Source organism: Vanellus vanellus, assembly GCF_965231255.1.
Source record: "Vanellus vanellus genome assembly, chromosome: 27".
In the NCBI taxonomy this organism is placed as follows: domain Eukaryota; kingdom Metazoa; phylum Chordata; class Aves; order Charadriiformes; family Charadriidae; genus Vanellus; species Vanellus vanellus.
The window spans coordinates 550,688-622,123 of record NC_138932.1 but is presented as its reverse complement, the minus strand read 5'-3'; the positions used below and the strand labels follow the sequence as shown (position 1 = coordinate 622,123).

Here is a 71,436-nt window from a genome sequence, read left to right as displayed (position 1 = left end):
AAACGGGACATTCCACCACCACACGAGCCCTCCCCACCATATGAGCCACCTCCGATGCCACCACAAGAACCACCTGAACTGTGGGACCCCATCCCATAGGAGCTGCCTCCGCCACAAGAGCCACCAGAGCCCATTCCTCCGCCCATTCCTCCACCTCCTCCGCCCATTCCTCCGCCTCCTCCACCCATTCCTCCGCCCATTCCTCCGCCTCCTCCACCCATTCCTCCGCCCATTCCTCCGCCTCCTCCACCCATTCCTCCGCCCATTCCTCCGCCTCCTCCGCCCATTCCTCCGCCTCCGGAGCCCATGTGACCCTCAATTTGAGGAATGGCCGTTCCCACAATACTTTCCTGAGGGCACGAGCTGATAATGGGTCCCGGGAAAGTCACAAGAACGGGTGGCGCATACACAATTGCTCTTGAATCTCCACATGAGCTGACACATGGTTCATTCCAAGAGTTGACATATGGTTGCGGGCAGGTCACTTCACATGGCTCAGCACAGCGGGTGCTAAGCATTTGTCCATAGGAAGACATCTTTCCAGAAGGCAAGTCAACCTGAAAGGAAGGGAGCGCACTAACCTGGTAGAGTCACAGCCAGGGGACCGAAAGAACAAACTGTGTTATAGTAACGTGGGTTGTGTAGATGTGTTGAATGGTATTCATCTGAACCGATGCAGACACATATCATAGAATCATAGCATGGTTTAGGTTGGAAGGGACCTTGAAGATCATCCCGTTCCAACCCCCTGCCATAGGCAGGGACACCTCCCACCAGCCCAGGTTGCTCCAAGCCCCGTCCAACCTGGCCTTGAACACCTTGGGGGATGGGGCAGCCACAGCTTCTCGAGGCAACCTGTTCCTTACTATGCTTAAAGTGAAAAATTTCTTCCTAATATCTAATCTAAATCTACCTTCTTCCAGTTTGAAGCCATTCCCCCTTGTTCTATTACTACATGCCCTTGTAAAAAGTCCTTCCCCGGCTCTCCTGTAGACCCCCTTTAGGTACTTAAAGGCCGCTATGAGGTCTCCCCGGAGCCTTCTCTTCTCCAAGCTGAACAGCCCCAACTCTCTCAGCCTGTCATAGGAGAGGTGCTCCAACCCTCGGATCATCTTTGTGGTCTCCTCTGGACCTGTTCCAACAGGTCCATGTCTTCCCTATGTTGGGGAGCCCAGAGCTGGACACAGTACCCCAGGTGAGGTGTCACCAGAGTAGAGGGGAAGAATCAACTCCCTTGACCTGCTGGCCACACTTGTTCTGATGGAGCCCAGGGTATGGTTGGCCTTCTGGGCTGCAATCGCACATATGTCCCAGTCTTCTACGCTAAACTTAAGAGTTAGCAATTGAAAAAAAAAAAAAATTAGAAAAAAACATCAATCACCATTTCCAAGGCACAATCCATTCTACTCTAGACTTGTGCATTACAGATCTCACCGATCAAGTGAGATGAATTGCTGGGTAGAGGTTTAAGTCTACTCTCACCCCTCTCTAGTGTTCTGCTGCCCTGTAGCCTATTATTCCAAAAATGAGCTCTGGAAAGAATGTCTCTGTCCTTCTCTCACATTATTGCCTTTGCTGTGTTTTTGACTGGGAGTCAACCCTATCCCAATAACGTTCTTGGAGTGTCCTGTCTCCATAGATAGACACCTAATTCCTAGGAATTGCTACCATCCACATTTTTGAAACTCCCATTCATTTTTTTTCCCCACACGTGGCAATGCTTATATCCATCCTATTTGCACGCTGCAGTCTCCAAGCAAAATGTTTTTGTAGAATAAGGTCCTGCCCTAAAATTGGGAAGGATATACAACCTCGCATTAACGCTACCTATAAATCCATGTCTATAATTATGAACTGATTCAGTTAAATCAGACTTACCCAGTCACCAAGAAGAATAAGTCAGCAGAGGCAGCTACAGAGACCTGAGTTACGAGCACTTTTATATGCTGTCATACAGAATAGAAATTGGGAGATAACTTTACGCAACCCTTCTCTCCATCTTGTGAAACAGAATGTTTTCCCCTGGTGATGCCTTCCTTTGTTGCAACTGTTTTGATAACAGCGTGTGATTATTAGATAATTTCCAGTCCCACACAGTATGATGCGCACACTTCACCTATCTTGTCTTTTCGTTGAAAAAAAAAAATCACAATAAATTGAGGTTGGTTTTCTCTTAAATACTCGCTAATACTTGTGAAGGTAGCTCAGAGATGGATAAAGTACAGGATTCCAGTTTATAATTTGTCATCTCAGGTAATAATAACCAGCAGGCTTCTAAATTTTTCCTCTTTAAAGGTAGGAAATCTTTTAACATTAAATACCATCAGCGTCCATGGTTGTTGTATACTCATGCTAGGGGCTTTGGTGCTGGAGTTTATGGCTCGGGACTGTCCTTTGGACAGATGTTCTCCTACATGACTGTACCACATCCCAGTTAAGTGGAACCACCTAAACTTAGAGACACCAAAGCAGGTAAGTCTCTCCTGTGAGCACTAGGATCAGGCACAATAATCCAATTAAAAAATCAGCTAAGGCAAGGCACCTGCCCAAGCTTTTACAATTTATCATCCATTCCTCATCTCAAGAAATCATCCCCTTCCAAGACGCCTTCATGGTAAACACCAAAAACCAATAATATCAATGAAGAAATTGAATTTTCCTTTTGGTGGTTGGAGGCCGATATGAGGAGAGAAACAATATACATTACCTGTGGGCCTAGAGGATCCAGAGGAAACATTACCTGAAGTACAGGTCCATAATCTCAGCTAGAATAAATTCACAAGGACTGACAAATGCCAATACTGTGATCTGCATAATCACATTTACATTAAAAAAAAACCCTCTTATCTATGTTCTTGTGGCAAATTCTTAAAACTAGAGCTAAAAAAAAAATACAGGTTATTTTATTTACATTTCATGACCATGAAACCAATATAATGACTAGAGGAATGTATGCAGCTGATAGAGATACGACGGTGAGCTGCACAGAATAATATGACTCACATAATTTATGGGAATGAGAAGTAACTAATAATTACAGTGATTGGCAGCTGAAACAATTAAAGGAGTTACCAAACCAAATATTTTATAGAAGTTCATAGGAACCTCATTCATTTTGAGATTTTTTTTTCTAGTGTATAGAAAACTTGTTCAAAACACAGTTTCTTAACGCTCGCTGCAGAAACCCATGCTGGCGGGACCATCCACACGGTTTGCTTTCTGTAACCGATGCTTTGCCCTGGCAGTTTTCAGTAAGGGGAATTCACATTTTACATAAAGTTGAAAGCCATAAGAGCAGATACAGTCTTTCAAGCTCAAACTGCAGCTGGGGCTCTTACACTCTACAGATACCCTCTTAAAATATACGATATAAAATGCCCCCCCCCCCAAAAAAATCATTGGCAATAGTCCAACATCCCCTTTCACATCACCTGAACCTCAGCTGCCTTACATCAAAGAATCCTTTTAAAGATAGAGAAATAGATATCCTCCTAAAGCTAAATACTTCTGAAAACACAAAGGAAAAACAACAGGGATTTTGAACTTCCTCTGAAGAGTTTGTTGCTTTTTACACAGATCAACAAACTTATATAAACCAGCAGCCTGGCCTGGCTGGGGAATCCCAGCTTTAGATTTAAACTCACCTCACGTAATGCAATACTGAAACATTATCAGAAAGAGTCCTCATCTTGTTTTTTGTAGCATGTTGTTGTTGTCACCAGTGGCTTTATTGATTTTTCTGGTTTTAGAAATACCAGGACTGTGCTCTGATCCTTACACAGCTGCTTTGCATACTAAGATTAAATCTTAAAGAGGAAGCTGGTTTAATTGCTATTGCTCTCACCTGTGCCATGCTATAATTTTCTAAATTGGTCTGAAAGCTTGCTTGTCTGAAAGGAAATAGCCTGTATTATTATCACAGATTGTAGCAAAACATTATCCTTAACCTTCATTTTTCCACAGATTTTATCAGCAATTCCAGGCGATAGTGCTTGTAAGAGAATAACATACAACACCGAGCAGCAAAAGAAATAGGCTAAAATATGGCAATCGAGCACAAACTTAAGGCTGCTTTGGATCCTGGATAACCACATTTTGGTGTAGGTTTCCAGCATGGTCTAAGAGCTGTCACCATGGTCTAAGAGCCGTCACCTGGAAACTTATTTCCAAAACTGCTCAAACTGGAGGGTCCATATTACTGAGTGCTTTTTCATTGCCTAATTGCAAGACTGAAGGTGAAATAAGGAACTAAGGGACTAGATGACCACTATCTGCTCTTCCATTATCTGTATATTCAGTGCTCAAACCATAGCAGTATCTCAGTTTTGTACTTTTCATAGAATCATAAAATTGTCTTGGTTGGAAGAGACCTTTAAGATCATCAAGACCAAACATCAACCTAACACCGCCAAAACCACCACCACCACACGTCCCTTTTATGTTTATTGTAAGTTGTGCATTATGTTTACTTGATTCCCTTTGTTCATCCCTATTAAAAAAATATCTTTTTTTTTTTGTTGGCAGCCTACTCATCTCCCTGTGCTTGAACCTGTTGGAGATGATTTACTCAGACTATGCTATTGTAAGTGTAGGAAACCTCATGACTGTGGCCAAGCACAAGACAACAGGAAAAAAAAAAAAAAGAAAAAAAAGTCTAGATTGATAACAGAATTTGTAGTTTTCCAGAAAATCTGATGCTTCCAATTTCCCAAAATGAAAGGAACTTCATTTCTTCTTAAAATCGCACCTGCTTCTGCCTTCCGTTTCTCAGGCTTTATCTTATATTTGTGACAATCTTCTCCAGTAACCGTTCCTTAGACCCTAAAATCCCCGCTTGCTTGTCCTGTCAGTCATTCAGCAAAGCAAAACAAGCCATTGTGCTTGAAAGTTGGACTCATTTGTGTAACTCCGTGGTTGCCACAGGAGAAAGGAGGACATAGGGGTTAGGTTCAGCTCCAGACTGAGATAGCGAGTCTGAGTTTCTCTTCCAGTCAGCAGACACATTTGGTGGAGCCTGGAGATCTATTCGTGCATTCACCTTTCCATAAATGCTTGCTTGTCATCAACTGGGCAGTTCTGCCATCTCCACCTGTCCTCTGAGGGCACTGGAAGTTTAGAAACCCCACTGATATGGGGACCCTGTATTCAGTCACCATTGGGTATTCCAGTTTCTATCGGCACTAAGACGACTTTCTTCTATTTTTTGCCTTTTCCATACTCCTCACTTTTCAGCAAAATTCACCCTCATCCCAGGGGGAATTCTTAGTCAGTGACCTCAGTCTCCTCATCTCCCACTTGCATCTTGAATGCCTGGTCTCATCTTTAAGTTTTTAACAGCAAAACACTGCTCTCTTGTTAGATGGATTTCCTCTCTTATGGGGAGGTTTCGTTATATTTTCTAGCTACAGTGCAACAAAAGGTGGTGATTAAATAATTATACACACAAATCATTCTGAAGCTGAAGAATTCTTCCCCACCACTAAATGAGATTTGCTTGGAGCTCAGGAATAATTATGCTCCTGCAATCTTACCGGGCATCTTTCATCTTAAAAACAAAACAGAACTAATGCACTTTAATATATAACTGCTGCTCTCCTCAGTGTAAACTTGAGGGTATGTGAAACTGCAGCCCAAAGTGTAACTACAGCTTGCGTGTCTGAGTATAGTTTAGCTTTGTGTCAAAGCTGCCCAACATACGCCTCTCGGGCTGCACACAACATCCTCATCACCCAAGCATGTTTTCCAGGTCAGACCCACCTTGCTTGACCAGCTGTAGGACTCTGAGTGCTACTGGGTCATCTGAAGTCCCCAGGTGTGGGAAGAGCTGATGTAGCAGCATTGATAAAGCTGCTGGGTTGCTCCATAAGGTTTTTCACTTTAATGGTGGTGAGGCACTGGAGCAGGTTGCCCAGAGAGGTTGTTGAACACCCTGGAGATGTTCAAGGCCAGGCTGGACTTGGCCTTGGGCGACCTGGTCTAGTGGGAGGTGTCCCTGCCTATGGCAGGGAGGTTGGAACTTGATGATCTTTAAGGTCCTTTCCAACCTAAACCATTCTATGATTCTATAAACCACTCCAGCTCTACTTCCCTCCACCCCACCAGACTCAGGCTCTGAGGAGGACGTGTCTACCTTCTTCTCTGTGTCTGAGTTCCTGCAAAGAGGTGAAGCAGCTCAGTAAGAACCAAGAGGCTTGTGGAGGTGAGAAAGACACACTGGTGTGCACTCACTGGAGCGGAGGTTGTGTATTCAAAGCCTGGAACAGCACTTTTGTCCCATGACAAAGGGGGAGAAGGGTTGTGGTGTTAGCTGGGCCTTCTTGAAATGCAGGTACAGTAGAGATGCATATATACCTGGTTCTTAGTAAGGTGGGTGCTCACAAGTCCAAGTTCTGGGTTGTTTAGAGTGGAGTTCCTTGGAAGTTCCACCCGTGCAAATAATCCATTTTTAATACTTTGTTGGTACTCGTGGTATGTACTGATACTGCCAGAGTGGATTCATATTCCTGTATCACCTCATGGCTCACAGAGGTGTGGTGCTAATACCCAATTTAATAATCTATTAATTCTAAAGCTATTAATTAAATCTTCATTCCGGCTCATTACCTAATTAAGCCTGCTAATCTCAGCAAGAAAAACTGGCAACTGACTTTCAGTCCCTTCAAGGCTGTTAGACTAAAAGAGTGCTGATCTGCTGGCTCAGAACCCTGTGAAATGAATTTGTGGTTGGGCTTAGAGACAGAGAAGACCCTTCTAACAAAAGCAAAAGGGAAAGCAGGGTCCTACTATCCAGAGTAAACATCTGAATTACTGTGTCAGCTCCTCTTCTGCTGCAAATATCTGTACAGCATTGCTTCTTCCAGCTCAGGTCAACAGTGGTAAAACTTCAGCTTGAGCAGAAAGCTGCCACAAAGGCCAGTATGCTCCTGCCTTGCTCCCGGTAACTCATGTCACAACTTGAAAAGGAATTTAAACAGTAAAAGCAGTCCCCCAACAGCACCTTTTCTGGGCATCCCATGCAGGATTCGTTCTACCCCTTCTCCTGTGTCTGCCCCATGCCTTGGTCTCCCTGGCCCCATCGTAAATTTGGGTAGCATGCGATATTGGAATTATAATGACAGGTTATAAGTCATAAGACTAATAATAATTAGGTGTGTCTAACTCTTAGATCCACCCTTATGTATAGAGTGTCCTTGGACAGGTTAGGTGGCTTTTGGGCATCAGTTATCCTGTAATAAGATGATAATTGTCTGTGCCATATGGGTGTAAAGAGAAAGAAGGTTTGCAAGAAACAGTGAGAAGATGATGTGGGATGTTATAATGACAACGAAATGTAGCATCCTTTATAATGACTAAAATGTCAGGGAAAGTAGAGGATGAGCTTGGTCCCCATGTGCAAGGCAATATTGGGGGGGGGAAGCATTAAAACAAGCAGTGTGAAAGAAACAGGTGAAATGTGTTTGTGGGAGGTCATTAAATGGCAGGCAAAGGCGGAAAGACCAAGAGAGAAGGCCAAATTGGCAGAAAGATGCTGTAGTGATAGGACAAGGGGGAATGGTTTTAAACTGAAAGAGGGGAGACTTAGACTAGATATCAGGAAGAAATTCTTTACTCCGGTAGTGGTGAGCCCCTGGTGCAGGTTGCCCCGAGAAGCTGTGGCTGCCCCATCCCTGGAGGTGTTCAAGGTCAGGTTGGATGGGGCTTGGATCAACCTGGGCTGGTGGGAGGTGTCGCTGCCCAGGGCAGGGGGGTTGGAACGGGATGACCTTCAAGGTCCCTTCTAACCTAAACCATTCTGTGATTCTGTGAAATACTGGGGTTTTTTTTTTGCTAGGCTGTTAATCAAAATGCCTTGAGATTTGGCTTAGGCAGATGACTAGAGAATATTGAGGGTTCTTTGAAAATGTGATGCGTCAATAGACACTGAAAGGATTCAAATGATGCGCCTGCATTTCAGAGCACTATGGTGCACAGTAAGGATATTATGCACAGATTTCTCCGAAAGGGATCAAACTCGTAGTTCCCAGGCTAAAAGGCCAATGGCTCTCCCCTAAAAAGCCTCAGCAAGGCTCTTGGAGGGTAGACTATCTTGTGCAAGCTGCTTCATTCTCAAGAAGAACCAAGTTAGCGGTTTTCAGGCATGTAATTTTCTTTTTTTTTTTTTTTTTTAAAAGGAAAAATTTGCAAGTCATCTTCAGCAGGTGAAAATCACCTCCTGAATCCCATTGTGCAACTAGTTTATAGTTAAACTCCTTGAACTGCTGGACTGGATGGGGTGGAGATAATGAGTCAAGACCGGGTCTTTTGGACTGGAGGTTCCTGAGAGCTCCACCCTGCCGATGACCTCATTACCAAATTTTTCACAACACTTTTTTACGTGAGCCAGGCAATCAACAAATCTTCTCTCTCTGCCCTACCTCCCAGTTTATCTAGGGAGTGACACTGCGACACAGTTCACAAGCTGATCTTCCAAGATATAGTCATTACATCTTCATATTGGACCAATAAAGTAGGGCACATGCTAATGTCTGCAAGATAAACAAGGAGATTTATAGCAGTTCCCATCCTGTAACGGGAAAAATTAAAATATATCCCTTAAAATCCAGGGAGCCTGTATGGACTGCTGGGCTCCTGGGCAGATGTCCCCAGAGAGCAGATCCCAGCGAAGCTGAGAACCCAGGGGCTGCAACAGATGGATGGACAAACTGTCTTCTCAGAGGCTGGCAGCTTCCCAGGGAGACAGGGCCGGGTAAGCAGGGAGACTGGCAGGAGTCCAGGCTGCTGAGCAGGTTTTTATACGGGTTTTTAACATCGCTGTAAAGTTTCCTGCAATCTCTTTTCTCTTTGAAGAAGTCGCTGAGGAAACGGCCACTTCTGGATGCGACTGCATGGGCTGCTTGCAGAATAAGGTGCACGCCCTGATGTTCGTGGGCATCTGCCTCCACGGGTGGGGGCAAATTGTTAAATTGCAGCTCTTAAGACTCACCAGCCCAAGAATGGGGAATTAGAGGTTAGTCAGCTTTCACATTTCACTTTTAGGGACAAGTTTACCTGTTAATTTTATTTCACTTCTCTTAAAGTGGGCTTTTAACTGTCAAAGACTGGCAGAGCTGCCCAATCACAGCTGCAGTTATATTCTTCTTGGGACCAAAAAGACAATGCTTGCAGTTAAAATGTGTGGAAATCTTTAGAGGAATAAAAGCTTAGAATTTGAGGGTGGGGAAGAGGGGAGCAGGGAGTAGCTGGGGGGGGGTTGGGGGGTGGAGTGTTCCTCAACCAAAGTAAATAATAAGGAAAATCTCTCAGGGTGCCATTCCTTTTCATCTACTTATTGCTTTTCAGATGACGCATCCAGCCACAAACTCTCAAAACCACAAGCTGTACTTAACAGGATGAGGAACAAGTGAAAGCTGTAACATGAAAGTGAAAATGAAAGTGTCTTGTGCAAAGGCATGTGAGCTGAGTGAAGGGGGTTGGTTATTTCCTCACTTCATGGTTGAGCAGGGCTGGCAGATTTGGGTTTGATGTTTGCCATCTAAATTTCACCAGCAGGTATCTGAAAATCAAGAGTGGATGAGAATGAAAACGAGAAAACCACTGTGATAATGCAGAATAATTTTATTAGAAAGGGAAGGGACAGAACAAGACTGATAGAATAAATAACAGCATAAAGGGCACAGTTCCAGATGCAGGTTCTGTCGCTCGTGTACTGCATTAATTTCTATATGCAAGCGATACATTTCATCGAGTACTTTTTTCCTTTTTCTTAAATAAAATCAAACTTAAAGAGAGGATCAGTTTCTTTTCCCCCACATGTCTTTCCTGCAGTGAACCTGAAATCCAGAAACAAATGAGGTACGTGTGTGTGTATATATATCTATCAAAAGGAAAAGTTAATTTCCTGGTGACTAATTCTCTTAAATGCTAAGACCAGTCTAAGTAGGTCTAGCAGTGAAAGTGTTTGTCACTTCTCAATTGACAGCATTCCTGGAGTTCTTGAAACAGCTGCTACCTTTGTTTTTTCCGTTGCTTTCCAGAAAAAGAACAAGTTGTTCCCAAGAACCAGATATTGTGTATTTCAAAGGTCAGGTTAACACCAATTAGGATAGGGGGGATTTTATTACTTTAATCACCTGCCTGAGAATGTACCTGAGGAAAAATCTATGAACTTAAGGTAAAGCATAATTTAAAGAAGACATAGGTAAGTCTGCTCCAGAGAGGCAATAGGGATCTATGAGGCCTTTGGGCTTCGTCGTTGGGGTTGGTGTCACTATGTTACGCTTCTGAGATCTCTTTGTCCTCAACTGCCGTATCTGTATTTTCAGTTTCTGGCTTCTCCGGTGCACACCCTTCCCTCTCGCTCTCAGACGGTTGGTAGCATCTGTAGCCGGGTCTACTGCAAGGATGCATCCAGTGGGAAGAAAACACATAGGAGCACCGTGGTGCACGCTGAGGCACGCGTTTTGGGATGAATCTCTCTGCAGGTGGCTCTGAGCACAGGACTTCTGCTCTCAAAGATGCCAGTGGGGCTGGTGCACCTCCCTCCAGGACTGCAGAACTTCCCACTACTGTCTCCTGAGGGCATGTGCTGAGGATTGGCCCCGGGAATGTCACGACGACGGGAGGGGGGTATATAATGACTCTGGAGGCGCCGCAGGGTACAACACATGGATCATTGCAGCTGGTAGCAAACGGCTGTGGGCACTCTGCATTGCACGAGTAGAAACACCATCCTGCGTCCCACTCCCCACCGAAGGACATCTGGGAGAAATGGTGGCGAACCTGCAGCACACAACGGAGACCACAGGAGTGTTTCGCAACGGGTTTGCAACCTGCACCCTGCCCTTCGCCCCGCAGACCCGTGCACTGCAGGGAAGACTGGAAGACTCCTGCTCCTCTCCTGCTCTCCTTGCAGGGAGGGTGAGGCGCGTGCCACGGCTGGGGATGCATTGTGGTGGAGGAGAACGCGCAAGCGGTGCAAGCGGATAGGAGTGCAGCTCAGGTATTTTAATTATAGGGGCTGTGCAGGTAACATAGCTGCTGTAGCAGAGACAATGTGAGCCTGTGATTTCAGGAAACGAAGCTCACGGGTCAGTACAGGCTCCACTCACCCTGTCCCCATCACCCTGAGTCTTTCTCACCTTGCCTTCACTCTCCCAAGAAGGACCTTTAGGCCTTATCCAAACTCTATCCAAATTTATCACTGCCATCCCTTGTCCACAGGCCTTTTCCACCTCTGCTGTGCCTCTTTTCCCTCTCCCAGTTACAGATCCTGTCTGGGCAGCCACCAAAGACAACAGGAGAGGTACTGCAGTGGTGGCCAGTGACTTCACTGCTGGTGCCATAAGGCCACTCACTGGTCATAGAGCAATGGGTATTTTATGTACCTGTACTGGAGAATGTCCTTACCTGGGATTATTTGTTTGTCTCAATGATAGAGCATGCTCAGCCCTCATTAGAGTAATTATGCATAATAGGATTTCTGTGCCTCTGCTGAGATTGCGCTGGGCACTGTAGCAGTGTCCTGAGAGGTTCGTGTAGACCAATGAGTCCATGTCACGCAGGACTGGGAGGGAAAAAAACATTATCCCAGCTCTGCAAGCTGCAGACTGCTGTGCGGGAGGTGGAAGGACCCGGTTCTGGTGCCAGTCTGCACGCTAGCCCCTGAGCTCCTAGGAAAACCTCTCCTCCAGGTACCTCCAGATGGTTTGCAGAGACCATTCCTGGCGGAGCCAAGAACTTCATAGAGATTTTTGGTGCTTACCTTTTTGCCTAGACCCTGAATCCACCTTTTAGGTCATTCAACTGGACCTAATTATATGTAGTGAGATTTATCTGTCAAAGTTAAAAACTGTATGATGTAGATGATAACCTATAAAGTAGCCACTTCATTTTGGTCCCTGGAGAAAACCGGGCACTTTGAGTGCAGTCAAGCTTATTCAGAGGTAGGTGCTTAAATAAGTCATGTGAAATGCCTGTTTCTGACCACTGATTATGATGGAAAAGTTAAGGGGGATCCCATTCCTTATCTTGTCTAGCTTTTCATGTCTGTCAATGCTCAGCATCAGATACTCTCCTCAGAAAAACCCTGAGGTCATTGAGTATGAAAACAACTGTCCTTGCAGAGTTTCTTCTTCCTACTAGTGCTATGATAAAGGTGTCTTCACCCAAAGACAGAGGCTCCAGCCATAAATGACCAGTTGAAAACTGGGGAGGCATCACTTCTTAGTGAAAGGAACTCTTTGTTCTAGCTGTGTTTTGGATGCAAACACGATCATTCTGGCAGGACCAGAAGAAGGCAAGATTTTAGTCTCCTATTATGCCTTTGAAAACTAAATCTGGCTGATTTACGAATAAAAACTCTGGGAAAATACATTTGGGCATCTCAGATCTCCATTTTTTTTAATTGAAAAAAAAAACCTAATATTATTTTTACTGAGAAACCTGATCTAGTTGAAGATGTCCCTATTGCAGGGGGGTTGGACTACATGACCTCCAAAGGTCCCTTCCAACCCAAACTATTCTATGGTTCTATGATAATGTTATCTAAACTCTGTCTGAATAGGTCTTAAAATGCCTTTTATGTCGGATACCATGCAGCTATATACAGTTAATTGATAATAACAAAATTGCACTACTTTTTTTAAATAAGAATGTCAGCCCCCATAGACATATTTTTAAGGCTGCACATGGTCCAAATATAAAACTACATAATTTCTAGCAGACTTTTTGAGAAAGAGTCTCATAAATATTTTTAGAAACCTCAGAGTGGCTTGCTGTTAAACCCCAGCTCACATTAAAGCAATGTTTTACTCAATATAATTAGATTGAAGTGAATGGGACTTACCAGCTGCCCAGGAAGAAGTCAAGAGAAATGGCCAGAGGAGCCCTGAATCCTTTGAGTTTTATATGCTTTCTTGAACTTCCAGGAGGATGAGACAACCTTTGTGCATGAGGTCTTAATTACTTTCCAAACAATTTTTCCCGCATGTGTAACACTTATAATTACTATAATTATTTTAACATTGTTTACCGGCATTATTCAGTTTTCTATGGTACATACTGTTACATGCTGTGGGGTTCCCTTCGTATTATATTTTTATGGTCTAAATTAATTGCTGCTGTGATTCTACCACTTTTGTCTGTATTAACACGGGGATTCAACTTGCTCCAGTTTGTTCAGCTTTGACAATCATTGACCACATGAGCTGTGGTTTGCAGACAGCGACTGCTGTGTTGCAGACATACTGCCTATATCTGCTGCGAAGGGTGGGATTTTTATTCATTCCCCTAAATCCACCATAGCATTTAGTTGGAGGCACCAAGGGGTTCATCCCTGCAAGTGGCTTGGAGAAGGGAGGAATGGAGAACAGAATTTCACTGGCTGCGCCTACCCCGTGTTTTGTTCACAATGAAATTGATTTGGCCATTTGCCTCTTGTCCTTTGTTTCACTGACTGTTGTCACAGCTTCAGCTGGAGGACGTCATTCTGCTTGGGGATCCCTGTTCCTACTCTAGGTACTGACCAGCTGCCAAGGGCCTGGCTCCAATCTGGTCAGAAGGCTGAGAAACATAACCATTGAAGGATGTCCACTTAGGGAAGAGAAAACTGGAAGGAGGTAAGGTAATAATTTCTGCAGATAAAAGGTAGATGCCAAGGTGAAAGAGTTCAGCTGCCCTTTACCCCTGCTGAGGGCAAGAGAAGAAGTCGTGGGCTAAAAGTGCATCAGGGGAGACTTAAGTATAGGGAAAAATTTTTGATCACGTGGCTACTGATGTACAGGAATTGCAGCACTTCGTTAGGCCTCACTGATTTCCCAAGGATTCAGGTGGATTCTCAGAGCTGAAAGTCACACGGTGGCTGAAGCCGCCTTCTTAACCCATTTTGAAATGATTGCTTTTGAATGGACTAAGAAATGCATTGGTTAATGAAAATGCAAAAGGCTTTGAGTTGTCAAGGCCTGAAAACAACATCCTGTTTATGAGAACAACTAAGAAACTTCCATCAAAAAATGCATATTCTATAGGTGCTATTATCCCTGAGGTGTTTGTCTCAGATAACATACTGTTATTATTGTAACGATAAAACACTTTGCATGCATAAACAAGTAATGAATATTTTTGAAATGTTTTGACATCCCCTGTTGTGTGGAAACCTCACCTCACCGGTCTCTAATTGTTGGGATTATTTTCCTCATCGTCTCACAAAAGACAATGAAAAGTTCACACAAAGTTATCCAAAAAGCCCAACCCCAAATTCATAGCTCACAACGGAGGCTAATCCCATTGAGCTCTGTTACTGTAGATTGCTGGCACTTTATGTTAAAAGTCATATTTCATACTCTGACAATTTCAGGCAACTTATGGATCTCTTGGTGACTTCTAAACCAATTTCTGATCATACCCTCTTCCTTAAAAATGAGAAAAGTCTGGAAAAACAGAATTTCCTATTTCTATGCCACTTTACCTGCAGAGCATCCAAATACTCCAAACTGGAAACTCATTTACACCTCCCAGGAGTCCTTGTAGAAAGAGAATACAGCAAGATTACCATTTAATTTCTAGAAGACATGATGCCTTCTGCACAAAACCACCTTTGGGATGGGAGTAGAAACACAACCCTAAACATCTTATGCCTCTGAATACCATGGGCAATGCGGAGTTTGTCCATCTGGGGGATCCTGCTCTTTGGACAGAGGTTGGCTGTGCAACGTAAGCTTAAAAAGGAAAAAAAAATTCTTTGTAGCCCACCCTGTCACTGTCCACCTCAGAGCAGAGCCCATCTTTGCTCTAAACACTCATTTTGTGGGTGAAGGTGGTAAGAAACTGTCCCGTCAGTGTTTTCTCCAGGGCAAACACACCCAGCTCTCCCAGGCTCTTTCTTCTTGCACCCAGTGCCCTGACCACCCTGCAACCTCTGTCCAGCTCGCTCCTGGCTGGCCATGGCTCTTGTCCTGAGTGCCCATCGCCGGTCATGGAGGTCTGGGTGTGGCCTCCTGAATGGCAGCTCTTCTTCGGCCTCTGTCTGTGCTCTGGCTCCGGCAGCTCAGCCTGCGGTTGGCTTTGCCCACCACAAGGATGCAGCACTGCCTCATGTCACCTTCTGGGCCACCAGGTCCTTTTTTTGGCAGCGCCAGTGACCTCTTCAGGAGCAGATCCCACTTAGTGAGGCAGGTGATGGGTGAGAGCAGGGTCTGCTGCCAGAGCAGGTGTAGGGAGGAGAGAAGGATCAAGAAAGCATAAAACCCATCCTCATGCAGAGAGCTAATAAAAGTTCAGGCAGCATTTAGTGGTTGTTTTGAGATACCATGTTTTCATATTATCATGTCAGAGCAAGTCCTTTATCAGGAGCAAATCACAGAAGCACAAGCTCAGATTTCTAAAAGGAAACCCTTTGCTGTTGATCAATGCCACCTTCCCCCTTCCCACTGATGGGGAGTCTGGACCCTTTCAGGACCAGGAGTGACGGAGACCAGCAGAGCCATTTAAACCATGCAAGTGGGATAACTGCAGGTGGGAGAGCTTCCCCTGGGCTCTGCCACCCTCCTGCCTTATTGTGATCCTCCATCTCCCTCTCACGCCTGCAGACCTCCAGGCCTGTCCTAAGCCTGCCGGTGCCTGGGGTGAGCGAGAGCAGAGAGGAGCCAGGTTTTTCATTGGTCTGGTATAAGAAAGGGATTGATCCCATGTGAGGTAGTCAGGAGGGAGCTACTTGCTCAGGCTTTTCCTATCTTTTTTTCTTTTTTTCATTTAATGCCCTGGGTTTTGTGATTTACCAGAAGTTAAAATGAATTCTCTCTCCCCATGGAATCCCCCCCTGGAGTACTGTGTCCAGCTCTGGAGCCCCCAACATAGCAAAGACATGGACCTGTTGAAGCAGGGCCAGAGGAGGCCACAAAAATGATCCGAGCGCTGGAGCACCTCTCCTATAAGGACAGGCTGAGAGAGTTGGGGTTATTCAGCCTGGAGAAGAGAAGGCTCTGGGGAGACATCATAGTGGCCTTCCAGTACCTAAAGGGGCTCCAGGAGAGCTGGGAAAGGACTCTTTACTAGGGCATGTAGTGATAGGATGAGAGGGAATGGTTTCAAACTGGAAGAGGGGAGTTTTAGATTAGATATTAGGAAGAAAATTTTCACTTTAATCATGGTAAGGCACTGGAACAGGTTGCCCCGAGAAGCTGTGGCTGCCCCATCCCTGGAGGTGTTCAAGGCCAGGTTGGACGGGGCTTGGAGCAACCTGGTCTTCTAGTGGGAGGTGTCGGGGGGGTAGAACTAGATGATTTTCAAGGTTCCTTCCAACCTAAACCATTCTATTATTCTATGGGGAACAAGACTCCTAATCCTGGAGTACTGCTGGTAGCATCAGTCTCTCTTTTTATGTGCAAATCTACCACTTTATTAGAAAAAGGAGGCTATGGAAATCTTGCTTGGTCTGTTTGGGGTGCTGCAGAGGAAGCCAAGGAGATAGGATAAGGTTTTTCTGCTGGGATTTGCCCAGGGAGGTGGGTGAGAAGCCATGGGAGGAGCAGTCAGGTCTCCCATTGCACCTTTAGATGGTGACAGAGAGCTGCTGCTGCTGCCCAAGGAGCACCTCCAGGGAGACTGGTGTAGGACAGGTGTGCAAAGTACCCTGCTTTGGGACTTTTCTCCTTACATATATATATATATACACAGAAATCAACATATTGACCAAACACAGTAACTATTTCCTGCTGTCTACCAAAATATTATTGTCGAGGAACAGCTGGAACTGAAGGTTAGTTTTCCCTCTGGTTGCAATTTTACAACCACAGAGCATTGATGCTGCTCACCTGTCTGGTGCAGACAGGGCCAGCTCCAGGTTGTGGCACCAGAAGAGACCTTCTGCACTGCCCTCTCTGCCTCCTGCTGTCCCAGGGACTCTCCCACTTGCCCCCTTTCACGTTCTGCTCAGCGGTGGTTTGTCCAGGGACAAAATTGCAGAGCTGGGGACACCTGGGGGAAGCTTGTCCTGGTCCCGGGGTGCAGGACTGAAAGCTCTGCTGTGTGACCCACCTTCTCCCCTGTGACACTGGTGCCACCGAGCTAAGCCTGGATGGACGGTAAACTCCTGTCTGAGGGCTGCTAATGAGTCTCACTACTTGAGTCAAACCTTCTTCTGCTGCTGCTTTTACTATGTCTCTGGGTAACTTTCCAACACCAAGATCTGCTCCCACAGGTGGTAAATCTAGTCCTAAAAGCAGCATCACTGGCATTATTTTACAGAAAGGAGTGAGATAACAACAGGGAGTAACTTTGCCCAGTAGTAGCCATTAGAAACAGTTTTTAAAATTGGAAAATAAATCAGACAGAGAGCAGGAATCCAGCTGCAACCTGAGTTTAATATGACTGGTACAACTGGCAAATATAACTGATCCAGTAACAGTAAAAACCTCTTGGGGTGTGAACACAGTAAGAGAGTTGTATCGGTTCGAAGTTGAAAGCCTGAGCACCTGCTAAGAGTCACTTTGCTTCTCACTAACATCTTTTTTTTTTGCAGGAATAACTGAAGCGTGGTCAAAAAAAGAAAGGCGATGCACACTACAAATTTTAACATGGATACAATAAGGGGTAAAATAAGGCCAAAACTTCCCTGGGGGGTTAGGAATAGGAACAGGGGACCTCAGACCTCAGCTACATAGTTTGCTGTTTTCACAACTACTTCTTCATCTCCTTCAGCAGAGCCATTTCGAAGCGCAGCGGCTCTTCTTGGTGTGGCCTGAACGTTTCATGCCCCCGGCGTGATGCTGTGGCGAGTGCTGGGTGGCCCGTGGGTAGAGGCACTTGGACTTGCTAAGGTGTTGTGTCGACGAGCTCTTGTGCTTGGTTCCCTCCTGCGGCAGCGAGCACTTGGTGGCGTGCTGCTGCTGCGAGGAGCACTCTTTTATTCCCTGCCCGGGGGGGCACTTGGGCACATGCGGCTGCAGCGGGCACTTGGTCACGCAGTGCTGGGAGGAGTAGGTGGTGATGCACTCCTGCGTCGGGTAGCCCTTCATGCACTTCTGCTGGGGGAACCCGCTCATGTACTCCTGCAGGAAAGACTGCGTCATACACTGCTGCGGGGGACACTCGGTGACACCCCGCAGCGGCGGGGAATAGCCACTGGTCATCCCCTGCAGGGACCGAAGCTCTGTGCCATACCGCTGCGATGAGCACTTGGATATCTTCTGCGACCTGCATTCATTCTTGCACGAGGACGAGTACTTGATCCCACATGGTGGGAACTTGAGTTTGCCCGGCTCTGGGCACCGGGGTGCGCACGGTGGGAGGCTCTTGGCCATACGTTTTTTCTCGGGGCGGCTGGTCTCGCAGGGCTGGAAACTCTGCATCGGGCTCAGCTTCAGGCTGGGCTTCCTGCAGGGCAGAAGGCGAGTGGTCTCGCAAGGCTCGGGGTACAGCAGGACACACTGCTGCACGTAGGGCTGGCAAGGCAGCAGAGATGGCTGTGTCGCACTTGGCTGTGGGCACACGTAAGTGAAAGGTTGCATGTAGCTTTGCCATCTCGGCATCGGGCTCTTGATCACACTGACTGGGTGGCACGTGGTACTGCAGGCATCGGACTGGGGCATGCACTGCTGGATGGTTTCGGTGATACAGCCTGATTCTGGCAGGTACAGGTATTTATACCGCTCCCCATAATAGTGCATGGTCGTGTAAGGTGCTTATGCCTGAAAGAAGCAGGAAAAAGACAGACAGTTCACAGAGGCATCGGCTATTTTTGGTGATGCTGGACGCGGAGTTTCCCCACAGGCATCTCTACATGGTGAGCCCACACCCTAGCTCTCCTGAGGGTCAGAAGCTCTTGGTGACTCAGGACTGAGCTGTGAGGAGCGGTGAGCCTGTCCTCAGCTCCTGCCCCCGCATCCTTCTCTTAAGAGCCCAGAAACAACCAGGGATCAGGGCCACGCAAACTGGGGAGTTTTCATGCTGCCCTTCAAAGACCAACTAAGTGTCCATCAAAACATTTCACCGAGGAGAAGTGACACTGTGACCCTCCGTCTTACTTCCTGGAAACCTCCTGTGTCCCCACTGGGATGTCCCGCAGCTCCCAAGCACCAGACATGAAAGGCAAGGCAAAATTAAAGGTGTGTCCGTGCTGTAATACTCAGGCGTGGCTGCAGTTCACGCGGGCAAACCCAAGCTGAGGTTAAATTAGCTGGGTGAGGGTAAGGATGGGTTTGTGGCAGCACGTAGGACCTGCCTGCCTGCCAATTCCCAGTCCCACAGAACTGGCAGCATGCAATTACAGACTCTGAGCTCACTACCCATCAGCTTCGCCACCTTCTGCAAGTCCCAGCTTCATACTGCTGTGCAAGCATCCTCAAGATAATAAAAGAGGAAATACAACAGGATTGTTTGTAAGTATTTGGTGAAAGCACAGCAGGAAAGGAGAAGTTATCAAGGCAAAATCTCAGGTGGTGTTAACTAGTCAAGTTTCACGGAGTTGAGAGAGTTGCACCCATTTAAAGCAGCCTCCAGTCCTGCACTACAGTCACACCAAGCCCCAGTGTCCTGGTTTTGTTGCAGTAGCCCAAAGACCTGCTGTCAAACTGCCTGGTGTAACAGCTCTGACAGGGAAACCTCCTCCTGGCAGCCCTTGTGTGAGTAGCCTGGAGGGGAGTCTAGCTGAGACCACATCCCTGGGGAAGGGACTGGGTGGTACCACGGTCCATGCTTTCCTCCTGAAAGCTCTCTGAAATGTCTCGCTTTGCCTTGGCCCTGAGAGTCGTAGGAGAACCATCCCACTTCATTGTGGGATTACTCTGGAACTCCACAATTACTCTGGAAAACACCAGTTTCAGGGAGTTTTCTGAGTTTTTAATAGGATTATTTTGAGCCGAACAGGTACTGGAGCCTCTGATCGAAAATGTTTTTTTCATTTTGACTTTGTTTGGCGATTAAGACATATAATTAAATCACTGCAAAGAAACTGCATTTTCCGAACACCCCTTGTTCTGTATAATTACAGTAAGGTGTTTTATCTTCCAAAAGCCTGTCACTGTGTGACTATTAACAATAACAATGCTGTGTGTTACTATCATTAGGAAAACTTATTATCACTACAATTATAATAATCTTCGACTAATAAAAACGACCCATTGAAAAACAACGATAGCAATTGCTACTACTACATATACGATGCTAAAATATCTGGTGATGCTCATCAAGATAAAAAACTTCCAAAGTAGAGGGATTATTTGCTTCCAGGGGGTTGTTTGCACCTCAGACTTATTTTTATCATTATTAGCCTAGATAGAAATTTTAACATGTTCAGACTTAGCTACAGAGTCTCTCTACTGACTTTCACGTTGGCACTGAAGTTGGTCAGCTTCTGATTATTATCTGAAAAGCTGTTTTGTTTAAATTCCAAAAAAAATGGCAGCAAATTTCTCCATGCCACTTCCTTTAGAGGAGTTGCCTTTTTGGGTGCAAGCTCATATCTGACTCCCACCAGCATCGAGCCCTTCCTGTAGTCAATAGCCTCCTTTGGACTAGATCTAACAGAAAATGTAGAAAAGCCCACAAATCCCATTCCTGACTTCACAGTCCATCTGGAATTGCTTTCCCAATATTCTTCAGTTTAGCACAGAGGAGATGCTCCATCTGTTGGAGCTGTGCATGCTGATGCTGAAGGCAGCATCCCAGAGAGGATGCTTCTCTGCGAGTACATAGGCAGGACCTCTCCCTTCTCCGGCCACCCAGGAATAAAACAGCATTTCAGGAGCTCCATTAAAAGCCAGACTTACCCACTTCATCAGTGAGAACAACCGGAGAGAAGTGCCTAGGAGAGCCCCGCGATGGCAGAGCTTTTATACACTGAATAAGTGCCCTAGGGTAGTGAGGTGGTTTGGCTGGGTGATGCTTTAATTGCCTGACAGTCCTGGCCGAGCCACGTGCAGCTTCATGCCGGCGGGAATGGCTGTCCCCGTGCTGCGGGGCTGCCATGGCCACCCGGCACTGCTGGGTTGTCTGGCTTATCTCTGAGCTTCATGAGGGGCAACATCCCAATGCAATGTGCTGAACCAGCAAAGCCCCTGGCAGGTCAAGGAATCATAGAATGGTTTGGGTTGGAAGGGACCTTGAAGACCATCCAGTCCCACCCCCTGCCCCAGGCAGGGACATCTCCCACCAGCCCAGGTTGCTCCAAACCCCGTCCAACCTGGCCTTGAACACCTCCAGGGATGGGGCAGCCACATCTTCTCTGGGAAACTTGGGCCAGGGGGTCACCATCCTCAGAGTAAGGAGAGGACACTGTCTCACACCAGTGCCTCACCCTGTGCGGGGGCTGCTCATGGTCCTCATGCTATGAATCCCCATGCACGATACCCAGGCGTCCCTGCCTGCCCATTGCAAACCCTCACCAGCTAAAAACCACACCATTCTGCCCAGAAAAAGATTGCAGTTGAGACCACCGAAGGAACTGCCCAAAGAGACTCCTCATTTCCATGGGTGCTGCGTGCATAAGTCCCCTTGGTGCCTTTGAAAACACCATCCAGGAAGGACTCTCGGCAACTTTTTGCAGACCATAATTACTGTGGCACGCAGACTTCCTTCACTTACACAGGGAACCCAGGGAAGAGAGGGATGATTTTGACTGAGAAAGCCTTGGGCTAAGGGCAAGACGGCTACTAAAAAGGACTTGCACGAAGTGAATAACCTGCCGAAAGAGGTGACGCTTTTCCGGCACAACAAAGGGGAGAAGGGAGGAGCGGGAGCGCTGGGGTGGCCCGGGGAAAGGCGGCTGAATCAAACCGTACTTGTGTCCTGAAAACGCAAATCACGTTTCCTGCTCTGCTGCACAGTCCCGGCACCATTCATCCGTCCCTTTGTTACCTGTTTATGCCACAAATAAACCCAAGGGGAAATTAACAGAGGCATGAGCGTAAATGCCGACGAGGAATGCATTTTTAGGGAGTCATAGCTGCATAAGCGAAGGCCCTGGGATTTTCTTTTTTTTTTTTTTTTTCCTTTCATGAAAACCTGACACCTATGAATTGGGTTCCAGCACGCTGGGAATTCAGGTGAGGTCCCACACGTTGAAATAAAAAGTGGTGAAATAAGTTAACTTTTGATGGATTAGGTGGAAATTTCCTCATGGATATGAAGCACCGGGGATGCTGCTGGTTTGTCGTCCCTGGAGGTATTTAAAACACATGTGGATGTGGCACTTAGGCACATGGTTTATTGGTGGACTTGGCAGTGTTACATTTACGGTTGGACTCAATGATCTTCAGGGTCTTTTCCAACCTAAATGATCTATGATTCTATGATTTGAAGCAGAATATTGATCTCTAGCTTATGAACCACTAAGTTTTCTAGTTCTGTTTTCACCAGAAAATCCACAAGCCTGAAGGTTTGTTTGTTTACATCTCTGATTTTCTAACAACAACAAAAAAATCTCCCTCAGTATCACAGAAAAAAATACGAAGTTCGTGTTTTCTCAGTTGATGCCAACATTTCAAGAGCTACAAAAACCAAAGGGAAGAGTGCTTTCTCTAGGCTTTTCTTTTCCACAACTGAAGACAAAAGCACTGAATCCAAGCTGGATTTCTCTTTCATTGCGTTTCACCCCCCTGAACCACAACGCCCTTTTTAATGTTAAATGGTCTGACATGAGATTTTAGGAATCAAGTCGCCGCCAAAGAGCAGGTAAGCAGATTAATACAATTTTTATAAGCTCCATAAATCCAGTTCCTGGGCAAGCTCCGGATCCAGTAGCCTTCAAGTAATGCTAATATTCAGTGTAGTGTTGCCAGTGGAGGTAGCAAAATATTAACCCAATGATAACATCGTGCCTTGTCATCCCAATGTTCTTAATTAGCATCTGTAAAGTCCTTTCATCTGAGAGAGACGCACAGCGCCGCATGGGACATCGTAGTGGGGGCTATTATTATTCCCAATTAAGCACAGGGGAAACCGAGGCACATTGTGCTGCAGCCACTTGGCAGCACAGCATGAGTCAGGGCCAGGCTCAGAAACAGACTCCATCACAACTGCCTCAAAAACAAGCTCTGTGCTCCGGCGGCCACTCCACCCCTATGAGATGAGGTCCTGGGCCACCTGGCCACCCACCACCCAGGAAAGTTGTCCTAAGGATCCCCTGGGCTCTGGCTCCTATGGGAAAGCCACAATGATGTGACAGCTCCTCAGAAGGCCTCACCATTGCTCCTTTCCTGGTTTTAAAGGGGATATAAGACGTTGGGTAGGGTTGTGAGACCATCCTTGGCTCTGCAAGGTGGAAAGAGGGCCATGGTCACTGCTGCTTTTGCATGCTACCTATCCGGGACGAAGCATTGTCCCTCTCTGGACCGGAGCATCGTCACTGGACATTCAGGAGGAGGTATGAAAAGGGTCTGCTCCCACATCACATGCTGCACAACGCGAGGAAGCAGCCAGCTGCCACCTTGACATGGCTAGATGCCACCTCCTTGCCTTCAGAGGGCAGCCTGTGGTGGCACCCCAAGGTCACCGAGCAAGGGTGGAGCAGGGCAGGATGCAGGGCAGCGTCCTTGCCCCAGTCACACCCTCCTCTTTGTCTTGCGACACTTGTTTTTGCCCTCCAAATACGCACAATCCACTTAAGTGTGAGCTACTACTCATTTTCATAATGATAGGGCATATTAGAAGATTTTTGTATTTTTCAGACAGGAGTTCACTATATTTAATAAAGAAGAACCACCAGAGGGCAAAAAGACAAGATATTTAATCTGAGGTCAGACAAATATATTTATTTAAGTACATATGTATAAGTATACATATATATGGTTTGTTTTCAATACAGTGTACGGTACACATCTTGAGGCAGCATAAGGAATATAGTTAAGCGCTTTTATAGCTCAAACATTTAAAAAATAGTCATGCTACAACTTTCAGTGTTATTTCAAAGACTTTCTTTTGTTTCGAGTCGTGTTTTCAATATTGATTAAAGCAAGCAAGTGAATAAAAACTTTCACATATAAAATTTCAGCAAGGACCACCGTCGCCAAGCCAGAAATCTGGTCTTGATCAGGGACTCTGCTGAAGTCGATGCAAAGTCGGTGTCTTAAAGCAGTGGGGATTTCTGGCCACCTCCCGACATTAAGGTGGTGGGAGGAAGATTCGCGTACCTTTTGCTTAGCAAATTCACGTTTGGCTTCCAAATGAGTGAAGAGAGCTGTTTTGGAGAACTCGCAGCCTCATGGAATCCAGGTTAACCTGAACGTTTTCTCCCAAGGCCAGGACTAAATTCAGAGCGGGACACAGACCAGCCCTCTGCCGGCCGCACTGCCAGTCCTCTTGATGCTGTTGTGATCTGGACTACTTTGACATTTCTATTTCTTTTTTTTGTTAATTTTTTTTTTTGAAAAAGCACAATTCATTTCAATTAGGTGAGAATTTAAGAGCATCCCACTGAACTATGCCTTGTAGCACATTAAGGTACAAGCCACAGGCTCCTGCAGTGCAGCCATGGAAATAGTATCAGACCCTGGCTCAAAATATAGCTGAGCTCCAGAGAAAGGGCTGGAAAACACAGATAGAGCAGACTCAAGCAATAGGAACTAGTTGACAGGTGGTAGGAGGAGATAAACAACTCCTGCCCCAAAGCTGTACCTCCCGCTTTTTCTGTGCACCTCCCTTTCCCAGGCTCTGTTTTACCAGGGCCATTTGGACGCAGAGCAGTACTTTTTAGAGTGACTTGAAATTTTTACTCCACCCGACTGACATTGCTGTGGGACACATTTGGTGGCGCACTGCTGCTGTGGGACACACTTGGTGGCGCACTGCTGTGAGACACACTTGGTGGCACACTGCTGCTGTGGGACACATTTGGTGGCGCACTGCTGTGAGACACACTTGGTGGCGCACTGCTGCTGTGGGACACATTTAGTCGCACACTGCTGCTGTGGGACACACTTGGTGGCACACTGCTGTGAGACACACTTGGTGGCACACTGCTGCTGTGGGACACACTTGGTGGCGCACTGCTGTGAGACACACTTGGTGGCACACTGCTGCTGTGGGACACACTTGGTGGCGCACTGCTGTGAGACACACTTGGTGGCACACTGCTGCTGTGGGACACATTTGGTGGCACACTGCTGTGAGACACACTTGGTGGCGCACTGCTGCTGTGGGACACATTTAGTCGCACACTGCTGCTGTGGAACACATTTGGTGGCACACTGCTGTGAGACACACTTGGTGGCACACTGCTGCTGTGGGACACATTTAGACGCACACTGCTGCTGTGGGACACATTTGGTCACACACTGCTGCTGTGGGACACAGGTTGTCTCACACTGCTGCTGTGGGACACACTTGGTCACACACCTGGATGCATATTGCTGCGGGACGTACGTGGTGGCACACTGCTGCGGGGCACAAGAGGTCACAAACTGGTGCGAGACACACTTGGTCGCCTGCTGCTGTGGGACGCATGTGGTGACACACCTGGTGGCGCACTGCTGCTGCGGGGCGTACGTGGTCACACACCGCTGGGGGATGCACTTGGTGGCACACTGCTGCTGTGGGATGCCCTTGGTCAGATACGGCTGCTGTGGCACACACATGGTCACGTGCCTGGTCTCACACTGCTGCTGTGGGATGCAGTTGGTGGCGGCCCACTGCTGCTGGTGGGCATAGGCGGTCACGCACTTGGTTGCGTGCTGTTGCGGCACATCCTGGGTCACACACGGTTGCTGTGGCATGCACTTGGTCACACAAGGTTGCTGCGACACACCCTGGGTCACACACTGCTGCTGTGGCACGCAGGTTGTCACGCACCGAGTTACGCAGGGCTGCTGCAGGATGCGCTGGGTCACACACTGCTGCTGCGGCACACACTTGGTTGCATAGTGCTGCCGCGGCATGCACTTGGTCACACACTGCTGTTGGGAGAAACTGGAGGACATGAGCCGCTGCCGGGGGACGCAGGGGGACACGTACTGTGGGATGCACAGTGTAGAGTGCCAGGTAGGCACTGGAGAGGGTCTGGTGGCGTACATCGGTGGGCACTTGATGGGGACGGGGCCCTGGTAGACTGGTGAGAGGCACTGTTGTAGGTAGCACGACATCTCTGAGAGGTTTTGGCAGGACTGGAACGACACGTGAGAAAGCAGAGCCTTTAGACAGGCATTCGGCTGAGCTTCTCGCGGTCCCACTGCTGGCTGTGCGGCAGGACCAGGCTTGCTTCACAGGGTGCCGGAGACATGTCCCACCTATGCCACAGTCTCAAAACCACACCAGCAGCAGCTGAGGACCCAACCCATCATTTTGAACTCTGAAACACAGCACCAAGTCAAACAGTGGGGAAATTCAGAGACACACAGCCCAGACTGCAACTCCCTCCCCACCACCTGGACCTCCAAGGCGAAAGAACCGATATTGGAGGTAGCAGAGGAATGGCTGATCTCTCAATCATTAAATCCAATTATTCCCTCCTGCTTTCAGTCAGCAACTGCCTCTGGCCTCTTGCTGATGCATCAAGAAAAAAGCCCAACCCAGAAACAATCTCTGAACCTCTGGCCACATCTGCCAGAGGAGATCGCAGAAAGCACCCAAGGCACCGCTGCTTGGAGATCCTGTCTCATCGCGGGCAGGCAGAGGTTCACGACTCAGTCCCAGCATCACAAAGTTCATGCTCATTAGGGAACTAAAGCCAATTAGAGGGTAGCGATACCACAGCTAAACACAAACCTGCTTACAGCTCGTTCTGGTCCCTGATACACCAAAGCTTCTCCGACTGTTGTCAAAAGCAAACAATTATAGCAGCACCCCAATGACTGCTAACAACTTTTTCAGGTTTTTCAGGGGTGTCTCTTGGATGCCCAGCTGGAGACACTGTAAGAGAGTGCGCTCCCCCTCTGACACAGCAATTCAAACCACCTAGTTTTAAAAACTTTTCCCCGCAGAGTATTATTTATATGTAAAAAAGCAGAAATAAATCTGCATTTCAGCAGCTGCAAAGGCTCAGCATGAACCAGACTTACCCAGCTCCCTGGTGAGAACAGCTTTGTGATGTGACCAGTGAGCCCGGGTGGAAGGAGAGCTTTTATATAGCTACTAAACGTGCCTTGAAGGTATGAGGTACTCACGACATATCCTATTAGCTCCTATGCAAAAGCTGTCCTGTGTGCAACACTCGTAGTGACTAGCATCAGCGTACTCATCCCTGAGGATGAGTAGTTGAATGTCAGCTCCCCATCGTAAGAGTAATTACCTTTTGTATAATCCTCCGTGGCATGGTAAGACTGAATGGTATTTGGAGAGGCAGGTAGCAGTGGCATCCCCTGCCTCAGGGGTTTGGCGAGGGAGAGGTGCACCCAAAACCATACTGTTATGGTTTTCCAGAGGTCCCACAGTCCCTGGAAATGTCCTTGTGGTCCCTAGAAATGTCCTCTTTCCACACACATGTGGCATTGGCTTCATGCCATGAGAGCTGCACTGGTGGCTCTACGTCCTTCTCTAACTTTAGTTCCTGGTTAGAGCTGGCAGCGCATCTCATCCACCCTATAGTGCCCGGCAGCTGGGCTCGGTTGTGGGTATAGGGTGGGTACATGGCACTGGCTTCTCTGGGGAAAAATAGGAGCTCCTGGTGAAGTTCATATCACCCCCTTGGGAGTTCATAGAGAACCTCATTTTTAGCTCACGTAGCTCTGCAGAGCACCAGGCTGTTGGTGTCCCGGTGCTCCCGTGATCCTAACACAATCATCTGTTATCAGCGCAATGGGAATACGCCAGACAGTGACCCTCAGATGAGCGGAAAAGATGAGCCACAGTCATGTTTGATTGCAGCGCTTGCACAACGAGCTCAGCTGTCAACACTGTGACTGGCAGCACGACAGGCCACAAAAACCACCAGGAGCAGATAAACTTCCTCCAGTTCTGTGGGTGACTTTCTCAGTGAGTCAACTTCTTATCACACGCTGTGCCCAAATTAAAGAGACTAGGTAGTAAACTGGGAGATTATTTTTTTGAAGTCATTGAAGAGCTAATGAATGCTTTCATGTTTTCATTGTCACATGAAATATTCCCCAAAAGTGACAATTTCTTCCTGCTGACTACAAAAACAGCTGAGAGGGACCAGCGTTCTGGCCCACCAGCATCTGGCGCTGGCTGGGATGAAACCCAGTGCTTGAGTGTATTTATTAAAAACTGTGGTTTCTTGAGAACTAGAGAAATGGCTCTCCCTAGGTGTTTTTTGAGGTGAAGAAAAAGGTCCGTAAATAATTTTGCAATGAAACTGAAAAAAGTTTAGGAACTCTTGGACAACTGTGGCCCACAGCAGGCAAGAATCACAGAGGGTGAAATGCTCCCATTACCATAGGCTTCCCCAGCAAGAATGAACCCTGACCCTTGCTGGTCAGCACTGAGTGTGTTCATCTTTGCCTGAACCACAAGAAATGCGGCTTTGTTGTGGCAACTCTCCTGCAGAAATTGGTTCTTTGATCCAAAGCCGTAACTCTTTGTCGCTTTTTAGCTCCAAAGGTCGTAGGTGTGATCCTCCCTGCTAACCAAAGTGAGCAGTTCACATTTATATATTATTTTTATTCTAGTCTGGATGCAGGCACTGCCCCAACCTTCAAAGAAAACCTTATTTCATGCCATACTTGACTGAAACCCCACGTGAACCTGCCTAACTTACTGAAAGCCCAAGTGAACTTTAATTACTTGATCACAACAATAACTTGTCTTTCATGTTAACATCTGTAAGACTATGCATCTAAACCCACTTAACCAGTACACTCCAAAACTACGTAGAATCATAGAATGGTTTAGGTTGGAAGGGACCTTAAAAATCACCTAGTTCCAACCCCCCTGCCCTCGGCAGGGACATCTCCCACTAGACCAGGTTGCTCAAAGCCCCGTCCAACCCAGCCATGAAATCAAAGACAGAAAGAAAACGCCCAGAAATCCAATTAGGCTCCATTTTAACTTTGGCAAACATAGCAATTTTGGAGACTTTCACTATGTAACAATTTAAAGAGGGTTTCACTTTCACATGACAATGCCTGTCAAAAAATGTGTGCTTCTGTTGTCATCATCTGTGCATATCCTGGTAGTATCCTTCTTCTCCCCACAAGCCAGCCCTGCCCTGCAGTGGTTGTCAGCCAAAACCTCTCCGTGTGCTTTTTTAATGTGCCTGACTCAACCTGGAAAACAGCACGAGATGAAGGTGGGAAAAGAAGTTAAAAGAGGGCTGTGGCACTGAGAAGTATGAAGAGGGAAGCTGAAAAACATCCTGGAGGAGACACCAGGTGAGACATTAGGGAATCCACCACCTTGCCTTTAATAAGCCAGGAATGCAAAGGAGCACTGTCACAGTGCAGCAATTTTGGAGGATAAGCCAATGCACCAGGAATGCAGAGCTCCCTGCTGGCTCCAAATATAGAAATTTGGCAGAAGAACAAGCCAGTCAAAAAAGAAGATAGGTAAATTGGCTAGGTGCGATCTGGGATATTTAGTTGAAACCTCAAGTGATGTAAAATTAGCCTTGCTTCATTAACGGTAACAAAATCATACCAATAAACAAGGCAAAGAGCTGTAAAGCAGGAGGGAGCTACAGTGGGGAGTTGATAAACATTAAAACTAGTGCATAGGGAAGGACACTACATGTGATAGGCTACAACAGCAAAACCAAGGAAGAGAGTCCCCCCTTGAAGAAACAGATACACCTTGAAGAAGTACTTGCATGGGTCTGGGATGGCCATTTCCTCCAGTCTCTCCAAGACACAGCTGTTTCCTCTAGCCTGACCAAGGCAGGGCCATGTCCTCCAGCCTCACCAAGGCACTGACATTTCCTCCAGTCTTGCCAAGACATGTCCATTTCCTCCAGCCTCACCAAAGCATGGCCACGTCCTCCAGCCTCACCCTGACACGGCCATGTCCTCCAGCCTCACCAATGCATGACTGTTTCCTCCGCTCTCTCCAAGGCATGGACATGTTCTCTGGCTTCACCAAGACATGGCGACCTCCTCCGAACTCGCACAGCATGGACATTTCCTCCAAGCTGTGCAAACCACTAGAGTGCAGCATTCTCACGCACAACTGCCTTCTCCAACAACCTTGCAGAACCAGATGCTGGTAGCTGGGAAACCACCTTCGGAGGCACTCTCTCTCTAGGAAAATCATTTAAACTGGCAGCCTGTGAACTGCCAGACCCAGCCCAATGCCCTTGTGTCACAGGACCCTAATGCCTGAATGCTCCTTATTGTACCAAGGCACTGGCATGAAGTTAAATCTGAGTTGCCAATGGTACCTGCAGCCCAACCACAGCCTCCTGGTCCCACCACTGTAAAAACTGGAGTGCCTTATCCTAGCCGCTCACATCTACACGTGCTTCTGGGCATTGAGAACACACACTGAAACACAAGCTGGGCTGCACGCCGTGCTCTTCGCAGGAGGGTGAGTCTGTTCCATGGACTGCTGAAGGGCAGTAAGGTGCGTGCAGGGAGAGGAGGGTGGAGAGCAAAGGAAACATGACAGAACAAGCAGAGGTTGCACTTTTATTTTATCAGACTTGTAATTAGAAAGCAGCATAAAAGCTGTAGATAATAAAACTTAACATATTATTAGCCCAGCAAGCAGTAAATTTGCAGTCTTGCTATTTCAATGATTTAACAGCACTGAAGGCAAAATACTAACCCCATAATGCATTAGAATTAAATGCTCCTCACTTGGACTCCTTCTTACTTCATTTTAAAAGTGTTTTATTACTTAATGAACTCTTGCTGTTCTGCAATTAGCAGCCCCACATACCTCTTTGTTCTGGTTGCTGCCAGGCCCAGTGGAGGTTAGCTTCCATAGAAAATCTGACTACGTGATCATAATAGCCCTAGTGACTTTTAAAACACTTCAGCGGGGTTGAGGAGTTTCAACAGCACTTTCTCTCTCCCCAGCAGCCACATCCATTAGCTACACCATCCATTAGCTGGGCTTCAAATGGGAGAGACATCTGGCACTGAGGTGGGAGCTCAGATCTTGATTGCAGCCAGAGTCGTCCCTTCTGCGGCAGCAACAGACCTTAATGTGAAGGCCCGAAGCCCCCAGAAGCACAGCCCCAGGGACCGCCAGCACCTTTGCTCTGAATGGGGCAAGAGCGTGGAGTCTCTGAGGCACCTAGCTGCAGAAGATCAAGTTGTGAAATATGTCTAGTGTAGCCTCTATCACACCAGCAATGAGAACATGAAGTTACTGTGGTTTTGTTCCTCTGCCATCACCTCCCATACGCAGGAGCTACTTTCGCTTGGGAGGCCATTGACTCAGCTCTTGGTTTGCCCATTAGAATCATAAAACTATAGAATCATTTAGATTGGAGGGACTTTTAAGTCAAACCATCAAGCTAACACTGCCAAAACCACCGCTAAACCATTGTTCCAGGTGTGTCGCAGAACAAAGAGCTCGTGGTGCCTGGGCTGGTGGTGTGCATTTCTTGGCTTCTGGTTTTGATGCAAAAAGTTCCAGTTATGGCCGCTCCTCAGGTTTCTTTTCTTTTTGGATATTGCTGCATCTGGCTCCGTCACTGCTGGGTGACTGGTGCTGGCTCCAGCACAGCTTTGCTTACTGCAGGTAGCAGTGGGGCTGCTTGCCTGCACTGCTGCTGGTTTAGCTGGGAGGACATTCTTCCTGCAGGCCAGGAAGTGAGAAAAATATTATAGGAAATAAAGAAAATCCAGTGTATTTGAGGAAATAAGAAATTCCAAGTTTTGTTTTCTTTTTGTAAAATGACAAACCAAGAGAAGAAACAAAAGCAGCAGCAAAAGCAGCACTTTGCTATTGGAACCACTGGTAGCTTCATCTTCATCAACATACAGGGGTTAGAAAGAAGCAAACTGTGAGAGTTCAGAACTCTTCTGATATTAATGACTAATCCAGAGTGATGGTGTGGGAAAATAACGGAAGATTGGCAAGGAGGATTGTAAACGCACTCAAGTGACTCACACCTGGGGTGCTGGACAACACATATATCACATTAATTGTTGCTCAGCCCTGTGTGCTCGCGAGTGGAATATCCGCACGTAGATAACGTGAGCCTGGGATGGACTCAGGGACACCTTATCTGGCATACATGAGATCACTGCCTTGGTGTTGAAGATCAAAGCGCAGTAGAAAATTATGCCTGTTTGAACCCTTGAAAAGCAGGCGAGAACTGCAAGTCAGAGCTCACACGCTGCTGCTAACAAGGACTTTCTCCCGCCCTGCGGTGCCCAGATTCCCTGCTTGTGTGCCTCTGCCCGGGAATCTCAAACTCGACCATTTCATGGTCGCTACAGCCCAGGCTACCCTTGAGATTGACACTGTCTACCAGCCCCTCCTTTTTGGTAAGAACAAGGTCCAGCATAGCTCCTCTCTTCACTGGCTCCTCAACCACTTGGAGAAGGAAGTTGTCCTCAGTGCCTCCTGGAACCTCCTGGATTGCCTGTTCCTCGCTGTGTTACCCTTCCAACAGATGTTGAGGTGGTTGAAGTCGCCCATGAGAACCAGGGTCTGTGAACGTGATGCTGCCCCTATCTGTCTATAGAGGGCTTCATCCACTTGATCTTCTTGGTTGGGTGGCCTGTAGCAGACTCCCACTATAATGTCCCCTGCTCCTGATTTCCCTTTAATCCTGACCCATAGGCTCTCAGTTGGCTCTTTATCCATCCCTAGGCTGAGCTCCATGCATTCCAGCTGCTCGCTGACATGTAAGGCAACACCACCTCTTCATTTCCCTTGCCTGTCTCTCCTGAAGAGCCTGTAGCCTTCCATGCCAACACTCCAGTCAGAGGAGTCACCCCACCAAGTTTCTATGATGCCAATGAGGTCGTAGCCTTGGAGGCGTGCACACATGTCTAGCTCCTCCTGTTTGTTCCCCATGCTCTGTGCATTTGCATAGAGGCACTTCAGCCATGTCTTCGTTGAGGCTGACTTAGCTGGACCAGTTGTAATTACTTTGCACTGCTCTCCAGGTGGCATTCCTTTGCCGTGTATTAACGGTGCCTCCCCATTGGCTCCTGTTGGTCCAGGAGCTCCTGGCTCATCTACGTAAGACTTTGAGCATGCTGCAGCATAGCCAGCACATTTCGGAGCAAATGGCTGCAGGCCCTCACCAGCACCCCGTTCCTCTACCCTTGGTACAACATCCCTTGGTACAAAATACTCAACGACCAGCCACTGCTTCCACACCAAAGAGGCCAGCACACAAAGCTGTGCCTTGTCCTCACTGTCCCCTGGAAGCTCTTTCATCACCCCAGAAACCTTGGGTCTCAGGGCTTTCCTCTTGACTTCAGCCTCAAAACCAACTTTCTTTACTCTCCAATGGGACAGGCTCAGAATACCCAAATGTCCAGCATCTTCCTGCTCAATGTCCCTTTCATTACACAGACCTTGTTAGATTATTCTTTCTCCAGCACTCAGCCTTTTTGTGGTTTGTTTGTTGTGCACAGAACTCTGTGGACATCAAAGTTGTGTCACAGTCTCCTGGGTCACACACATCTTTCATTCAGGGCTCTTAGGCTCCTCAAAATCTTCCCTGCTGCTCTGGGATTTACCCCTTCCTTTTCCTCCCGAGAGAGTCTGTTCTCCTAGCCAGAATTTTTTATTAAATCAGATGCTCAGGACACACTAAGCTTTATAATATTCCTCTTTCCATATCAATTCAGCTAATAGAGAAGTTTTAGGATCATGTTTTCCAAATGCTTTGAAGTAAGGCCCCATCGTTTCAGTCCTGCCAGAAACAACAACAAAAATAACACAGGCAGAAAATACACACAGAAGTTTAAAATGTGTGGGGTGAACTTCAGCAACATTCAAGGTCTCTTCTGATTTCTTTAGAAGCAAAAAGCAACGTTATCCAAATGCAAGTGGTTCCTCGAGAACTCCCTATTGCTCCAGGCATGGGCCTGACCACCACAGGAACATAGAAGGGTTTAGGTTGGAAGGGACCTTGAAGATCATCTCATTCCAGCCCCTGTCCTGGGCAGGGACACCTCCCCCCAGCCCAGGTTGCCCCAAGCCCCGTCCAACCCGGCCTTGAACACCTCCAGGGATGGGGCAGCCACACCTTCTCGGGGCAACCTGCACCAGGGGCTCACCGCCCTCACAGGAGAGAATTTCTTCCTCAGATCTCATCTCAATGTCCCCTCTGTCAGTGTCAAACCGTTTGCACTTGTCCCATCGCTCCACTCCCTGATAAAGGGTCCCTCTCCACTCCAGCAAGCTGCTATTTTGTCCCCTTCCAACGCAGGGAAACCCGAAACACAGCACCGTACCCCAGCTGCTCCCCGTTCTCCAGCAGCAGCGCTGCCAAGATGAGCACAAAGTGAGAGGAACCCCCAGGCTGCTCTACTTCACAATTGCACGGCCTCATGTATGGGTTAGAAAAGGCTGGTGACAGGCTGAACTCCAAGAAGTTCCTTCCTGAGCTCAAGTGCATGAACAGAGCAATTGAGAATTAGCTTCTTTGATGTGATGGCTGACTGGAAAGTGTTCCTGTTGTGCCCAGTGGGTTTTCAATGAGGTGATCTGTTGTACTTGAGAAGCACGGTAATTCTGCAGAAGCAGGTAGGAATACATCTAGGCAGGGAATAAGGAGAAGATTTTCGAGCAGCAGTGCAGGGAGGTTCTGGAAGAGGCTGCCGAATCAGAAGACTGGAATCAAAATACGTAACCAGCTTTAAGATGGTGGCCGGGGAATTTATGGAAGTGGTTTTATAACTATGAACACCAAATCACAGATTTCACGCAGTGATTCAGCCACGTACGTCTCCTGAGAGTTGTTAAACTAATCTGTTGATGTAGGTCTAATAGGAAACCCTCTGGTTCCTGGGAAGCTCAGGTGCCGTATTGTGACAAAAATTAAGAGGAATCACTCCTGGAATAACAAGCAGGGAAAAGATATTGAAGCATGGATACTTCATATCCAGTACTTGGATACTAAAGCATTTGGCCATCCCCGTGGGTGACCAGTTTCTCTTTTTCTGTAACATGACTTGACGCTTAGTCTCCAGCAGTTGGAGACAAGGTAGAGTCTGCAGGTGCTTTAGTGACCGGACTTACAGGCAGACAGACCGATACTGGGAAATTCAGTAACAGGTAATTATGTTTTTTGTCTTGTGAGATGAGTCAATCAAGATGTCCACCCTGAAATGATGACAGACACAATAATAAAGAACAAGATGGGGTGTTAACGAAACAGTGTCTAATTAAGCCATCAGGGCAAGCCATGTCTTGGGAGATCCAGTTCAGCAACTTCTGAATCACACCAAGACACGAAATCCAGGAGTGCAGTAGTTTCCTCAGATCATTTTCTCTGTGCACAAAGGTTAAAAGCACTGGACGGAGGAAAATCAAAGAGCATCCATGCAGACGTGAGGTGGGGATCATTGCGGGTATTTCACATGCTGAGCTGAGTTTCTCCACAGTGGTCCTCACTTCTAAAAAAGCTGATCTTTTTTTTTTTTTCAGACTGAAGCAATACAGCTTCAGGACCCTTAAAGACATTAAGACACTCATCTCAATGATAAACCACATAGAGTAGACAGTTACAGACCTCTATTCAGAACTGCTAACAAAACTGCTGCATACCTGCTAGGGCACCTTAGACTTTCGGGGACTTAATTACCCGATCATAGAACAGTTTGGGTTGGAAGGGACCTTTAAATGTTGTCTCGACTGAGCCGCATTTGCAAGGCCACTGATGGGCTGACAGCAGTGCAAGACCTTCCCAAGCTGCGTGGGAGATGGAGTAGCATTTTCTGTCCAGGCAGAAGGATAAGCTCGGGCCAGTATTCTTCTTTTTACTTGTGGTGTTACGTTCCCTGGAATTAGTGGTACAGCTTCAGTATCAACTGGGAGCTGAGCCAGGCTCCACCAGGCAAGAGCTGAGGAGCTGCTGAGGTCCACGTTGCCTGTGAAGCCACCTTACTCTGTGCACGTTTCTCCCATAGTTTCCCAAATGTTTCAGTAAGGCAGGTTTCACTGCATATGGCCTTTGCCTCTAAAAATAGTCTTTGTGCAATTCACATGGAAGGGGAAAGCAATTACACCTCTACTATGGGAAAAACATTCACTCCCTTTCCACAGGCTGACTTCAGAACCTCTTCGATGATAATTACCACCATTTTTCTGCTGAGGTTGCTGACAAAGAGGTGAAGTGACCTCCCTGAGCCGCTCCAGACCTGGATCCAAACCAGTGTTTAAGGTCAGGACGGCCCCACCTTCTGATCTCCAGACAGGGTTCAGGTCGTTGCCCTTCCAGCTATGGAAAGTGATTTTTTTTAGTCACTGGATGTTGCAAGTTGAGGCTGGAAATTTGACACCTAAATATTCCAGAAACCTCACTGCTTGCTTAAATAAAAGCAGCGTCTCAACACAGAGCCATGGCCTGTAACAGTCTTGGCCTTAACACCGTTCCACAAGTGCTACGTGCCTTGCTGCTCTCCAGCGCTCTAATTGACAGCCATAACAAAGGTTACTGAAGCTCTGACCTGAAGGTGTGTATTCACTGGTGAATATTACACAGATATTCAAATGCAACATTTGTTCTAACGAAATGCACTGTCTCCTTCCAAACCCAGCTCCTCTGTACAATTCAGGCCAACAGGCGCAATGATAAAAAACACTTTTTTAAGAGTTTGAGCTTTTTGCCTCTATCTCCCTGAGTTGAAGGGCTAAACTCCAGGAGTGTATCTCAGCAGAAGGGCTAAACTCCAGGAGTGTATCTCAGCAGAAGGGCTATTTTGATAACCGCGAAGCACGATGCTACCTAGAAAGCAGCCAGGCAGGTTCTCTGCTGCTGGAAAGTGTCCTAGTTCCTGCCTTCAGCAGAACTGCCACTGCAATTTGCACCAGCAGAGCAGCGGGTGAGACCTGAGTGAGGGTTAGGGCTCGGGCTGGGCTATTCCCCTCGCTAGCGAAAGCAGGCGACTAAAGCTGAGCATCTTCCAGAGCCAGGCAGGGCCCCTCCTGCCATGAGGTAAGAAAAGAAGTTGTCGGGATGAAGTCGCACTATAGGAAAAGATGTGTTCTAAAATTCAGGTGTTCCATCCTTCAGTTGCTAAATGATTATTAACAGAGGAAGTTACACCACAGCTAGAAACAGATTCTTACATTTGTGGCCCAGGAGTCCCAACAGGTGACGGGTACCAGCTCAGCCTGTTGCAACGATTGCATCTGGAGTGCGTGCTCCGATAAGAGCTCTGGTAAAATCGACAAAGATCATCCCAAGACAACCAAATATGATGAAATTCACCTCTGTGTGGGACGCGTCGTCTCCGCCGCTGAAGATAATCCTGCCATCAGAAACGAGGACTGTTTGACCTGTATCCTGATGGCTCCCTGAGATTTCAGGCATAATAGTCAGTGAGCTATTTTCACTCGATAAACTTTTTTACACGGAATAATGCTTACATGCATTATATACACTTACACGAAACTGTATATGCTACAAGCTCCCTTTATTTCACATGTAGATTGAAACACCTTTTCAAATGCCATTGGGACTGGCTTCCCAATTCCATTTGGATGCAACTAATCTTGTACACTATTAAAAAATCCCTTTACTTTTCCCATGATACATGGATATAAACTCAGCTCCCTCTTCTGACACCTTTAGATGATAGCTGGGAGCTGCATCCTCTGTACCATAGAAAATAACATGCATTCAAAATCATCTGTTCTGAAATGAAAGAATGAAATCTATGAAGATCTTCATGGGGGAAAAAAAAAAAACAACAACTCATCCAACACATTTATGGAATCACAAGAAAGTCACTTTAGAAAATTCATTGATGAAAAGCAGCCAAGAGAAGTACAGATTACACACACGCACCCCATCTTAAACTACAAATACCTCCTAAGAAGCAGGGACGTTAGCTGATGTGAAATGGCTCATGCATGGGTTGAAGTGGACCCACGCTGGTTGATACCACACCAAGACCCCTGGTCTCGGTGAGGTCCGCAGTGAATGTATTAACCTGAGGGTATGACCTTTATTCCCACAGAAAGTTTTTTTGTTAAATCAGATTAGTCAGGGGATTAAAACACGTTCTGCACCAAAAGCCTCTCTTCACAATGCCTACGTGTGAAACAAGTCTGTGGAGGAAATGCACAACGGCAGTTGTGAAAGAATGAGCTCATTACCTAGGAGGACTCATTCCAGAAGGCAGGGCTTTGAAACCATATAAAAGTTCTCAAATCTCAGTGCTCCACCATCCACTCCACTTCGTGCTTTTCCTCGTTGACTGGTTGGGTAAGTTGGAGAATACAGATACTTTTTTGACGTCTATAATTTTACTACTTGGCTTAATGTAGGCAGACTCTTTAGTGTTTTATTTGATACCTCTGAATATGCAAAAGATTCCTGCAAAGAGAAATTGTGGGCATTGGGGTAGGACATGCAGTCTTGGAATAACTCTGCAAGGCAAATTCAGGTTGTGTGTAAATCTGAGGATAGTTAAGTGCTAAATTAGATCCTTTCTGAAGAAGAGATTAGATAAAATTATGTTGGTTTAAGTATAACTGATCCTGCCTTCAGGGAAGAAGGTCTAAATGGCCTCCTAGACCTCCTTCCAAATCTATTTTCTGTGATCCTGCTATTTATAACAAGAGGAGGTTTAAAATTTCAATTTCATTGAAGAAATATTTTGTAAAAGAGATTTGGGAGTATGAGGGGCTGTATGGAGCAGAAGGGTGAAAGTATTCCTAGTGTGCTGTATCATTCATGCTAACCATGTCAAGAACAATGTATTAATTTGGCTTAAGATCTTATCAAGTCCTTATAAAGAAAATAGCAAGAGATAAGTGTTATTGACCTGGAGGATCTAGGAGGAAGTGCAGAATGAATGTGCTTTGAGCGTGTGCTGAGAGGGGAAGGGAGAATGAACTTGCACACTCTCACCTGATGTGTGTTGGTGGTAGTACTGCATTGAGGGTACTTAAAATGCCTCTTCCAACCAACACTTCTGTGACTCCAACCTTTTATTTGTGCCCTTAGATTGTCCTCTACTTTACCAAAGACACAGCGCCAGTCCAGCTGAGCCTGGTGCCTGCCTTCAGCAGCCCACAAAAGAGAGGGAATTTTAGAAATTGTTAGGGAAACTCATTTGGCCTGTTGCCTTGGCAGAAGAAATCCCTTCTGATTGTTCTGATTCATGCCAGCTACATGTATTATTAGTGGCCATGATAATCTGGAAACACAGGGACGCATTACTACTGCTAATTCTTTCCATGACAGTTGGAAGGATTGTGCCACAGGTAACCTCAGTCCATTACATCAATGAAGTCAGAGTGAAACCAGAGCAAAAGGAGGAGTTGGCCTATTGTTACTGTAAAGACTTTTAATAATACAGAAAGATATCAGCTTACTGGTGAGGTCCACCTTGAGGCCTTAGCACCAGAGGTTTTTAAGTCCAAGTAAAATCTGGAAACCATTTTAAAAATGGCAAAATCAAATGAAGTATTTTGGTTTTGTCAACATAAAATATCCTGTTGGGCCCAGGTTTAGATTTTTCTACTTTTTGATACACCAAACTTTTAAAAATGTTTGTCTTCAGCATTCTTTTTTATTATTATTATTTTCATTTTCTGAAACCGCTATCAAACTAGCAGATCTGGTATTTGCCAGCTCCTCTCACCAATTCTCCAGCACAGAAATGAAAGGGAGTTTACGCGTCAGGAAAAAGCTAAGCAACAGGAGGAAGAGTTCTGAAGTGTAAATCAGCTCCAGGTTCAAAGGAGTGGCTCTACCTCAGTCAGACCTGACAGGGCTGTCCCACACTGCAGAACAAAAAGGAGGAACAAGATAAGACAGAGTCAGAGCAGGAGCTGAAAGGCAAGATGAAAAAGAAAGAGCAAATCACAATTCTCTCTGAGCCAACATGCCACGGGCAACCAAGGGCAAACTAAGAGAACTTTACTCTTGCAGCTGATTCATGTTTCTTATAATTGTTTCACCCTTATCGCAACGCACTTCATTTAGCAGATGCAGTAACACTCTGACGTTTCTTTCAGATAATCTTCTTTCCTGCAAAGATGTCTTTGAATCAAATGCAAATCAAGCAGGAAATCACCCTCCCACCTGGCCTGAATAAAACGATCTCAAAGCAAAGCCAAGAGCCTGTGCTGTACGCTGAGCCAGTCCCATGTCCACAGCAGCAACCTGAAGTCCAAGTCCCAACACCTTGCCCAGAACCAGTCCCAGTGGTGGTGGTACCAGAAAAAACAGTGCCATTGCCAACACCGGTGGTTGAACCAGGCAAGGGAGAAACACCAGTGGTCGTAATACCCGAGTGTCCACCCCAGGAGCAGCAACAGCAAAGCAAGCTACCACCAACTTTTCCACCTGTACCACACCCTGAGCCTGTTCCATACCCCGAAGAGAAATCAGCATGCATAGAGCCACCTGTACCAATCCCTGTTCCATGCTCTGAACAAACTCCATCTGTGGTGGAGAAGCAGGAGTGCAAGGAGATCCCTGTGCCTGTTCCCGGTACCTGCTCAGAGGCTGCAGCATGTCCCCAGGAGAAGCAGCAATGCAAGGACATCCCTGTGCCAATCCCCGTTCCACACCCTGAACCTGAACCATGTCCCCAGGAGAAGCAGGAGTGCAAGGAGATCCCTGTGCCCACCCCATGCCCTCCAGAGAAGCAGGAGTGCAAGGAGACCCCTGTGCCAAAACCTGTTCCATGCCCTGAACCCACACCATGTGCCCAAGAAAAGCAGCAGTGCAAGGAGACCCCTGTGCCAATCCCAATTCCATGCCCTGAACCTGCACCTGCACCGTGTTCCCAGGAGAAGCAGGAGTGCAAGGAGATCCCAGTGCCAATCTCTGTTCCGTGCCCTGAACCTGCGCCATGTCCTCAGGAGAAGCAAGAGTGCAAGGAGATCCCAGTGCCCGCTCCATGCCCTCCAGAGGATCAGGAGTGCAAAGAGGTCCCCATCTCAATCCCTGCTCCCTGCCCTGAGCCAGGGAAATGCTCCGTTCCAGAGAAGTATCCTCCCATTGAGCAGCAGCAGGTCAAGCAGCCCAACCAGTGGCCACCTGTGCAGAAGTAACTTGCAGCTGACAAGGGAAGCCTTGAAGAGAGAAGATTGCAAACCCAAACCACCTCTCCCCACGTCTTGCAATCAGAGGTCGTTTTCCAACACCCTTTCATTCACTGCAGAATTTCTGTTAAGAAGAACAGCTCCCAGCTCCCCCTGCAGCTAACGCTAGCGTTATCCTATACTAACAGCCATATGCTACCTGACACATCAGGACACTCGATAGACAATAGGGCTTCAAGTGGTGTCGTAGGCCCACATGTCCAGCTTTCCAGCTGCCTGAATTTCTGCCCATCTCTTTCTGGGCATTTAAAAGCCTGCAAGATCAAAGAACATGATGGCACGCTTGAGTCATAGACTCATAGAATGGTTTAGGTTGGAAGGGACCTTGATCATCTCATTCCAACCCACTGCCATGGACAGGGACACCTCCCACCAGCCCAGGCTGCTCCAAGCCCCATCCAACCTGGCCTTGAACACCTCCAGGGATGGGGCAGCCACAGCTTCTCAGGGCAACCTGGTCTCACCACCCCCACAGGCAACAATTTCTTCCCCATATCTCATCTCAATGTCCCCTTTTCCCATTTGAAGCCATTACCCCTCGCCCTGTCACTACATGCCCTTGTAGAAAGCCCCTCCCCAGCTCTCCTTTAGGCACTGGAAGGGGCTCTAAGGTCTCCCCGGAGCCTTCTCTTCTCCAGGCTGAATACCCTCAGCGCTCTCAGCCTGTCCTCCCTGCAGAGGGGCTCCAGTCAGGATTTATTAAGCTAAATATTCAAATTTAACCCAAACACAATCAGGGACCTACAGCTCATTGTCCAGACTTGCATGCTTCCTCCTGGTTTTCATGCCTTCCTGCCCAATTCCCTGCACTCAAATGCCATCTCCCACCTTGCGTTTAGGGGTTTTGCCTATTAATAATAGGATTTGAGGTTTGTGCAGAACCTGCTGCTAAGGGGTTCTAGTCAATGGCAGCAAGACCTTCTGAATCATGAATCCCTAGTGCTGAATATATTATGCAATTGAAAAAAAAAAATCCATTGGGCTAGAGGAAATCAAAAGATTTTTTACAAAAGAGCCATCACCTCTTAACTATCTGCTTACCTGAATTGGTAGTAATCAGCACTTTCCTCATAGAGCTCACCTTGGATTTTCTAGGATGTGTAAAAGAACAGCTCAATCTGAGATTATTTATGGCAAATACAGAAATAATCAAATCCAATCCAGACGTGTTTTGAACTAGATTAACCTCAGGGGTGGCTTCCATCTGTTAGACAGGATAAAGAAGGAAGCATACACCATGCTTTCTCAATTACACCCTGGAACATGTTTCACCACACAGTGTTGTTGCATATGTGTTTGGTACTTATCTTTAATTATTTTAGGCTGATATTGTATCCAGGATTTATTTCACTGTGAAAATCAACAATAAAAATTACTTTGAATCCCAAGTTGTGGAGATCTTTAACAGCTTCTGCTTAAAAAGATGAAAAGGAGCCTCAGCATGCAGTAGTTATTTTTTAGCATCAAAGCTGGGAAAACTGGGACTCGGGAACTCAGATGTTCACAGGAGACCTTGGGTCTGTTGCTTACCTCCAGGTTTGAGAACCTGGAAGAGCCCCTGCACTGTGTCAGTCCATGCGCCAGCTGATGGTGCTAAAACACTAATTGCACTGAAACACCACAAGACACCCCATCCCAGAGCATGGCACGTGGCATCGGCTCACACCAAGCTGTCCCAGTGGTCACCCTGCCCAATTTAGACATATCGCCAACGACTCTGTGACCTGCGGCAGATGTAAGGCACAGGCAGGTCTACAGGGCAGGTTGCAAGCACAAGCAAGTGAGTTTTTCCCACATTTCAGATGAGCCAGGAGTGAGGTAATCTCACTGTCTTGGCCCCGTACCTGTCAGATATGTCCAACCTCATCGTCTAATCACAGAACCACACTGAGCCACACAGCTTCTGGGTGGCAGAGCAAATTTGTGTCTGTCTGCCGGACACCAATATTGTATCACTCAACAGTTTCTGTATTTCTAAGTTTCCTCCCCTCCTCTGCCACACAGCTGACTGGAAATCAATTAGCCAAGCCAGTATGTCCTGCTAATAAACCAAAACATCCCAAATCATCTTTCTGTTTCTTTTAAAACAAAAACTATTCATTCTGAGAAAGCAAAAGCTTCTTTCTAGAGTTAAAAGCTTCCAAAGACTCTTCACCTCTCAGCAGTTATTATATAGTTGAGACTCTAAAACCACAATTAATGTTTTGATAGGCCCACAAGAATATACATCAGAATATTACATCTTTCAGAAAGCCAAGTTTCCTCCAGTTCAGGATGAAAACAACTGGTAAGATTGCCCCAAGATAGGAAGACCATTAATCCTAGGCCAGTTCCGATGCCTAGGCAGCAGCTCTGCCCCCAAAGACCCTAAATTTAAAGCATCTTTCTAGAAAATGTGATCATTTTGTGTCCCACTTCCTCTAGACATTTCCCATTTCTGGTCTACTTGGTCATCATATTAATAGCTGTTGGTTTCTGGAACTACCTGAAATAAAAATATGGACAAATAATTCCTTGGGAAACCTGGAAGGCAAACATGCATGGGTCCCCGCATGTGTGCCTTATCTACCAGTGTATGTTTAAAGGTAATTCTTTGGCTAATAAAAGAAAGTAAAAGAGAACAAACGACACTAGGAAAGTGAGGAAAAAATATCAGGAAGCAACTCAGGAGGTTACTCGTGATTTTATTGTAGCATGTCCCAGATTAAAGATCAGAATAAAATAGCCCCTTTTTATTTACAGTAGAGGATAAATAAATCCAAGTTAATGAATTGCATCTGTTTGTAAAGTAATTTCTGCTTGCAAACAGAGGAGGTGTGCAGCAAGTTTCTGGCTATTCTGGCAGAGCCAGCAGACAGGAGGAGAGCTTGGAGATGAGCATCTGCACCTTCCATGGCACTTTGTGGCCATTGCTGTTAGCACTACTTCTGCTTTGGGCATTGCTGTTGCTGCGGGATGCTCTTCACAGGACACTTGACTTGCCCTTTGGGGGCCTGGGATTGCTCCACACACTTTGGAGGACACTTTTCCTGGCATTTCGAAGGTATTTGCTGCTGCTGTTTCTGCTGGTGGGAAGACATCTTTGCTAAGCCTGGAAGAAGACCAAGGTGCCATTTCAGTTATTTTAAGCCCTCCACACTTTGCCTTTCTGGATATTATAGTTTCACTCAGTTTTTCAGCTTTAACATCAAACCAACAGTGAAGAGCCTTTAAAAGTTAATCCTACCAGCAAAACACACACAAAAACCCCACTGTTGGAAGTCCCCGAGGATGCTGCTGTTCAGACCCAATTTGTGTTGGTAGCTCTAGTTTGCTGTAGCTGCCCCATATTGCTCTTCTGGGCTTCCATCACTGTTGGCCTCTGTGGAGATCAGCCACTCTCCTGAGGCCTCAGGGCATAACTGTATATAAGCATAAATGAGCTTAAGAGGCAAGCACCACCCTAACAAAGTTGTGATCCAAACAGGTAAATGGTTACAGAAGTGGGGGGGGAAGAGAAACAGTGAGAGGAGTTTTCCTTCTTTCCCTCTGTTCACCATTTTCTGGACATTTAAAGCTGAAGTGAAGCAGCAATGAGAGTTTTTATGAAAGCACACTTAGTTCAAGGAGAATCTCAGAGCAATATTTAAAACTAGTCAAAGAAGAGCAGAAAGCCAGGGACATTTCAATATTGCAAGTGGTTTTGAAAGAGAAAAAGAATTGTTTGATAACAACCCCTTCTGGCAACAGCCTCATCTCTGCTTAGTTCATTGAGAGCATCAGAGCAGGAACCATGTCTCCGGCTGTTAAATGCAGGTGAAGCGCCCTTCTGCTCAGCAGTGAGCTGATTTTATACAAAGTAGTGAAATTCAGAGCCCTGGAGATCCAGGAGACTGGAGCGATCAGCCCACGGCTGCTCAACAGATGCAAGACAAGCCACTGGTGGATGCCATCCTTTGACAGCTGATAGTCAATACCTGATGGTTATCCACATGGATTCTTATCAGTTGGAAAAGATATTATGAGGGTTGACAAGGGTTTGTGGGTCCAAAGAGTCAGCAAGCCACCATCTGGGGCCTCAGAAAGTCTCAAAGTATCATAAAATGGCTTTCACCTGTACAGAGTTGAAATTGCCAGGGAGATGAGTCAAAACTGTTACTGGAGAAACAAAATAAAGAAAAATCACACTGTCTCCCAAGCAAGCAAGCATCAGAAACCCCCACCTATAGAGCTAAAAGTGTATCAAGGGACTCACCTGCTACCGTTGGAGGAAGAGAAGAAGCAGCTACTCAAGTTAAAGAGCCTCCCCAACGGGAGGCTTTTATATGCTTTTGGAAGTCAGCCCCGGGAGCTGATGACAACAGATTAACTTGATGACCAGAATCTTTCACAACCAGAACCTGCTCCACTGACACCTCCATACACCTGGACTTCAGTCAAGGTCCGTGAGAGATACCTCCTCTTTCAGGTGCGGGGGATTTGTTGATTTTAATGCAAGGCACACCCAATCTGGTAATAACTGGCTAATTTATTAATAATTCATCTTGTGCCGACCCTGGGCAAAGATCCCACAGCTGAACCCAGATTTGAGAGATGGCTCACATCCATTCTGGAGTGAGAAGAACACATTTGCATAAAATTTAGGTGTTTTCTGATAGTTTTGTCGGTGAATACCAGGACAGATCTCCAGCTGGCATAAATCAGAGTGGGGTGGGGAGGTCTGGGTGCTGCAGCCCGGCTCCTGGGAAGGGCAGCAGGTCTGTTTTTGGCAGTCTGTGCTTTTGGGTTTTGCTTCCATCCTTCTCTGTTTTCCTTACCCAAAGGGGGAATAAAACACTTTATATTGCTGGGAAATTAGAAAGTTTTCCCCTTATTTTTCTTGCACTTTCATGTAGCTTTTTAGCTTTTTATTGAAGAGACTATAGCTTTTTTTTTTTTTTTTTTTTTACAAACACTGGGTTTGTCTTGATGAATTTATGGCAGAAATTATTTTTTCTAGGGGTGTATCCATGTTTTGGAAAAACGTCGATCCCCTTGAAATTTTTCCAAGGAAGGAGCTGAGAAAAAGTTTCAACTGAAACATTGTCTTTAGCTCTAATGGAGAAGGTAACTCAATCCTCCCCTGAGTATCCCTCAGTGCTGTGCCCTGTGGGGTCGTATTCAGCCCTACAAATTACAGTGCAGTCTCCATTACGGATGTGTGATACATGGAGAGATGATGGACACGGCTTCAACTGAGTGTCGGAGGGCAGAAGGTGCTAATGGAAAAAAACATCATCCCAAATCTTAACATCCCTCACTCATGCTTGATTTACCAGGGATCTTAACGACCCCGAGGTTGACATAGACCACAAGTTACCAATTCGGTGTGAATATTGAGGAGAATCTTAGCAATGCTCAGAATTAACCACAGGCGCATAGGAGAGCAGTGTGTCAGGGCTTTTGCAACACATTTTTTCCTACGGGCGCAGGAAGCGTGATGAGCACAAACCAACAGGTCCCTTCCGCCACTTCCCCCAGGGTTCCCAAGCTGCATGCCCTCATCGATGATTACTGCGCCTGCTGCAATGCTCGCAGCAGAGAGGGAGAGGAGAAAAAATTCTAAATTACTAACACAGCTGATAGAGCTGGATGAAGATGCTTGGAAATCAGTAATAGGTGACTAGCCTATGAGATGGACCTCATTAGTAGCTGCACATGACCTCCTGACGGAGATTTTTTCCATGCCTGGAAGTGGGCACTGACGCTACACATGTGGCAGTGCAAGGAGTTATTAGTGAGGCAGCATTCATCGCTGAATCCCCAAAGGCTGGCATCCAACAGTAGGAATTAGAGGTTCCTCAGCTTCCCCTCCATCTTTGTGCTGTTGAATATCTGGCCCACCTACCCCTGTTTTGTCTATCTGAACTGGAAAGTGTGTTCAGGTATAGAATTTGTTTGCCTTACCGAGACATGTTTTACCTATCATTATCCCTGTTTGGTGGTGTCACCTTTTGGTGTTGACAGAAATAACACAAAAAGGAATCTGTTAAACTCTCTACACCTGCACACAAGGTTTCATTAAAAGCTGATTTGGTAACAGTGTTTACACACACCTAAATATAACTCTCTTCCATTCCAGATTAGACGATCTCCACCCTTGCTGTAATAATATGGTAGGTGGAGAGCAATTCTCTACATCCCAGACATGGAAATTGTGTGGCCATCACGGAGACAGAGGTAAGCAAGTCACATGCACAGTATGGAAGACAATGGGAGCATTATCTCTGAAACACAGCGTTTAAATGTGTATAATGTCCCGCGAGACAATGGGCCTCCCTCAGTTTCAAAATTATGACTCCAAATGAAGAAGATGATGCATTCATAAGTGAATTAAAATATTATCATACCTGCCAGCTGTTAATGAAACCATAATGCCAACCACTCTATCAGTTGGGGATGTGACTTCTCCTCCTTGCAGATGGGGAACAGACAGATAACAAGAGTGAGACCTGCCCAAAGCCACACGGAGTATCTGCAGCAAAGCTGGGAACAGAACTGCAATCTTGCAGGGCTTGGACCTGTTCCTGAACCACGAGAAAATTCATATCCTGAAGCCAAATCCCCTACTTTCTGTATTTAGTCAGTGAGGATCATGGGAAGAATGTATCAAAAATACCATTTTCATCTGCATCAAAATGTTTTTAAGAAATAGTTAAAATCCCAGCAAGAATGTTTCAATTCCTTCCTTCTTGGATTTGAGGCTTTCTTCCACATAAATTTACCTCTTAACAGTTTCTAAGATTTGCCTCCAAAATCCAGAGCTATAAAGATGAAAATTCTATCATTAATAAAGGTGAAAATTAAAGTTTTATTATTCTTTTCAAGTAGGACAATGCTATTTTTTTTAATATCTGTCAGAAAAGTATTGACAGGATAATGTTTTTTTATGATATCAGAAGACATTGCTCCATGTTACAGTGCATGCTCTCTCCGTTTACAGCACTGCACTGCAGGCACAAATCCTCCATGGCCACAACAGCTTTCAGAAGGAAAATTTAAGGGGAAGGTGTTCTTGGGTCCAAAGACATGGAAACAGGGAGATGAAAGAAAGACAAGAGGACATGTTATGCCATCAATGGTCAATTTTTATTGCTGCACATAGACATTAAAAGACAAGAGGACATACATTAAAAGACAAGATGAGAATTAAAGACCAGAAGGGGAGACATCTTCCAACACCAACTGCTAACAACACAGCCATTGCTAAATAACTTCCCAAGATGCCTAGCAGTATAATATTGGCCAACAGCAGTTACCAAGACAAAGGTGCGGAGATGGCAGTAGCAGAAGTATCACAGGAAGCAAAGATACAGGCTGGAAACATTCAGAAAAATATTTTCCAAGACAAAAAGATCGTGGGGCAACCAGGTCAGGAGAGGTCTCGGTACGTCGCAGATGGGTCTGTAACCTGTTTTTCATTCCGTGGAGGAGCCTGTGGCTATCGCAATGCACTGAAACATCAGGGCTGGATGTGAGGCTCACGCGTTAAGGCCATCAGCATGGGTGGGAGCAGACGGTGCTGCACGGCTCCAGGCACACGGTCTCGCAGGAATCAACGCACTTGGTGGCACACACCTCCACGCACGGCGGTGGGCAGGGCTCGCACTTGGTGCAGCACTGGGTGACGCAGGGCTCCACGCACTGGGTTGGGCACTGGGTGGCACATGGCTGTACACAGACATCGATGCACTTAGGGGGGCAGACCTCTACACACTGGGTGGAACAAGGCTCCACGCACTGGGTGCTGCAGGGCTCCACGCACTGGGTGGTGCAGGTGGTGGTGCACTGGGTGGCACAAGGCTCCACACACTGGGTGCTGCAGGTGGTGGTGCACTGGGTGGCACAGGGCGTTGGGCAGACCTCCACACATGGCGTGGAGCACGGCTTCACGCAGACACTACCGCAGGGCTCCACGCACACTGTCTTGCAGGGCTCCACGCACTTGGCGCATTTCTGCACGCAAATGGGAGGGGGCAGGCAGGGCTGTTTGCACTGCTCGTAGTAAGACATCCTTCTGAGGTGCTGGTACAGCTAAAGAGAAAGGTAAAAAGAGAGGAGCACAGTCAGGACACTTGTACTTTCCTCTTAAGCCACAATCCACAACCTGAGCTCTTGAAACATGTACAGCAGTTAGCAGTTGGACTGAGCAAAGGGCTGTTAGAAAAAATTGCACGTGTAAATGATTTCTGTCTTCAGACATACACAACTAACAGTGCCAGATTATTCCTTCTTTTCTTGGGCACCTGCAAGCATCCCTGTTAGGAAGACTAGAGCCGTAAACCCTGAATTTTAGAGAATTGCCCACAGTTAAACTTTGTAGAAGCTGTTACATGAAAATAGTTAATTTCCTTATTTTTGTAATTAAATCATCTGACGTTCTAGGGCCCATCTTTTGCTTATCACTTCTTCAGTTCTTCACATGCACCATAGATCACATCCCCCTTTGTGTAGACACTGAACTGCTAATCCCTGAGGTTAAAGCCCAAAGAGCACAAATTCAGACACTATCTCAAATTCTCCAGCTGTGTATCATGGTACATCACTGGAATTGTATCAAAATTAATAGGCTCATCCTTTCATAAAAGAAGGGTTGGCCCAGAGGTTGCAGCTCTTAGTTCCAATTCATTTCTTCATCTTGACTTCTCCCAGATATCTCCTGCAGCTTTGCCCTCAGGTGTTCTGCAGCTTCCTTCTTTCAGATAATGCTTCTTCCCACCCATCTCTTTTGAAGTTCCAAGACTTACTCTGCAGCATCCACTAATTTATTTAATTTCCAGACATAACGAGGTATGAAATAATTAATGAAGACAGAATATGAAGAAGACCAAGAGACAGTTGCAGTTTCTGAAGAGGTGACAAGACATTTGCAAGCTACTTAAGGAAGAGCAAACTCTAAGCAAGAGTCGAACATTCTCTCCCCCATTCCAGGACGAATCCTGGAACAGAAATACCAGAAGCAAAGCTCTCCTGTGATCAGTAATATATTCCTTTGACCAGAAAGACCAGGTAACACAGCCATCGCATTATTCCTGATAAATCCAAGAAAGACTTACCAGTTCACCAATGCAGGTGAGTGAGGGAGCAGTCAAATGAACTGGTGCAAGCATCAAAATGCAAACCTTTTTATATGGCTTGCATGGCGTCATCTCCGGAAACAAGGGAGCCCAGGGGTATGGACACCTGACCACTAACTACCTGAACAGGCTCCGCCTATACATGCTTTACATATTTGTTTACATCCTAATTTTTGATGGAAAACCTCTTCCAGGAAAAACATGTGATCCTGAGCAAATTTTGCTTCCACCGAATATGCGAGTCATGTGGTTCCCAATGGGAATGACACAGTAATTAAAAAAACACAGGTACTGGATTAATTGCTTTTCAAAAAAAGATTAAATGCGCGTGGATATTTTCATCTCCTTATTTCCATAATGTCTGAATGATACCTTGGGGTTTTATTCAATGCAGTAAGAATGGACAGCTATTATTAGGGAAAATGGGCAATTGATCTGATTTACTATGAGAAATAGCACGTCCTAATTCTCATGGTAAGAAACAGCTAATCCTGCAGTGGGACACCAGCACTTCTACAAACTGTTGAAGTATCTTTTTCTCTAATACCTTTTTAGCCATTAAATACACCCAACCCATTCCTCTCCACCTTCTATTAACAACACCGATGCTTGGCCATGCCAATGGGGACACAACTCTGGTTAACTTGAGGATCTCTTCAAGACATTTGGGGCAAAGTAAAGGCCTACATGTTTTCATGGCATTTTTCACTGCCAGAGCAGCATAAAGGGCTTTAGTTTATGCAGAATTTAGGCCCAGGACTCCGTATTAGCATATTGAAGCCTTTTCCTGATGGTGATATCTCACTCATCTCCGCAGAACAGAAAAATCTTTATTTCTCCGAGATACTCAAATCATGGAGGTGGAATGTGATGATCAGACTACACTTAGGTGACCAAATTCCCCAATGAGATCACTTACACAAATGCTAAACGGGCAAAAAGCAAACCCCAACCTGTTCAGCATGAGCAGTGCATCCTGTTTACGCTGGAAACCAGGAGTCCCGCTGGAGAATTGCAGGCATCGGCACTGCTTCCTTTCTAGTGTTTATGTGGGGAATCTGGAATTCCTGTCCTAAGCCCATGTGAGTTGGCAGATTTGCATCGACATCCTCCAGCAGTACCTCATGGTTCCTTCAGTCTTTCCACTCCTCTTCTTTCTCTGGACGGACTCAACGCAACATGTATTGTTTCTCCCACTGAGACTCGTACCCTGCCCTGGCAACTTTTATAGGTGATAGGAAGAAATAAGGGCTTGTACAGTGTTTGCTTGTGTTAGACAACTGCTTCGGGGTGAGGAGAAACACCCACGACCGCATCAAATACACCCTGCAGACTGTAAAATGAACAGAGAGCGACTAGCTCAGCTTGAGGTGTCCAATATTTTGACGGATTAAACTCTCTCCATCTTCTCATCCTAGAGCTAACCCTGCTGGGTGATGCTGAGCAAGAATTCTCTTCCAGTACTTTTAGGTTCCCTCACGGCAGCAGCCTCCAACACTTATCTTGCTGAGGAGTTTGTCACAGTCTGGTTTGTACAGTTCTTCATGCTTTCCTGCGGCTCCAGGCTCACCTCTAAAACCAATGCAAAGGACCGGTCCTACGTCTCCCTTTCCACAGTGGGTTATTGTGTTACCCTATTGTTATATTTGATTAGCAAGAAATTGTAACGACTTCTAAGAGAAATAGACATTTTAGGAGACATAAATTGATCTGCATTTGTAATATGTGGGGACATCAGAGGGCTGGATTATTATTCTTAATTGACACTTATTTGTGGATCTCTATTACATTTATGAGCAATTTGGTCATTTGACTAATCACATTAACTTCAGTGAGTCAGGACCCCCCCAGCAACATCCTTTCGTGGCCATCCTCCTTTGGCAAAAGAGCTGACAATAAGGGATTTTTCCAAATCTGACACTTCTGGGATCTATTTAATTGAACAGCACGAGTTAAGGTCTCTTGCAGAACCAGAGGCTGGTGTGATGGGTAGTGCTTTGATGAAAAGAGCATGACAGCACAAACCTGAACCAGAAGAGGTTCCTGGAGCCCAAGAGGAGACAGACTACCCTACCCAGAGGTTTGTTCGGTGCTGTAGAAGAGGACCCTCCTGAGCACTGTGTTCTGGTGCTCAGCAGTATATTTCTGAAAAAAATTCAGTAAAAAAGAACATGGTCAACACTTTTAGCTGCCAATAACCCAAGAGAGACTTTGTACTTCACCACCAAGAGCCACCAAAGATGGAGGCACATCAAGATTGGAGCTGTTTTCCTACAGCTATAAAAATTTTGCCTGCAGACATGAAACACCACGTGGTCATGGAGACATGATCATGAACATCAGTACAAAACTTCAGGATGCGCGGACATCATGACTTTTGACGGGACATCTCAACCTGAGTTTTTTTCCCTGTGCAACTGTTTAGGTATGCACCGTTGTGGGCTGTACAGCTGGATTTCTGCTAGAAAAAAAAAAAAAAAAAAGTCATGAACAGCTGAACACTTTGCTTTAAAAATATGATGCCTCTGGATTTCTTTGCATCCCTTGGTTTAACTAAAGGCCTCCTAAGTAAGCATTCGTGGCATCAGGGATTTCATTTTGCTTATGTGCAGCATCCCATATAGTACACTACTCGCGTTTTGGTGAGCAAAGCATTTTCATAGAAATCAAGGTTTCTCCCCATATTATCAGCGTGGCAAGACCTCTTCTCAGCGTGGCAAGACGTCTTCTCAGCATGGAAAGACCTTCCCAGCCCACTCTCCTGCACTTTGTTGCAATTAAATCTCTAAGTCTGGGGTTTCATTACATCTGACTTTCCCCTCTCATCATACCACAACTCCCCAGGGAAGTTGGGAGGGTGTGATCCAGCACCCAGGGCAGGTTCCAGGTGGGGCTGGTCTCCAGGCTGCTGGTCTCTTGCTCCAGCAGCTTGGGAAATTGTTGCATAGCTGAGATGCTGGGAAGCTGAGTATGGAATGCAATTAGTCTCACATGAAAACAAGTGGCTCGTCTAGTCCATGCCCTAGGGACTATTTGATCAAGTAATTAGATCATTACTTCTGGGGCTGAGAGGAACCCAAATACGTCGCTATCCTCCTCTTTTCCTGTTTACTCAGGAAGGTGAGTGCTCTGTGAAGAATGATAAGTGAGCATCTGAATGCAATTAAATCTGAAAAAGAGGAACTGGCTGTGGTTGTGGGGAAAAAAAAAAACCTAAACAAAAAACCAAACAACTCATCTGTTTTATGTTTTGCCTTCTGCCTGTTGCAGATATTTGCTTTGATTTCCCGATATTTTAGAATGGGTATCTAGCTTTCCTTAGTTTTTTCTTACGTTACTGAATAAAACCGTGTCCTGATCTCTGAGGAATATGCTTCAGAGATCAGAGCAGGTTGCCTGACAGAGCAAGAACTGTGGCCCTACAACATTTGCTTATGCTGAGCAGCAATTTTCTCCCAAACTGTGATAACAGTTTCACAGCTGTGGTATAAACGTTCAGGTATTCGGGAAGGGTGTCTGCTTCTCTTCCTATGGCACAATCCGGTGATGTTCACCTGGAAATGAAATGTCTGCTAATGGTCTCAGCCTTTTAAAATCTGAGTTTATATGTTCACATGAAGGATTAGTCATAATGCAAGCATCATGCCATCAGAAGGATGCTACAAGGAAATAATTTAAGGGAAAATCTTATCCGATTCCCATTTTTTCCACCCACAGTTTCTTATTTCCCATAAGATTGTTCCATTTGATTTGGGAGCAGGAGCAAAGGAAATCGTTGCTTGTACAGAACATTTTAATGAGTTTTAAAGGTTTTGGGAGTCAAATCAGACCTCCACAGAGAGACGATTAGGAAGCCTCAATTGGTTTGGCGTTTCTGTTGTGTAGCGTTTGCGCTTAGGTAACGCCTAGAGCCCTTGCCAACATCCAGACACCACAGTGGCGAGAGCTGTACGACCAGTGGCGAGAGCCAGTGTCCACCACAACCTGCCAAGAGAGGGGGACGCAAACCGAAGAGCTGTGAGGGTGGAACGCTCGTTGCGAGGCCACATCTTCCCAACCCGCCCACAATGCTGTGTCCATTGGGTACGATTTATCACGTCCCACGATTGGTCGGACTCCTCTACTAGAAAAAGTGAGACAGCGATAATTGCAGGTTTGTCACCAGCCATGTGCCCTGGGGCATCTTTAAAGAAGGAGCCAGTGGGCGCTCACAGACAGAGCTGCGCCCACGTCTGCTGCTTCAGCAGCTTCCCCCGCAGTCTGCCTCCCCATCTTCTCCTCCCTTCAGCAGCTGCTGCTAAGCCTGATCCTGCGCTGCACCATCTCTGCTCTGGAAACCTGCAGAGCACCACCCTTGGCATGTGTGACAGGGCAACTTCGAGCCCCCGAGGATGTTGCCCACTCCTGGGCAAACAAATTGGGTGCTAAGGAGGAAGCGCTGGGATCCCGCTAAGATATTGATGGAGGGTTACCAAAATTGTCCAAGGCACCTTGCTAATACAATAACATTTCTGCAGAATTCAGTGGTGGTGGATCTGTGTCAATCTCCCCAAGAGATGAGTCTTGCCTTATTGCCACCAGAGACAAGGAAATAGAAGTTGATTGCAAAAGGCTGAGATAGGACCTCTTACACATGGGTGACAGTCACGAGGCACAGTCTCCCAGACCTGCTTGTCTTCCCCTCATTAGTGGATAATTTACCCATTGCTCAGAATGGAACATTTCATTTCTGCCCGTGGGATGCAGACACAGCTGGCCCCGAGCTCCTCCAGCTTTGGAGGACAACTTCAGCAAATAGTTGGGTTTTCAGCATCTTTTCAAAACTGTGGGAGAGCAGTACTGCCTCATGATGTACAGCATCCCCTCTCCCAGCAACCATCTGGGATATCCCAGATGAGTCCCAGGTCTCCGGCTATTGCCTTAGATCTTCCCATGCATTCCAGCAGGAGCTGCCACTCTACAGGGATCAGGCTTTTAGGGAGGAATTAAAAGGAGAGTGTGTGAGTCTGGGGGAACACAAAAGTGAAGGAAATGCTTGCAGACAACTGATGGCAAGATATTTTTTTTTTTTTTTATTGCTTCATACAAGAAAAGGAGAAGACGGTAAGAAAGAACAAATGTAGAAATTCCTCCATCCACACCAGTGCAAAGAAGAATTACAGAATCTCTCTCCCAGGCAATATTCCTGGGGGCACAAAATCCATTAGTTACGTGTTACAAGGAAACGCATTGTGCGTGAGGTAAATATAACAGAAATGATACAGAACATAAAGAAAACCCTTTGAGGATTTACTCTTCCTAGGAGAGGAAGGGCACTAGGAAAGCAAAGATGTGTGGAAGATGTCATCAGGTTGCGGGATCTGCAAACCATTTTCATTCCTTAGCCTTTGGAGACTCCACAGGGCAATGGCTCCCACCACAGCAGCCCCCACATGCAGGCCCTCAAGGAGCCATGCATTTACGGCAGCACACATCTGCACACTTGATGGAGTAGTGCTGGCCACAGCCAGAGGTGCATGTGCCCATGCACAGCGGGGTGGCTTGTGTAACACAGGCGGTGGGACAGGACTCCACGCACTTTGTAACAGCCTGAATGCCCCCACAGCAGGGATCCACACATGAGGTGGCACACTTGGTCACCTCCTGGCAGCAGGGATCCACGCACGTGGTGGTGCACTTGGTCACCTCCTGGCAGCAGGGATCCACGCACGTGGTGGTGCACTTGGTCACCTCCTGGCAGCAGGGATCCACGCACGTGGTGGTGCACTTGGTCACCTCCTGGCAGCAGGGATCCACACACGTGGTAGAGCATTCACTCACACCTCCACAGCACGGGTCCACACATGTGGTGGTGCACTTGGTCACTTCTTTGCAACATGGATCCACACATGTGGTGGTACATTCACTCACACCTCCACAGCATGGGTCCACGCATGTGGTGGTGCACTTGGTGACTTCCTGGCAGCAGGGATCCACACACCTGGTGGTGCACTTGGTCACTTCTTGGCAGCAGGGATCCACGCACCTGGTTGCGCACTTGGTCACTTGCCCACAGCACGGCTCCACACATTTAGTAGTGCATCTGGTCACAGCTCCACAGCAGGGATCTACACACCTGGTGGTGCACTTGGTCACTCTGCCGCAGCACGGATCCACACACTTAGTGGTGTATCTGGTGACACCTCCACAGCATGGATCTATGCACCTGGTGGTGCACCTGGTCACAGGTACACAGCAGGGATCCACACACCTGGTGGTGCACTTGGTCACTCTATCACAGTATGGATCCACACACTTAGTGGTGCACTTGGTGACCTCTCTACAGCACGGATCCACACACCTGGTGGTGCACTTGGTCACCCTATCGCAACATGGATCCACACACTTAGTGGTGCACTTGGTGACCTCTCTACAGCACGGATCCACACACCTGGTGGTGCACTTGGTCACTCTATCGCAGCATGGATCCACACACTTAGTGGTGCACTTGGTGACCTCTCTACAGCACGGATCCACACACCTGGTGGTGCACTTGGTCACTCTATCGCGGCATGGATCTACACACTTAGTGGTGCACTTGGTGACCTCTCTACAGCATGGGTCAACACACTTGGTGGTGTACTTGGTCACTGTGTCACAGCATGGATCTGCACATTTAGTGGTGCATCTGGTCACAGGTCCACAACATGGATCAACGCATCTGGTGGTGCACCTGGTCACTTTGCTGCAGCGCGGTTCCACGCGTGTGGTGGCACATCTGATCACAGGTCCACAGCATGGATCTATGCATCTGGTGGTGCACTTGGCGACTTCCTGGCAGCAGGGATCCACACACCTAGTGGTGCACTTGGTCACTTCCTGGCAGCACGGATCGACACACGTGGTGGTGCACTTGGTCACCTCACTACAGCACGGATCTACACATCTGGTGGTGCACTTGGTGACTTCCTGGCAGCATGGATCTACACACGTGGTGGTGCACTTGGTGACTTCCTGGCAGCATGGATCCACACACGTGGTGGTGCACTTGGTCACCTCACTACAGCAGGGATCTACACATCTGGTGGTGCACTTGGTCACTTCCTGGCAGCACGGATCGACACATGTGGTAGTGCACTTGGTCACCTCACTACAGCACGGATCTACACATCTGGTGGTGCACTTGGTGACTTCCTGGCAGCATGGATCTACACACGTGGTGGTGCACTTGGTGACTTCCTGGCAGCAAGGATCCACACACCTTGTGGTGCACTTGGTCACCTCGCTACAGCAGGGATCCACGCATCTGGTGGTGCACTTAGTGACTTCCTGGCAGCAGGGATCCACACAGGTGGTAGTGCATTTGGTCACCTCACTACAGCATGGATCTATGCATCTGGTGGTGCACTTGGTCAATTCCTGGCAGCAGGGATCTACACACCTTGTGGTGCACTTGGTCACCTCCTCACAGCATGAATCTTCATATCTGGTGGTGCACTCAGTCACTTTGCAGCAGCATGGGTCCACACGTGTGGTGGTGCACTTGGTCACTTCCTCACAGCACGGAGGCGCACACATGGTGACTCCGAGGCAGCACGGATCCACGCACTGGGCAGCCTGTGTCACACCAAGATTGCTCAGGTTCACGTAAGTGGTGGTGCCCTGAGGAATCCTAGCATAGCAGCAGGGATTCACACATGGAGACAAGCATGGGATGTTACAGACAGCACCACAGGGATCCACACATTTTTTCACGGGAAAACTCTTCACCAAGATGGTGGGAGGTGGGAGGCAGAGCTGTCTCAGTTGGCAGTCATTCTGGCACTGCATCTTTGAGGGAGGGGTAATGTCTGAAAGCAGGAAAGGAATATACTTTGTGGAAAACAGAGACGTTCAGTTTTCACAAGGCTACTTTATACACTGAGTTAAACTATAGTTTTTCCAGCAGAATACTGAACAATATACTGGGAAAGCAGCCTGAAATCCATAGCAAGGAACTAACTCCACGAGAGCATTTTAGACAAGTTTGTAGCTACTGGCTGCACAAATATTTCAAACAAGTTCTTCTCAAAACAGGAAAGAAAATTGGTGTTATTTGGGCTTAGCTAGATTATATTGCAGGGTCTGAAGTAATGACAGTCCCCACCTGTCCACAGCCCCCCTTGGTTTGGGATTAACTCTTTGACATTACTTCCCTATTTCCACCCGAAAAGAAGACTACTAGGCTTCTGATAGTTTCCTGTCCACACACAGGTCCTCGGCTAGAAGACATGAGTGGAGCCTTCATGCCGGAGAACCTCCACAAGGAAAGGATCTGACATTCACAGCACAGCTGCTTCCCCACCTCTCCCACAGAAGTCCTCCTAGCTCTTCTCATCCAGACTTCCTTCCAGGCATTGCTTACCCTTGCAGCCTGCGAGACTCCAGTTCTTATCTTCCCTCCCACTTTTTTCCTTTGAAGTCCTAGACTTGCCTTTTGATCTCTCTCAAACCCAATAATTTCCTGGTTAAAACAGAGTAGCAATGTCATTGGGGAAAGACCGAGGTTAGTCCGCTCTCAACTACCCTGAGATACATCTTGATGGAGAAAGCACAGCAATTGCAAAACACATAGCAAATAAAGACTGGTAGAAGATGGAATGAATAGTTACTCTTACCTCAGCTGCTTGATAAGTACCGTACACAAATCTCACTAAGCAGAAGCACTTCTAACTTGCTTCTGCAGATAATATTTTAAAATTAAATAACCCCAGCCACTACATTACTCCCCAGTAAGCCAAGAGAGACTTACCCAATTCGCCACCAGCAACTAGGAAATGAAACCAAAATGGCTTGAGAAACAGTACAAAATGAATCCTTTTATATGATTTCAGTGTCCGTGTCCCCGGAAGTGAGACACCTCAGGGGTATGGAAATAAAATTTATAATAATCCAGACCTGCTCCACCACCAATCCTTAAATTACTTGGTTACATTATAATTTTAATGAAACCTGGCCACTGAGGTGGTACATGCAGCACTATGACTGCTGCCTGCAAGCTTGAATTCCTGATCCACGTATTTCCTATGGGGGATGGGGAACAAAGAACTGATGATACAGCCTGGAAACAATCCCCCTCGGGATTAAACTTTGTTTTGATAAAAGTTAATTTGTTACGTTTTCTTGCACCGTCCCCTGAGACAGCCATAGACTCCCGGATTAGAGACCGGGATTAGAGATGGTTATCCTCCCCCTCTGCCCTGCCCTGGTGAGGCCACATCTGGAGTACTGTGTCTAGTTCTGGACTACCCGGTTCAAGAAGGACAGGGAACTGCTGGAGAGGATCCAGCAAAGAGCTATGAAGATGATTGGGAGACTGGAGCATCTTTCTTACGAGGAAAGGCTGAGGGACTTGGGGCTTTTTAGTCTGGAGGAGAGAAGACTGAGGGGGGATCTCATCAATGCTCATAAATACTCAAAGGGAGGGTGCCAGGGGGATGGGAACAGTCTTTTTTCGGTGGTGCCCAGTGACAGGACAAGAGGGAACGGGCACAAACTTGAGCATAGGAAGTTCCATCTAAACATGAGGAGGAACTTCTTTCCTGTGAGGGTGGCAGAGCACTGGCACAGGCTGCCCAGAGAGGTAGGGGAGTCTCCCACTCTGGAGCCATTCCAAACCCATCTGGACGCCGTCCTGTGCCACTGCTGGAGGTGCCCATGCTCTGGCAGGGGGGTTGGAGGAGATGAGCTCCAGAGGTCTCTTCCAATCCCTACCATTCTGTGATTCTGTGCGATTCTGACTTTGTAAGTGGCTTTGTTTTGCTCTACTGTGCAAATTTGCTTGCTCTTGCTAGCACAAAATATCCCTCCTACTGCAAATTTTATTCTCAATAATCTGGTCAGAATTTCCATTGTTGTAACTTGCAGGCGTTGCCTCTCACCCTGTCTCCGGCCACCTCTGAGAAGAGCCTCTCCATTAATACATTTTAGATAGCTGAAAGAGGCCCCAGGATGTCCCCTAAGTCTTTTCCTTTCCAGGGTGAGCAGGTCCTTCAGCCTCTCCCCATCCATCACCTCCTCAAGGCCCCGGACCATCTTGGTGGTCTCCACTGGACTCACTTCAGTCTGTTGGAGACTGTCTTGCACTGTGGGCCCCAAATTAGACACAGCGCCCAGATGTGGTCTCACGTGTGCCAGACAGAGGGGAGCACTCACTCCCCTGTAACTGCTGGTGTACGCTGGAGAGTGCAGCCCAGTACATGGGACCACCCGAGTTTTCTGGGCAGCTTCATAACATCTCTAATCCTCAACCAAATGCAGTACACCAGCCTAACCAAAATCTCATAGAATGGATAGAGTTGGAAGGAACTTTAAAGCTCTTCTAGTTCTAACCTCCCTCTATGGGCAGGGACACCTTCCACTAGATCAGGTTGCTCAAAGCCCCCATCCAACCCCTGAACACCTTCAGGGATGGGGCATCTACAACTTTGCAACAGCTGGGCAGCCAGGGAAGGCTTCACACCACGTTAAGATCTTCAACATCACTTTGACTCCTTCCAGGACATCTCCTGTGGTGGACCATGTCTTTGCAGTGACATTCCAGGGTGATGAACCCTCTGTGTTTGGTGCTCTGACTGCAGTGCCAGGGGTAGTGGCCCTTTTTGGTTTGCTGTGCACATTTCTATCACACAGAGGGCTAAGCCAGGACTGAGATACGCCATTCACCAAAGACAGCAAACTGTGCATGGCTGCCACAGCACAGAGTCGCTGCTTTCTGCCAGACACAACCACAGCCAAGTAAAGATGTTCTTGTTTGAAAATCCATCACTGTAAGAGAGCTGACAAGCACATTGCCTGCGAGAGATCAAAGACTGAAACTTCCTTCTCTGCTCACCCTGAACTAGCCTTAAGTCACTTGGCAACACAAATATTGAACTAGTATTACTTGCATGCAGGGATGAGGGCACATATCATCCGGAGACGAAGGTGCATTCTTGTGTCTGCGCACTATTCTCCCTTTCAACATGCGTGTCCGTGCTGCTGAGCGCAGTGGTGTCCAGTGTCATAGCTTTTGGTTATTTAAGTTAAAATAAATAAATTTGGCTTGCGTGACCACTTGGGTTGCCAGTTCACTGCTGACCACAGTGATTTGAATTAGCCCTTTAGTATAATTCAGCCCATTTTGGTAAAGCAGTGGGCAGAAGGGAAAAGGGTCCTATCCCCCGTCTGCTCTTCAGGAGTGTAACTGCATGAGGGTAAAGGCAACATCATGGCGATGGAGTAGTGTTATGTTATTTGAGTCAGAGCTTTAGGAGAAAATGCAAAACATCACCAGACTAGCGATGATATAAGAGTTTCCAGAAGCACGTCAGGACACTACCACCAGTGGCACCACACCTGAACAGGACAGCGGCAGTGGCAGAAAGAGGTCAGATGCGGTTAAAAATAAAAGAATCCCCCAGATCCCACATCCCATCCTGTCTCTAATGGCCCGCATGATGTGTGGGGCTGGAGGATGTTTTACCGTCACAGAAAAACTGAGCCATGACTGGCTGACTATTTGAGAGCAAGCCGAGAGTCCATTCATTTCCCAAATTCTTCTCTGACGTCAACCCCACTGAAAGGACACGTGAATTCGCAAACCGTCTTTGCTCACTTGAGGTTATGCTACAGCCGCGGAAATAGCCAGTTTCCATGAAAAATAATTAGGCAAATAATCCATCACAGAGCAGAGGCGGAGCAGGTCCGGGTTAGTAAAGGATAGAGCTTGCCTGTTTGCCTGGGGCACCTCATCTCTGGAGGCTCTTGAATATACAAGGCAGATCCCAGGTTAAAGTTGCCGCGTCTGCTCACCGTCTTTATTTGCTGATACTGAGCTGGGTAAGTATCTTCGGGATTGTACAGATCTGAGCCTATTACTGGTGTTAGTTTTCTACTATTTGCTGAAATCGATTACTGCTACCAGCTGCGCAAGGGAAATTGTTTATTGGCTCTCACACTTCCTCAGTGATAAAGGTTTGAAAGAGTAACAATCTTCTTCCTTTGTGCTTACTTTGCTGGCATTCCCGTGGACCCTCTGCAAAATGTTTCCTGTTGTCTCAGCACTGGATTTAGAGGCCTAAAACACCATCTGGCTCACCAAACGTCTACACGGCAGGCAGGAGCCGAAACTGCTCTGCATGTAGATATCATCTAAGTGGCAAAGTGACTGCGGCATCGCATACGGCAGCGGCCAAGGTCCCAGGTAAGAATGCCGAGCCTCACGGTAAACCTGAACAACTATGATTTTCTTTTACCTGTCTAGCCTGTTGCTGCTTTTAGCCATGGTAAAGCTGGGAGAGTGATAGCTGCACCTCCTGCAGCTCCACGAGATGGGAATTCTCCTGCAAGGGAGTTTCAAGACGAGAAAACTTCTGGAAAAGATTGGGGATTAACTTGAAGTTTATAAACCTGCTGAAAATGTTAATCAAATCCCCCGCTATCTGCACAAGAAAACATTGCTTGGGTGAAATTCCTTGGCTGAAAGCAGATTTTAATAAGAAAAGCTGCTTTTGGAGGTTTATACAGAAAAACAAAGTGACCAAGCTTCTTTTCATAAGGAGCGGTTGCAGAATTTGGAGGGGAAGGGGAGGGAAAACACCCAGCAAATTTCTCTCTATACTTTATTTCATGACCAAATTGTGGCACAAACTGCAAGCATCTTGCTGAAGAATTCACCAGCTAAGAGCATGACGCTTTGGGGTCAGTAGACACCAAATTGCTCTTTTTTTCTTTCAGGCTTGCCTGCAGAGCAGAGGGATGTCTTCCCAGTGCGAGGTGTCCTGCCTGCCTCCTCCTCCTGCCTGCACAGGGGTGGCTGCCCATGCCGACGCATGCCCGTCTCAGCATGCTGTGGTGGACCTGGATGCCTGCCCTGTGCAGGACATGCACCCCTGTCCTGAACAGACTTTCCAGGTGGACCCCTGCTCATCTCAGGGTGCAGCCACCTGCCTGGATGCTTGTCCTCAGGTCAGGCTCACCTGCCCACCTCCTGCTGTCCCCGTGCCCGGGGACGCCTGCTGCCCTGAGCACGCAACTGCCTGTGCATCTCCATGCGTGGGTGCCTGCGGGTGCCCAGCAGCGATCCCCTGTGACCTCCCTCAAAGCAAGGGAGGGACCAGCTTCCCCTTCCAGCCCACAGCCTCGGCGGTGGAGCCCTGCACCCCTGAGACAGCGGGGACCTGCATGGAAACTTTCCCCCTCCAGCATACCATCTCGCCAGTGGAGCCCTGCACCCCTGAGACAGCGGGGACCTGCATGGAAACCTTCGCTGTGCAGCACCCGACCTCAGCAATGGCTCCCTGCACCCTCGAGACAGTTGAGACCTATGTGAAGACCTTCCCCCTCCAGCACACAATCCCGATGGTGGAGCTCTGCGCCCTTGACACAGATGGGGTGGGTGTGGAGACCTTTCCCCTCCAGCAAGCCATCTCGCCGGTGGAGCCTTGCATCCCCGACACAGTTGAGACCTGCATGGAAAATATCCCCTTGCAATACCCAGTCTCACCCGTGGAGCCCTGCACCCTTGAGGTGCTCGAGACCTGCACGGAGGAGCCCTGCTGTGCCCGGGGTGTGATCACTGTGGATCCCTGCCCTGATCAATGCTCAGTTACATGCCTGGATCCTTGCACACCCCAAAGTGTGGTTTGTACGGAGACGTGCGTGTCCCAGAGCACTGCAGAACCCACGGGGACATGCACACCCCAGGGCACCGCAGGACCCACAGACACCAGCTCTACCAAGGGCACGGCCAAGGGTGCCAGCACCCACCTGTCCCCACGAGCCCCCTTCCGCCTGAACACCTGCACTGCCACCATCGTGGAGCGGTGCCTTTCCAGGTGTCAAAACTGGCTGCGAGGCAAGAAATAAGAGTGACAGCAGTGGGCACACAGTAAAGTTGTTTCCTTGCATAAACGAGACCTCCTCTGGTGAGTCTCTTGGTTTCTCATGTGTAAAAACAAGAGAGAAAATTGCTTCATGTTAAATAAAAAATACTTTTCAATCATCTGTTAATTATGGCTCTTATTTTTATTGCCTAATGTTAACTGCAATGACAATGGCAAAAGTGCAATGCAAGTATTAATTGCATTCACAGAGATCCGTTTCATCATCTTCAACCTTTTTACTTCCCACATATAAATAGCTACTTTCATAATCCGTCTTAAATCCAGTTATGATTTTTCCTTTGGTTTTTCTATTCTCTTTTTTAATGCTCTTTTAGATTGAAATTTTTATGAGAACATTGATAAAAGTAGCTCAGAGGCATCGTTTTAGAAACGTCCTTTAAGGAGATATAAAATGGCAGACAGCATTTAGGGTGAAGAAAGAGCAAACACCAAATAGACAGAAGTTGCAGAAAACACCAGAAGAGCAATGCTGAGAAATGGGAGCTTTGTTGCACAATATCCAGCTGAAGACTGGGTAAAACTCTGTATAATTAAAAGTTCTCATCACATAACAGCTTTCCCTGGAAGCAGAGTTACATCTCTAAATATTAGCAGCAACCTGATGCAGTAGATGGATAAAGCTTTTTAAAAGTTACAGAAAAACGAGGGCAAGAAGGATACACAAATTATTCCTGCAGCTGCCTGTGGTGTAATTGATAGATCATCTGACATTTCTTGACCAGCAGCCCCAGTGCTTGCAGCCAGAGCTCCCAGTAACCCCGGCGGCACTTGGTCACGACCTGCTTTTTGCTGATACAGCAGTTTGCTGTAGCTGCAAGAAGACCACAATCCAGCTCAGGGCAGCCTGGAAAAATTATGAGAACCAGCCCAGGCATCCGCCAACAGTTGCTCAATGAAAGCCGTTTTTATTGGATTATGGCACTTTGTTTGCTGGGTCTTTAACATCCTCTGTTAGAAAGGATTTTTCTGCCTTCATACACACATCAGATAAACTATCGCTATGTGTTAGTGCTCCGTGTGTATTCGAAAAGAGATAAAACAAGTCCTTATAGTGCAGCACTAATCGCAGCTTATTGGATCAAGGTGATAAATCTTGATGAATCTGAAAAGTTTGTCAACTGTTTTTTTTTGGGGGGGTTGTTTTTTTTTTCCCCCCCCCAGTAAGTAAATCAACAGACATCATTCTCAAGACACCATGCCAGATTACCGTGCCTGAAACTACATATATCACCCGCTATGTTGTAATAAGACTCTTCCGAGAGTTAGATTAAATCTGCAGTATTAGACTTTGGAAACACCTATAAATCAAACATTAGTGAAGATAGCCTATAGTAACATAAAAATGACAACTAAAGATGAACCAGCAAAGATGATAAGCAGGGGAATACTGTTTATTGTAGGACCAAGTATGCCCTTGCAAAGCCAGATAAGCTCAGCTCATTGTTACTAGATGTTCTTTTGACACCGCATAACTAGAGTGTCCTCTACAAATTCTTGTGCTCTCCCACATCATCTCAGTTACAAAAATAACTTCTCATTACGCTCTTGCACCGCCCTGGCTGGCGCTTCCCCTCACAACTCCAACAGTTATGGTTATGCCAACACGGTTCACTCCATCCCAGCACATCTGACATTCAAACACCTGTCTACCAATGCTCAGAGTTCGTTGGCATCATCCTGGGTGCTTCCAAATGCCTACCAACAATAATCAAGCAAAACCTGGAGACTGAGCCATTTCCTCCACCACAGCAGCCGCTCAGCAGGCGAGGAAGCAAGTTTCCTTTCCTCAAGTGTCATTAAGCTGGAGGTGTTCCTCAAGACCAAGGTGAAGGTTTCTTTAGCTCTTTAAAGGGCTCCACATTCCACCCAGGGCCATAATAAGTATGTCATGTTTTATATGAAAACTAAACCTACAAAAACTTGTCCTTTTTATTGGGTGCATCAACTGTAATTTCAGCAAGCATTTCTTCATTCAAGCAATCCGGGGCAGAGATGGTCTTTGTGGCTGGGCTGCCCTGATTGCAGTCCCAGGCCTGCAGTGCTGGGGGTAAAGCAGCGCAGCAGGAAGATGACCAGATCCAGCTAGACCCTTTTACTGGTCTGTGTTATCTGGGGTTGAACTGTGTTTGCATCTCAGAACTCATGAGCAGCCTGTTCATTGCCTTCTCCCAGCTCTTCATTCCTTGGACGGTTCTCATGCTCCCCTCGCCATGATCTCCTCCCCTCACTCATCTGTCATTATTCCTGCCTTGTGACACCTCATCATCAGGGTGGAGTGTAATTGGTACAGCTGGAAAAGAGGCATCAGGTGTGATTGTGGCATTCCTAACATATCAGCAAGTAATTTATCCCTTTCCTACAGAGAGGAAGGAAAGGAAAAGATGCCATCCAACTTGGGTTTGGCCAAACTTTGTTTGCAGTGTCCTGGTTTGAAGTCCAGGACCTCATTTCTCAGGCATGGCCAACAGGCCTAAGAGCTTCTATATGGACATCTTAGCTGGTACCAAGGTGAAGGACCATAAGTGGTACCCCAGGGCTGGTACTGGTCATTTCACAGAGCCAGGTGAGTCATTTTAGGAAGCCGATCCTTCAGAGCAGGTCAACTGCTGCACGTCTGCACTTGTGAGCCGTGCCAGTCTGGAGTCCACATTCTCCTGGCCTGAGTCACCAGCTCCAGAGGGTCTTCCAGGCAGAGAGGAGACTGAGAAGTCCAGTTAAAACCAGCATCTCCCACCCTTTACTAAAAGCAGAGAGGTCAGCACCCCTTAGCACATCCAAGTAACTCTTCAAAACCCGCACAAGCTGCACTAAGTGAAGCATTTATCAAAAGTAATGAGTTCAGCCATTGCCACATCATCTCTGAATTCCCTATTTCTTCATCCCACTTTTTCCGCGCTGGTTTTCAGGCTCCCATCCAGCATCGTGCTGGGTTCAGGACCAGGTGACTTTTGCCTGTGGGCTGTGACTGCCTTCATTTCAAGCAGGGCACAGCTCTAAACTTCAGCACAAACGTATATACACGGGCAAGAAGTTTCTGAGCATGGCTGGGAGCCTGCCAGAGCCCAGCACACCTTCCCCTGCGCTCACCTTTCCAGGGTAAACAAACAGAAATGTTGGTCTTAAATGAGGCAGGCCACAGGCAGAACTGGTAGAGCCTGGTTTCCACCGTCTCTTCTGTGTCCAACAGAGGAGACTGATTAGTCTTCTCTACTACAGCAGCGTTAACCAAGTCTCTTTACCGATTTTCATGAAACTCGTAGAGATTTAACATTTGTTTGCACCACGCCACTGCATCAAATTTGCTTGCAAATAATAGGTTAGAGTATTAAAAAGATGAAACCCTATAAAAAGAAAAAAAAAAGAACGCAAACAGGCAATTTCCCTGTCTGTACATCTCCCTGGAAAGGAGGAGAGGAGTGGGCAGGGCAGGCAGGAGACGCGTTCCTGCAAGCAGCACAGGTAGCACAAGGTGCATCAGCCCACTCACTGCCTGGCTTTCCCCCTTGCTGCCACCCCACAGGCCTTCTGCAAGTGGCTTCCAGACCTCCACTGTTTGCCTCATTGAGTGCTGCTGTACCCCCACCAGATAGGCATCCCTGCCAAGGCAAGCTCCGTCTTGCCCCAGAGCACCCGCTCTGGTCCTTGGCTGCCAGCCCAACACAACGCCTTGTTCCTCCCCAGCAGCACCTTGCCCAGCCAGATCCACCACGCCACCAGCCTGGCTTTGGTGGGGTTTTTATCAGGTCATGTTTCCCAACACGTCCTCCCTGCCCCCTTCCACCCTCTGCTCCAGACAACGCTCCCGTTGTTGCAGCACAGCCACCCCTCAGCACTTCTTAGTTGCTTCCTCTCCACCTGCCCTTGATGCTCCTGCTGTCACTCCTTGATGGTCAGAGCTGCTTTTTGGGACAGCAGAAACCATCTTTCCATCCCAACCAGAAAAGACACTAAAACCTTCTCATGAATGGCCATTGCCCAAAAGTGCGGCTTCCTCTGAAAAGGAACCAGCAAAAGGAACTGAAATCCTCCTGCTGATGCGCTGGGCAGTGAGGAAGCTAACGGGCAAAGGCACTGAAATTGTCCCCACCACCAAGGGGAGCTGCCGAAATGAGTGCAGCCCGTGACTCACTTCCACCACAGCCACAGGAGGTGACTCAGGTCTCCACCAAACCCTCAGCTTTCGAGTGGAGCCAGCCAGGAGAGACCACAACTGAGCCAACTGCCCTGTCCTGTCCTGTCCCAGCCCATCTCCTCCACTGCCAGCCCTGGGAGAAGGCAGCGAACTCCACGGGTGCATGGGTGGCAGGAGACAACTGCCGCTGCCTCCGTGGTCCCCACAAGTGGCAGGAGCGATGGCTCCGAGCTCAGGGTGATACAGGAGGGGAAGAAAGTCAAAGAGGAGTGCTCGCAGACAGGCTACTACACCTGCCCAACCTCTGGGCACTACCACAACAAGCTGGTTCACGGCCAGAGCTCTGCCCAGAAGCCGATTTTCCAAAGTTAAGCCCGTGGTTGGCTGAGGGAGACCGTCTGAGCGAGGGCTGGGTGCGGGCAGCAGCCCTGCCGGGAGGGATGGCATCCCAGCTGCCCACACCAAACGCACACAGGTGTGTCTGTGCACACACACGCTTGGCTGTGGCACCCACAGCACGCGTGCACACGTGTGACCGCACATGCACACACACAGCGTCCTCTGGTGGTGCATGTCACAGGAAGGCATGAGGACGTTTCCTTCTGGAGCGTGGAGAAGTTGAAAGGCAAGGAACACACAGGCAGTGCCAAAGCTTTCTGGTGACAGACAAAAAGCAGGACTTGAAGCCTTCTGGGCTGGAGGTAATGAGTAGTAGCTGCATGATTAATTGTCTTGGTCATTAGCGGCATTCCCAAACATCTGGGATGAAGAACTGCCATACAGTGTGCTGCCACACAGGAGGTCTTCCTCCTCCTCACAGTGAAAAGCAAGTGCCTCCAGAGGGAGGCAAAATAATTCTTAGTAGCAGTAAATATGGGATAATCTTGTCTCACCTTCCTCCCTGCCCTATTTCCATGTTACGATTAATCTCAGTCTCTAATTGCTAAAGACTTGCTTAAAATGAGATACAGAATTTCATAGGTACTCTCTATGCATCGGCTGGCTTCCTATCACCATTTCCTTTCCTCTTCCAGACCTAGACCTGTTTAAGTAGAGTTGTGAGCTCCTTTGCACCTTCAGGGGAAAAAAAAAAAAAAAAAAAAAAAAAAAATCATTTACTCAATGGTAGCTTCTGTGTTCTGAACGAAAACAGCCAGCTGGATAAGTTATGGGCAAACCAAGCACAGAAAAATCCTGCCCCCACCAGGAGGATCAGTGGGCGAGAGGAAAAAGATAATCTGAGATACCTGGGCTAATCTGTGAGCTCTGGGGTACAAATGCAAAGGAAGTGTTTAATTAACTTCTCCATGAGCATAGTTAACATCTGTATTAAAACCGTCTCAAAACAAGAAAAGTATCCTCAAAAACCTTGTTTCAACTAAGAGATTAATTTCTAATTTTAACTGTGGGATTATTCAAATGCAGAAAGAGTCTTTTAGATATTAAAGCCGTTGCTAGCTGGCTTTGGGTGCATTACCAAAGGGAGCCTTAGCATCCAATTATCTCTGAAGAAATATGTTAAATATGCTCATTAACATGTAAAAAAGTTGAAATGTATTAGAGAAAAGCTGATGTATTACACTTCTTAATGTCACAATGAATTAGCAATAAAGAAAGTTGCAACAGAAATGACTTGCTGAAATGCCTAGGCAGCATAGGAAAATAAAGCATTTTATTCCAATTAGCTTAATTCCTGATAATGACACAGATGTAGCGATAAAACTCTCTGTATAATGGGCTCCAGCCCTGGGAAAGTTTAGGAATCGTGCTTTTTGTATGGAATGAGGCAAGAAAAGGGAGGGAAGCCTGAACTTCAGTGTAAACCGCCCTCAGCAGGCAAAAGAAAGAAGGAAACAACAGGGAGACAACGCGAAGGAGGCACGGTAGGAAGGCGATAACTACAGATAAAATCTCTGGGTCCCACAGCTGCACCAAGCACAGGCACTAACCTGGCATTTGCTTTTTTTCTTTTTAACTTCCTAAAACAAACCCCAAAGCCTTCCAGCTCTCCAAAACCCGTATTTAAATGCTTTTGCACATTAAACCTCCAGCGCAGCACTTTTCCTCCTTCATCAGCGCTAATCTATGCTTCTGCTCTTCCCTGCTGAGCAGGAACAATCACAGCCACACAGGAATAAACAGTAATTTCCTCCTTTATTTTTTGTTGAGAAACCTGACCGCTCTGACCTAACTCCCACCCCTCTGAGCCCCAGACCTTAATCATCTCCCAATTCCTAACACCCAACACCAGTCCCTGCATTACTGCCTGACACACGCTTAACACAACACACACACACACACACAGACTGCTGGCAATGCTTCTTCTGCACCCCGTTGCCTCCTTCATCTACTTCTTCTTTTCCTCCCCGTTCACCGATGGGCTGAGCAATTGCCCAGGTCCACTTGGGCTTCAGGCAGAAGAGTGAAAATATGACAAGGGTTATTTTCCTAAGAAAAGAATTTTAGGTAAGGTTGGTTTACCTGAAGTTTTACACATTAAAATACAGCAGGGGAAAGGGCCCTGGAGATGCTCCAAGGGCTTGGAGCCCCTCTGCTGAGAGAGTTGGGAGTGTTCAGCCTGGAGAAGAGAAGGCTCCAGGGAGACCTCAGAGCCCCTTCCAGTGCCTAAAGGGGCTCCGGGAGAGCTGGGGAGGGACTCTGGGTCAGGGAGGGGAGCCATGGGACGAGGGGGAACAGTTTGACAATGACAGAGGGGAGATTGAGATGAGGTATGAGGAAGAAATTCTCTCCTGTGAGGGCGGTGAGCCCCTGGCGCAGGTTGCCCCATCCCTTGGAGGTGTTCAAGGCCAGGTTAGACAGGGCTTGGAGCAACCTGGGCTGGTGGGAGATGTCCCTGTCCAGGGCAGGGGATGGGATGAGGTGATCTTTCAGGTCCCTTCCAACTCTAACCCTTCTATGATTTTATGAAATTTAAGCATGACCTAAGTTGTAGATCTTCAGCAATCACCGTGGTGGTAATAAGAGCTACTAAATTACTTTAAAGCTCTGTTTAACACTTAGATTTTCCACACCTTTCTTTTTTTCTGCACTTATAACATGCCTTTTGCTCTAAACAATCATGCCGAAGTCACAGTGCTGCTTTGAGCCAGGTGTCACCTCCAGCTTCACCTACCCCTGGTGCACATCACTCTTCCAAACCCACCCGAGCTGGTCAGTCTACAGCCCGGGCAACCACAGCTGCCCCTCGTGTGAACGCACAGACCAG

General features: G+C 47.0%; 6 protein-coding genes across 6 annotated transcripts in view; 1 reads left to right on the top strand and 5 right to left on the bottom strand.

Moving 5' to 3' along the window:
• Positions 1-536, bottom strand: part of LOC309682065 (uncharacterized protein) — a gene marked incomplete at both ends in the record, with an annotated part of 645 nt that extends 109 nt beyond the window's left edge. The window contains one exon of the mRNA XM_082496083.1: positions 1-536. This exon is cut by the window's left edge and continues 109 nt beyond it. Within this exon, the coding sequence (XP_082352209.1) occupies positions 1-536 (536 nt within the window).
• A 17,154-nt stretch (positions 537-17,690) lies between these two features.
• On the bottom strand, positions 17,691-18,662 carry LOC309682064 (uncharacterized protein; the record flags this gene model as incomplete). The annotated part of the gene is made up of 1 exon (XM_082496082.1): positions 17,691-18,662. The coding sequence occupies one exon, from the start codon at positions 18,660-18,662 to the stop codon at positions 17,691-17,693; it is 972 nt and encodes a 323-aa protein (XP_082352208.1).
• Positions 18,663-24,647: 5,985 nt separating this feature from the next.
• LOC309682063 (uncharacterized protein) lies at positions 24,648-26,069 on the bottom strand (the record flags this gene model as incomplete). The annotated part of the gene is made up of 1 exon (XM_082496081.1): positions 24,648-26,069. One exon carries the CDS (start codon positions 26,067-26,069, stop codon positions 24,648-24,650), a length of 1,422 nt encoding a protein of 473 aa, XP_082352207.1.
• A 13,936-nt stretch (positions 26,070-40,005) lies between these two features.
• Positions 40,006-41,028, top strand: LOC309682061 (uncharacterized protein; the record flags this gene model as incomplete). The annotated part of the gene is made up of 2 exons (XM_082496079.1): positions 40,006-40,593; positions 40,720-41,028. The coding sequence occupies 2 exons, from the start codon at positions 40,006-40,008 to the stop codon at positions 41,026-41,028; spliced, it is 897 nt and encodes a 298-aa protein (XP_082352205.1).
• Positions 41,029-48,594: 7,566 nt separating this feature from the next.
• LOC309682060 (uncharacterized protein) lies at positions 48,595-49,110 on the bottom strand (the record flags this gene model as incomplete). The annotated part of the gene is made up of 1 exon (XM_082496078.1): positions 48,595-49,110. The coding sequence occupies one exon, from the start codon at positions 49,108-49,110 to the stop codon at positions 48,595-48,597; it is 516 nt and encodes a 171-aa protein (XP_082352204.1).
• Positions 49,111-55,616: 6,506 nt separating this feature from the next.
• Positions 55,617-57,983, bottom strand: LOC309682059 (uncharacterized protein; the record flags this gene model as incomplete). Its single annotated transcript, XM_082496077.1, has 2 exons — positions 55,617-56,694; positions 57,010-57,983. 2 exons carry the CDS (start codon positions 57,981-57,983, stop codon positions 55,617-55,619), a joined length of 2,052 nt encoding a protein of 683 aa, XP_082352203.1.
• Positions 57,984-71,436: the final 13,453 nt, after the last annotated feature.